Source organism: Nylanderia fulva, unplaced genomic scaffold (assembly GCF_048542155.1).
Source record: "Nylanderia fulva isolate GAGA-0341 unplaced genomic scaffold, ASM4854215v1 Scaffold37, whole genome shotgun sequence".
NCBI classification, from domain to species: domain Eukaryota; kingdom Metazoa; phylum Arthropoda; class Insecta; order Hymenoptera; family Formicidae; genus Nylanderia; species Nylanderia fulva.
Window position 1 is genome coordinate 2,028,167 of NW_028190444.1, and position 51,059 is coordinate 2,079,225.

General features: G+C 30.1%; 6 protein-coding genes across 9 annotated transcripts in view; 5 read left to right on the forward strand and 1 right to left on the reverse strand.

The window, feature by feature from the left end:
• LOC114944012 (F-box only protein 21-like) overlaps positions 1–1,209 on the forward strand; it is a 19,663-nt gene extending 18,454 nt beyond the window's left edge. The window contains exons 6-8 of the mRNA XM_085485425.1: positions 71–341; positions 554–863; positions 1,061–1,209. Of these exons, the coding sequence (XP_085341551.1) occupies positions 71–341; positions 554–863; positions 1,061–1,200 (721 nt within the window). The 3' untranslated portion in view covers positions 1,201–1,209. The remainder of the gene's footprint in view (positions 1–70; positions 342–553; positions 864–1,060) is intronic.
• A 7,974-nt stretch (positions 1,210–9,183) lies between these two features.
• LOC146722103 (dynein light chain roadblock-type 2-like) lies at positions 9,184–11,018 on the forward strand. 4 transcript variants are annotated; one of them, XM_085485475.1, is made up of 4 exons: positions 9,184–9,311; positions 9,982–10,137; positions 10,254–10,588; positions 10,662–11,018. In XM_085485475.1, the coding sequence occupies exons 3-4, from the start codon at positions 10,531–10,533 to the stop codon at positions 10,871–10,873; spliced, it is 270 nt and encodes an 89-aa protein (XP_085341601.1). In that variant the 5' UTR covers positions 9,184–9,311; positions 9,982–10,137; positions 10,254–10,530; the 3' UTR covers positions 10,874–11,018. The 4 variants fall into 4 exon arrangements, with proteins under 4 accessions (XP_085341601.1, XP_085341599.1, XP_085341600.1 ...); XM_085485473.1 differs by lacking the exon at positions 9,184–9,311 and adding an exon at positions 9,363–9,603; XM_085485474.1 differs by lacking the exon at positions 9,184–9,311 and adding an exon at positions 9,363–9,566.
• An 8,927-nt stretch (positions 11,019–19,945) lies between these two features.
• On the reverse strand, positions 19,946–21,062 carry LOC146722104 (uncharacterized). The gene has a single exon (XM_085485459.1). It carries the CDS (start codon positions 20,714–20,716, stop codon positions 19,952–19,954), a length of 765 nt encoding a protein of 254 aa, XP_085341585.1. The 5' UTR covers positions 20,717–21,062; the 3' UTR covers positions 19,946–19,951.
• A 788-nt stretch (positions 21,063–21,850) lies between these two features.
• On the forward strand, positions 21,851–25,309 carry LOC146722105 (uncharacterized). The gene is made up of 4 exons (XM_085485426.1): positions 21,851–22,246; positions 22,337–22,474; positions 22,567–22,875; positions 23,184–25,309. Exons 3-4 carry the CDS (start codon positions 22,863–22,865, stop codon positions 25,307–25,309), a joined length of 2,139 nt encoding a protein of 712 aa, XP_085341552.1. The 5' UTR covers positions 21,851–22,246; positions 22,337–22,474; positions 22,567–22,862.
• Positions 25,310–26,229: 920 nt separating this feature from the next.
• Positions 26,230–26,871, forward strand: LOC146722106 (uncharacterized). The gene has a single exon (XM_085485427.1). The coding sequence runs from the start codon at positions 26,230–26,232 to the stop codon at positions 26,869–26,871; it is 642 nt and encodes a 213-aa protein (XP_085341553.1).
• A 17,824-nt stretch (positions 26,872–44,695) lies between these two features.
• Positions 44,696–46,682, forward strand: LOC114943614 (uncharacterized). The gene is made up of 3 exons (XM_029319267.2): positions 44,696–45,018; positions 45,494–45,577; positions 46,273–46,682. The coding sequence occupies exons 1-3, from the start codon at positions 44,748–44,750 to the stop codon at positions 46,488–46,490; spliced, it is 573 nt and encodes a 190-aa protein (XP_029175100.1). The 5' UTR covers positions 44,696–44,747; the 3' UTR covers positions 46,491–46,682.
• The last annotated feature ends 4,377 nt before the right edge of the window (positions 46,683–51,059 follow it).

The following is a 51,059-nucleotide window of genomic DNA, read 5'->3' on the forward strand; positions in this document are numbered from 1 at the left end:
AATCTTTTAAAAAATATTTCTACACATACACAGGTGTGCATAATAGATAAATAATATGTTTGCTTTGCAGTGGCACGATTAATCCAGCAAATGAAAGATGTTTTAGTGTAATGTTTAACAAATTCCCGGATTGTCGTGTCAATAGATCAGCGTATCAGAAGAGGTTGCAAAATTTATATCGTAATGATTTTTTACCGTGCAACAGATTAGGTCGAATATCACCATGTGAACTGCGAGACAGGATACTGCTAAGATTTGCGGATTTGACATACCATTATAACAACATTTCTCAGATTAAGGAGCGTAAAAAAATTTATTTATTTAAAACAAGTAGCTTTGAAGTATGTATGCACTATACACACAGCATTAATTAAAATATATTATAATAGTAACAATAAATTCTCTTTTCTTTCTTTTTGACAGGTACAGCTATATACATATGAGTTATAATTATTTATAATTTAATAATAAGAATAATTAAATATGCTATAAATATATATTTAAGAATTAAATGGTAAGAATTATAAATTAAAGTATAACATTATACTTTCAGGTCAAAGAACTTTGTTTAAAAACAACAGGGCAATTCATTAGAACAAAAAACGTAAAATTTGCGGTAGGAATGATCGTAACACATCATGATGATTGCAATAATTGCGACGGCGTCATAATCGGATGGGATCGTCATACAGACAGACGTTATGAAATTTTGACAGATAATCCAAATAACGCCAGATGGCGAAATAATTCAATGCAAATAGACTACTTGCCTTTGAATCATTGTAACAATTATCAATTTACAGAACAGCAAACAAATTATATTATTCTTACCAATAATAATAAAATATGTTACGTAAATGAAGGTATGAATACATTATATATCATATTAAACGTGTTGTATTGAAAATTATATATTCTTATATTCTACGAACATTTTATTCCTTTTTATAATTCGATTTTTTATTGATTTCACAGTTATAAATACATTTTATTTATTAATTTGTTTATTATTTATTTTACTTTTCGTACAATGTTTCTTATTTGCATTTTTTAATTTTAGGTAATCTCACTTTAGCAGCGCCGAAATGTATTGATAATTCCGAAATTGGTCGCTATTTTTGTAAATTCGAAAATACGCATTACGTACCAAATAAAATGCTAACGAAACTTTACCCGGAAGACTCCGCTCTAATTACATAGAGGACTAAATCTGCGAATTAATATTATGAATAACATTATGCAATGATTAGAAAAAAAATTTTTTTTAATTTTATATTTTAAGACTAAATATTATATAGTAGAAACTATGACATTATTATAGTGTATAGGTGGCTTTCCGTCCATTTTCATAACGTAATAAATAAATGTAATATGATATAATTAGAAATTAGAAATATAGCATACAGGTGTATAATATGATGAGATTTAAATAAAAAAGAATACTTTTTTTAATTGTGATATTATAAAATTATATCAATCAATTGAATAATTTGTACAGTATCCTAAATAAATATAATATGTAAAAATCAATTAAAAAATTATATTTATTATAAAAATAAATTGCTCTGAATTTCGATTAATGATGCTGCAATAGAAATTTTAATATTATTTGAAAACTTTATTAAATTATTTTTTGTTTTAATTTTAGATGGCCTTCTTTAAAAGAATATTGTGACATATTGTCTAACAATAAGACTATTAAAGATCGTAGAAAATGCAAACCCAAGAAAAAAATTATAAACTTTATAAAATTGGGTATCAATTATACGAGACAATTACGAAAATACGTGTCTCACATGAAATATATGCATTATCACAATGAAACAATCGATAATAGTGTGCATTTCAAACATATATTTTTTTCCCATCTTGGAGACAGTAATTATGAAGAATTCATATATTGTGATCGAGGATTCTCCATATTTTCTTTTTACAACGATGAGCTTAAAAGCTTGCTTACACATTCTTCACGGTAGGATTCTTAATATATTTAAAAGAAATCAAAAAATTTTAGTTAAAAAAACTGGGCGCGCTGCTAAGTTTCAAAATTACAATGCACCTTAAAGTAACATTAATTAATTTAAACACAAAACATATTTTAATTGTAATTAGTTTAAAAGTAACAATTTAATTTTAATATTGTTAGAATATTATTTAGCAGCGCTCCCAGTTTTTTTAACTAAAATTTTTTTATTTCTTTTTCACATGGCGCATGGACTTGGCATCTTGTTTATCTTTTTTTTTAAAAGATAAGTTTTTTTATGGTACGATTCTACATTTGCAAATTTAAATTTTTACTGATTCATTATACGACTCTATATATGTCTGCAACTTTAATTTTCCACTGGTACAAGTTTCTACTTTCACTTGGCGCAATTTTTTTTTTATTTCATTACTTTTGTTACGATTGTACATGGGTTTATAATCGATAATTTTTCATACAATTCTAATGTACATGGGTTTGCAATGTAGGATTCTACATAAGTTTGCAATGGATAATTTTTAATACAATTCTACATGGGTTTGCAATGGTTAATTTTTCATAGGATTCTACATGAGTTTGCAATGGTTAATTTTTCATAGGATTCTACATAGGTTTGCAATGGGTACGATTCTACATGGGTTTGCAATGGTTAATTTTGCCTAGGATTCTACATGGGTTTGCAATGATTAGTTTTTCATAGGATTCTACATGGATTTGCAATAGGATAGGATTCTACATGGGTTTGCAATGGATAATTTTTGTTAATGGCGTGCCCTTAACTGGTCGCCTTTTTTTACCTTTTTTTAAAGGTGAGTTTTTAGAGATTATATCATTCATTTTTGTATATTTTTATGACCGGAATAGAACAATTATTAAACATGTTTATCTAAACTTTTTTGCTTAAAATGATGTGTACAATCATATCCTAGAATCCTGATCATTCCTCCTAAAGCACCCTATTTATATAAATTTACCCATATGTGTGTGTGTGTGTGTACTAATGTCGAGCATTTTTTATACATTTTCTATTAAATTTAGATAAAAGTTGCAGGATTTCGAAAAAGAAAAAGTTGACACAGACTTTTTCCTAAACGGCGATTTTCAAGGTTATTTAAAAGTCACTTATATTTTCAAAATAGAATTACCTTAATTTTTCTCATTTAAATCGATTCCTCGCAATATTTACTATAAAAAGTTGTAAAGGTATAATTTTTATGTATCTACATAATCTTACATAAACTTCGAAATATTACAAATATTTTATTTTATGAAATATTTTAGTTTATGTAAAATTATGTTAACTATCTTTTAAATTATTCACTTTTAGCCATCTTACCCTTACAACCTTTTATAGTGAATATTGCAACAAATTGGTTTATATATATAATATATATATAACATCAGTTATTATTAATTGATGTTTACATTTATTTTTAGACTTACTAGAGCTCAAATGCTCCACATTTTTTGCAAAAACTGTTTATTCTACAGATTTCAAATATGCTTTTAAATGATGATTGAATATTTCCTTTTTTTAATTATTTTTATTATTATTTTTCAATCTCAATCAACTTTTATAACTTTATGCCAGCACGATACAAATACATGTGTCTTTATTTTTTTTATTATTTTCATTATTATTTTTCAATCTCAATCAACTTCTATAACCTTATGCCAGCAGGATACAAATACATGTATGTCTTTATTATTGTATCAACTCTTGTCTTTTCCATGTAACCATGTCTTCATAGTTTGAATTATCCCTTCATCTTCTCAATCTTTCGCAGAGATTTAATTAATTAAATACACTTCACACGAAATAAAGTTTGCTGGAAGATATACAGCAAACGATAACTGTAAAAACATGATTACGTGGAAAGAACAAGAGTTGGTACAGTAAAGGCAAGTAAGTAAGTACATGTAATGTATCGTATTGGCATAACGCTATATCCGCGGAGCAGATAATGTGGCTGTAGAGGTAGTCTGCAGTGCAGCTAATGTGGACGTAGATGTTGATTGAGATAATTGTCTAATATAAAATAGAATTTAAAAATTTAGTTTAAAAAGCTGTTGCATATATAAATAAAGTTTATTTTTTCTAAATTTGGAATATGTTTAATTAATTAATTTTTTAAGTCTATGTTTAATAAATTTTTTAAGTCTGTATTCAATAATTTTATTCATTTGATAAATACATGTATGTCTTTATTTTGATATGTTTAATATAATTAGATATGTAAACTATAAATTCATATATAATATTTGAAAATATATGTGAATATTTAAATTTTTATCTTCTCCTTCCTCTCCTTCAATCTCTTTAATATCAATAGGTGTATGTGTGTACACGCGCGCACATTTGTACGTATTTATTTAATTATTGGATAGTTGAGAGTACTTAATTGATAAAAAATTATGACAATAATAATCCTTGTTTTTTTTTCTTATTATTTACTCAGATTTTTTTGTCTATCTTATAAGATAAACACTTTAGAGATTGAATATTTCAAGTAAACTAATTGTAAGTAAATTTCACATTAATGCATATAGATGTTTAATCATGAATGTACTAAATAAGTACACAAGACGAACAGTGAGTGAGTGAGTGAGAATGAGAGAGAGTGTGTGTGTGTGCGTGTGTGTGAGAAAGAGAGAGAGAGAGAGAGAGAGAGAGAGAGAGAGTTAGCCAACATAACCCCGCACGCTGCCGATCATGAATGTACTAAATAAGTACACAAGACGAACAGTGAGTGAGTGAGTGAGAATGAGAGAGTGTGTGTGTGTGTGCGTGTGTGTGTGAGAAAGAGAGAGAGAGAGAGAGAGAGAGAGAGAGAGAGAGAGAGAGAGAGTTAGCCAACATAACCCCGCACGCTGCCGATATGGCGGAGCGCCACTATCGCCATCTGTTGTAAAACGTGCGAGATGGACAAAATTACCACTACATGCATCTTGCATGTGTTGTGTACGTGTGATATATGTGTGCGCATGTGTTGTATACGTGTGAATACGTGTAGCACGATACTACTATGTATGCGTGGTCGATGATGATAATGATGATGATAATGATGATAATGATGATAATGATGACGGGGACGTTTCTTAATAGAAATTTTTCATATTTCGACTTTGCATTTATATATCTCTGCTTACAAATCACGTAGAGCAGAAATAAAGACACTTTTATTATATAATTCCAACTCAATCTATCGATTAAGTCTAGTATAAACTCGATTGCTTCAGCCATTATTGAGGATTCGAAATATTATAAAGACTCAAATGTCCGACTCGCGTTAAGATACACGGTGTCTCCGCTACGCCCTTAACTGGTCGTGAGACACTACCGTGTCTCTTGATTATCTGTCAAAATTTCATAACGTCTGTCTGTATGACGATCCCATCCGATTATGACGCCGTCGCAATTATTGCAATCATCATGATGTGTTACGATCATTCCTACCGCAAATTTTACGTTTTTTGTTCTAATGAATTGCCCTGTTGTTTTTAAACAAAGTTCTTTGACCTGAAAGTATAATGTTATACTTTAATTTATAATTCTTACCATTTAATTCTTAAATATATATTTATAGCATATTTAATTATTCTTATTATTAAATTATAAATAATTATAACTCATATGTATATAGCTGTACCTGTCAAAAAGAAAGAAAAGAGAATTTATTGTTACTATTATAATATATTTTAATTAATACGGTGTGTATAGTGCATACATACTTCAAAGCTACTTGTTTTAAATAAATAAATTTTTTTACGCTCCTTAATCTGAGAAATGTTGTTATAATGGTATGTCAAATCCGCAAATCTTAGCAGTATCCTGTCTCGCAGTTCACATGGTGATATTCGACCTAATCTGTTGCACGGTAAAAAATCATTACGATATAAATTTTGCAACCTCTTCTGATACGCTGATTTATTGACACGACAATCCGGGAATTTGTTAAACATTACACTAAAACATCTTTCATTTGCTGGATTAATCGTGCCACTGCAAAGCAAACATATTATTTATCTATTATGCACACCTGTGTATATGTAGAAATATTTTTTAAAAGATTTCAATAATTCCAAATTTAATTTTATACTACTTACTATCTGGATTTCCAATGTATACAGTAAGATAGTTCTAATCGTTCACCGAATGCCACAATGTCGGAACGTAGACCAAGTCTTCTTGCCACGCTGTGATATATTATTAATATAATCATTTCTTGTCCATATCTACTTTTTAGTACCTATGACAGAAATTGCAATACATTAATGAGAGAATGACAGTATTTTTAATATATAAACAAACAAACGGCCATGCTCACAGTACGATTTTCTTCTTTTGACGCCACATACGGTTATAATATACATTATATAACTTACATTATCTATACACATGTATTCTAGATTTGTATCGTTTACTTTGCACGGTCGGAAATTTACTTTGCCAAATATGTATTCGTTCAATGCATCGATAATCTGAATTCCTTCCGCTTCGTTCCAGTGATTAGTGTCTATATTATTGTTTTTCCAATAAGAAAAAGTTTCAGCGGACGTCGAAAATATCGATTGATCTGGATGTTTTTCTTTCAGATAATTTTGTACCTCTCGTGCAATATTATCCAAAGATTCTACTACGTACGCGTAAGTTACATCCTTTTGGATTTGTAAAGTTTGTGCTACATTAAAGGCAATCCATTCCATAAGCCGTGCTATATCAGGTAAAGTCTTAAATTTGCCCAAGCTTAATTTTATTCTAGAATTCTTTATATAGTTAAATAGTTTCTCGTGATAATATCTTTCGGTTAAATCGCAACCAGTTCTGAAAAATTTACATATTAAAACTGTGCAAGAACATAATCTATAAAGATGTTAGCACTACAAAATATATTAAGAATCCTACAGTGGAGAATGTGTGAACAAGCTTTTAAGCTCATCGTTGTAAAAAGAAAATAAGAAGAATTTTCGATCACAATACATGAATTGTTTATAATTATTATGTCCAACATAGAAAGGAAATATATGTTTTAATTGCACACAATTATCGATTGATTCATTGTCATAATGCACATATTTCATTTGAGACACGTATTTTCGTAATTGTCTCGTATAATTGATACCCAATTTTTTAATAGTCTTAGACAATTTGTTACAACATTTTTTTAAAGAAGGCCATCTAAAATTGAAACAAAAAATAATATAATAACGTTTTCAAAAAATATAAAGAGTTCTATTGCAGCATCATTAATCAAAATTCAAAGCAATATATTTTTAAAATAATTATTATTTTTTATTTGATTCTTACATATTTTATTTATTTAGGATACTTTACAAATTATTCAATTAATTGATATATTTTTATAATATCACAATTATAAAAAGTATTCTTTTTTATTTATATTTTATCATATTATACACTTGTATGCTATTTTTCTAATTTCTAATTATATTTTATTACATTTATTCATTACGTTATGAAAATGGACGGAAAGCCACCGCGCGGTTGCATGTGTTTTTAATAAAATTCTTTAATTATTTAAAAATATTATTTTATTATATAATGTATTTGTAAAAATTATGTTTCGTGTAAAAAGCTAAAATGGGCAAGAATTAAAGCAAGAATTTTAAATATTTAACTATACGCGTTATTTCCATTTTCTGCGTCTTGTCTCTCATTAAAGCGTTTTTTACGCGTTCGTTTTTATTAGATGTGTCAACTAAAAACCTTAAATAATTTTTATCGCGTTATGTCTTGAATATACAAAATCATCCAATTGTATTATATAATAAAAATTCTATCCCCGAGTCCGACGAAGAGGTAAAGCAGGCATTACATGAGTGTCTTTATGTTCTTAGGTATAAAATTTTTCTAGAAATATACTGACACTTCCAGAACACTGGAATGTTTTTATTAAACGCAATGGGGACTATTTACAATTAAAAAAATAATCTAAAAGTGTGTACTTTTTGTATCCGAAAAATTACGAGATAAATAGTGTTTAATAAAATGAAAATTTTTTTTAGTGAACTCACTTAATAGCCATTGTTCATTAGAGTCTTTTTAACTATTTAATAAATGTATATTGATTTACTATTTAAATTTTAAATATATCAAAATATATATATATTAAATATCTTGAAAATTTATTAAATATCCCGAAAATTATCACACTTTATTATTTGATTCCATTTGTTAATGATTACGGATTGGAAATGAAAGAAAAGTAATAAATAGCGTGGACGACGATTTTCAAATGCGAATAATCCAAAATTATAAAAAATGCATAATTATGGAAAATCGTTATATTTCTACAACACAATAATACCATATAGATAACACATACATATTTTGATTTGAAACAATAATTGTTAAGCAAATGTAACTCACAATGCAAATCGAGACACATATCTAATCGTCACATCGTCGCAAAAGGAAAATACAATATTTACGAGAATTGACTTGAATTGCCTTTTTAGAAAATGATTATTTAATAGATTCTGTTTTATTCTACTCTGTATGTTATTTAATTTTTTATATATAATTTTTAAGAAAAAACTTCCAAATATACAAAACTAACGATGCAATGTTTGATCTATGCATGTAAAATATACAAACAACAAAAAATTACCTTTGAGAAAATTTTTTTCCATATACTTTGGATAACTGGCTGCATAACGAAATTGTTTGCAGACGCATCGGAAATTAATGATATCCTCGATGGTGATATCCTTGTAGCTGAGAATGATGGGTATCAATTCCTCTGGTAAGAATGTAATCGTTGTCATTATGACAAAAATTCGAGAAAGATCACTATAGAAAATTATATAAATCGAAGTGAGTGAAACAAATTATTCGCGAATAATTATTAAAAATTTCAATTCGCATAACACGTGTTCGATGTGAATGCCACGGACGTTGTTCATGCTTTGTCCACATTTTTCTGAAATTTCTACCTGAGAACCTAAAGAATGCTTCCTCCCGTCGTGCACGTTGTCACGTGATGCATACCATAAGAAAAGAGAAAAGAGAAAAAAAATGTATTGTTGGAAATTCTATTGTTCCATTTTTATTTTACAATGAACCTTCAAGACAGAAGAAGACCGAGAATTGCAGAATAATATCAAGAGACACGGTAGTGTCTCGCGACCAGTTAAGGACGTAGCCGAGACACCGTGTATATTAACGCGAGTCGGACATTTGAGTCTTTATAATATTTCGAATTCTCAATAACGGCTGAAGCAATCGAGTTTATACTAGACTTAATCGATAGATTGAGTTTGAATTATATAATAAAAGTGTCTTTATTTCTGCTCTACGTGATTTGTAAGCAGAGATATAAAAATGCAAAGTCGAAATATGAAAAATTTCTTTTAAGAAACGTCCACGTCATCATTGTCATCATCGACCACGCAAACATAGTAGTATCGTGCTACACGTATTCACACGTATACAACACATGCGCACACATATATCACACGTACACAACACATAAATAGATGCATGTATTGGAAATGTCCATCTCGCACGTTTTACAACAGACGGCGATAGTTGCCCTCCGCTATATTGACAGCGTGCGGAGTTAGATATTTTCAATTTCAATCAATCAACGTGCGGGGTTAGATATTTTCAATTTCAATTTTTACATTCAATTTTAATGTTATTATTTGCAAATTTATGGTCATAATATTTCAATAATATTTCAATTATATAAATGCCTATGTATGAGTATGCATATATTTTTAATAATAGTTGCCCTCCGCTATATTGACAGCGTGCGGGGTTAGATATTTTCAATTTCAATTTTTACATTCAATTTTAATGTTATTATATGCAAATTTATTGTCATAATAATTTATGTGCAAGTTTACAGTCTGTGATACAAAATCAGATATTTTGCTATTATTTCAATAATATTTCAATTATATAAATGCCTATGTATGAGTATGCATATATTTTTAATAATTTTCTTAATTAGCTTCTATATTTTTTTCAGTTGTACATCAAGCAGGTAGCATTATCAGCTCACTTGTGAGCATGGGTTGGGCAATGGCTAGTTATCATCGCAGCATTCGATTAGCTTAACAAGATAAATCTAATATCAGTGCTATAGGAACCATTTTACAATTTTTCTGGCATTTTCTTATTGCAGGTACATATATATCCAATAATTAATATACAAAATTAAATATTATTCATCACACACTTTGTATCAAAATAATATATTTTTTAAAATTTATTTAATCATTTTTATTATTGTGATTGTAGTGGCAAGGATCTTATTGCTCAGTGTCATTGCAAGCATCTGGCCTGTATATACCATAATATATTGCGTAATACATTGGCTAAGTATGACAATATGGATTTTGATAGATTCCCATGGAATATTGGAATTTTGTCGGACTTACAGTCATCCACCACATATGCAGCCTACAATTAAAGAACGCATTTATTCCATATGATTTGCTTCCGTTATTGGAATATTTAAAATAAAAATTTTATTAATAAATTTCGATGAAATAATTTATAAGAGGTTGAAGAAACTATGAAACAAATTCAGTCTCATAAAAGGGTAGTTGGAACAATAGTGGTGAATGCAGAAGGTATTACATGAGATCATTGACATGATTTACTTGTAGTTGTAAACAAAAATTTATAAAATTATATCTGTTTTAGGTATTCCTATAAAGTCAACATTAGATAATACGACAACAGTTCAATACGCAGGTTTGATAAGTCAATTGTCAGATAAAGCTCGTTCTGTCGTACGTGACTTGAATCCAACAAATGATTTAACTTTCTTGCGCATACGTAGCAAAAAACATAAAATTATGATGGCACCAGATAAAGAATTCATATTAATAGTAGTACAAAATCCAGTTGATTGATATTTAAAAGAAACAAAAATATATTTCAAAGTTAAGATTTATTTCTTTGGTTGTTAATTTAATCTGTATGCTACATTGTGGATGTTAATATCTATTCAATTAAATAAAGAAAAATAAAAGAATAAAGCTTAAAAATTATACAAAATGCAGTATTTAATTACTAATCTAACAAATTATGAACTTTTAGAGTTTTTAAATAGTGCTTTCTTCTTTGGTAACAATATTATATTTTTAAGTTTGATAATTATGAAAATATGTATATATAGTAATTCATGGCATGTTTATTTTTGTATTTAATACAATTATAAATGTACATTTCTCATCAATAAAATATCACAGTATCTTTTTTATAATTTAATTATAATATTGAGATTGTTTTTATTCAGTGGAAAAAAAATGTGTAGTTGGTCCCTATTAATTATACATACATATAAGAGTGTCGTACAAATAATTCTATGCAGTCTTTTTAAGATAATATAAAAATACTTATAAATATAATCAATTAAAATACATATAATCAAAATTGTATGTATTAAAATTCAATAGCATATAAAAAAGATTTTTTGAAATTATATATATATAATAAAAATCCAACATTTTATATATATATATATATATATATATATATATATATATAAATATAAATATATATTTATTTATTGTATATCATATAATAAATATATATTTATTTATTTATATTTGCCTATCTTTTTTTATATATATGGTAGAAATACAATGTGAGTTATTTTATTTTGCAAAATTTTTGAAAGTTAAACTATACAATGAAATTATTTCATATAATACCGAGATTCTTTTCATAATAAAGATTAAGAGAGAGTTAGATTTTATCATAAGATTTATAAAAGTCATAAGATAAGGTTAATTGCATATTGTATAATTTATCTCTCCTTTTTTAAAGTAAATAAATATCAAAGTTACATTGCTTGAACTGGTGCGTTTGAAGTATGTTGTCTTTTTGAGGGATGCAAGACAATATAGTACAAAAGCATTGCTGTAATTCCCAAGATAAAGGAAATTATACAAATAATAAAGATTATATTAAAGTACTAAGCCTCTTTAACTGCAGGAGGACAAGCATATTGCCATAATAAATTTGCTGCAATATTTTCAAAAAAGCAGATAACATAGAAAGATAGATGTTTTCAAAATGTTTTGCTATCTACAGCATTGAGATATATAAAAATGTGCACTATGCCAATAACGGAAGCAAATAATATGGAATAAATGCGTTCTTTAATTGTAGGCTGCATATGTGGTGGATGACTGCAAGTCCGACAAAATTCCAATATTCCATGGGAATCTATCAAAATCCATATTGTCATACTTAGCCAATGTATTACACAATATATTATGGTATATACAGGCCAGATGCTTGCAATGACACTGAGCAATAAAATCCTTGCCACTACAATCACAATGATAAAAATGATTAAATAAATTTAAAATAAATTTTTAAAAATATATTATTTTGATACAAATTGTGTGATGAATAATATTTAATTTTGTATATTAATTATTGGATATATATGTACCTAAAATAAGAAAATGCCAGAAAAATTGAATTTGCTTATTTATTTAAAGATGCTTATCATATACAAAAATGAATGATATAATCTCTAAAAACTCACCTTTAAAAAAAGGTAAAAAAAGGCGACCAGTTACGGGCACACCATTAACAAAAATTATCCATTGCAAACCCATGTACAATAGAATTGTATGAAAAATTATCGATTATAAACCAATGTACAATCGTAACAAAAGTAATAAAATAAAAAAAAAATTGCGCCAAGTAAAAGTAGAAACTTGTACCAGTGGAAAATTAAAGTTGCAGACATATATAGAGTCGTATAATGAATCAATAAAAATTTAAATTTGCAAATGTAGAATTGTACCATAAAAAAACTTATCTTTTAAAAAAAAAGATAAACAAGATGCCAAGTCCATGCGCCATGTGAAAAAGTGTTAAACAAAAAAGTATTTTTAAGTAAAAAAATCTATCAATTGACAAAAATTTATGTTCTAAAATTAATATCTCTACAAAAAGTAATGTCCAATTATTGCGCGAATAAATAAACATTTTTATAAAAAATTAAAATTTAAAAACTTATGCAAATTTAAAATTAATATAAAATAAAAAGAAATAAAAAAATTTTAGTTAAAAAAACTGGGCGCGCTGCAATGAGTTTAAAAGTAACAATTTAATTTTAATATCATTAGAATATTATTTAGAAGCGCGCCCAGTTTTTTTAACTAACATTTTTTTATTTCTTTTTATTTTATATTAATTTTAAATTTGCATAAGTTTTTAAATTTTAATTTTTTATAAAAATGTTTATTTATTCGCGCAATAATTGGACATTACTTTTTGTAGAGATATTAATTTTAGAACATAAATTTTTGTCAATTGATAGATTTTTTTACTTAAAAATACTTTTTTGTTTAACACTTTTTCACATGGCGCATGGACTTGGCATCTTGTTTATCTTTTTTTTTAAAAGATAAGTTTTTTTATGGTACAATTCTACATTTGCAAATTTAAATTTTTATTGATTCATTATACGACTCTATATATGTCTGCAACTTTAATTTTCCACTGGTACAAGTTTCTACTTTTACTTGGCGCAATTTTTTTTTTATTTCATTACTTTTGTTACGATTGTACATTGGTTTATAATCGATAATTTTTCATACAATTCTATTGTACATGGGTTTGCAATGGATAATTTTTGTTAATGGTGTGCCCTTAACTGGTCGCCTTTTTTTACCTTTTTTTAATTAAATTAACACGAATAAAGAGTAGCAGAAAATACATTTAAAAATTTCGAATTTATTTATCCTGCAGTTTTAGTTTTTACAAATAATGAGCAAGATATTGAGTGAGTTTGAAAGTAATTCACTATTTTTTACATAATTGTAAGAATTTGAAAAATCAACAGAAATCAAATAAAATGAAAATCATCGCGTCTCCTTGCTTATGACACTCCTTGTTGTAAGAAATATACAGGGTGTCTCAGACCTATCATATAATCTGTTAATGGCACATTTTTAAAAACTGTAACCCAAACTTTATCTATTATATTTTTCTCATACAAGAATGCACTACCTGAGAGATTTATTGCGATTCAAAGAAATTGCAAATTTTTACCTGTTAACCTAAAGTGCTCCTCTTCGTCGTGCACGTTGTCACGTAATGCACCATAAGAAAAGAAATAAAAATGTATCGTTAAAAATTCTATTGTTCCATTTTTATTCTACAATAAACCTTCAAGACAGAAGAAGACAGAGAATTACAGAATAATATTAAATTAACACGAAAAAAGGGTAGCAGAGGGAATACATAAAAAAGAAAATTCTCAAAATAGGAAAATAGTACTTTTGTAAATAATATATAAAATAAAAATAACTATATTTTGTTTGAAAAATTTAACATCTCTTAAAATTATTAATGTATTACTTCGTGCGAGTTTTAAAGAGATGCATAATTTAAAAGATGATTTATTTTTATATTTGCTACGCACTTTTACGCGTTAATTTAATACTGTTCTCTGTGATTCTCTGTCTTCTTCTGTCTGATAGGCTCATTGTAGAATGAAAATGGCACAATAGAGTTTCCAACATTTACAGGGTGTCCGGCAACTAACGGACCAACGATTACAAGTGGATTCTTTGGTCAATTTGGAAACGATTTTTCCTCAGCAAAAATGTCGAAAAAGGTCATCATTTTTTACAACTTTCCAATATTTGTCATTATGTATCTTTATAATTAAGCCTCAAATTAAAATTTTATTATAGTAAATTCTACCTGAAATTAACTGAAGAATGTAATTTATTATTTTTCTTTCATTTCCAATCCATAATTATTAACATATGGAATCAAATAATGAAGTGTGATACTTTTCGGGATACGTAATAAATTTTATAAATATATATATATATATATATATTTCTACATTTCAAATTTAATAACAAAATTAATGTACAATAATTTATTAAAACAAACAGACTTTACTAAACAATGGATATTAGATGAGTCGATTAGAAAGCATTTTTATTTTATTAAATACTTTACATCTCATAATTTTTCGAATACAAAAAATACACACTTTTATATTATTTTTCTAACTGTAAATAATCCCCATGGCGTATAATAAAAATGTTCCAGTGTTTTAAAAGTGCCTGGATATTTCTAGAAAAAAGTTTTTTCTAGAACATAAAAACACTCATGTATCGCCTGCTTTACCTCTTCGTCGGATTTGGGAATCGATTCTTTTTATTATATAAAACAACTGGATAATTTTGTATATTCAAGAAATATCGCGATATAAAGTATTTTCAGTTGCCACATCTAATAAAAACGAACGCGTAAAAAACGCATTAATGAGAGACAAGGCGCAGAAAATTGAATGAATGCGTATAGTTAAATATTCAAAATATTTCGTCTAATTGTCCATTTTAGCTCTTTACACGTAACTAAATTTTTATAAATACATTATATAATAAAATACTTTTTTCCTTAATTGAAAAATTTTATTAAAAACACATGCAAACTCAGTCTTTATGCTCATTTTCATAACGTGATGAATAAATATAATATAATATAATTAGAAATTAGAAATATAGCATACAATTGTATAATATGATGAAATTTAAATAAAAAAGAATACTTTTTATAATTGTAATATTATAAAAATATATCAATTAACCGAATAATTTGTAAAATATCCTAAATAAATAAATATGTAAAAATCAAATAAAAAATTATAATTATTTTATAAATATATATATATATTGCTCTGAATTTTGATTAATGATGCTGCAATAGAACTCTTCATATTATTTGAAAACATTATTGAATCATTTCTTGTTTCAATTTTAGATGGCCTTCTTTAAAAAAATATTGTGACATATTGTCTAAGACTAAAGATCATTAGGAATACAAATCTAAGAAACAAATTATGAACTCTGAAGAATTGGGTATCAATTATACGAGACAATTACGAGAATACGTATCTCAAATGAAATACAATATATGCATTATCACAATGAATCAATCGATAATTGTGTGAATTTCAAACATATATTTTATTTACGTGATTATTTAAACAGATGTAATTATGAGGCATTAGTTTATGTTGATCGAAGATTCACCGAATTTTCTTTCTACAATGATGAGCTTAAAAGCTTGCTTACACATTCTCCACGATAGGATTCTTAATATATCTTATAATGTTAACATTTTTATAGATTATGTTTATGCACAGTTTTAATATGTAAATTTTTCAGAAGAACTGGTTGCGATTTAACCGAAAAATATTATCACGAGAAACTATTTAACTCTATAAAGAATTCTAATCTAAAATTAAGCTTGGACAAATTTTATACTTTACCTGATGAAGAGCAGCTTTTGGAATGGATTACCTTTAATGTAGCACAAACTTTACAAATCCAAAAAGATGTAACTTACGCGTACGTAGTAGAATCTTTGGATAATTTCGCGCTAGAAATACAAAATTATCTAAAAAAAAACATCCAGATCATTCGATATTTTCGACGTCCGCTGAAACTTTTTCTTATTGAAAAAACAATAATATAGACAATAATCACTGAAACGAAGCGGAAGAAATTCAGATTATCGATGCATTCGACGAATACATATTTGGCAAATTAAATTTTCAACCATGTAAACTGAACGATACAAATCTAAAATACATGTGTATAAATGTAAGTTTTATATATATAATGTATATTATAACTATATATGGCGTCAGAAGAAGAAAATTGTGCTGTGTGCATGGCTATTCGTATGTTTATATATTAAACATTTTGTCATTCTCTCATAAATTTATTGCAATTTCTGGCATAGGTATTAAAAAGTAGATATGGACAAAAAATAATTTTATTATTAATATATCACAACGTGGCAAGAAGACTTGGTCTACGTTCCGACTATGAAATTGGATGATCTAACAGAACTACCTCTCAATATATATTGGAAATCAAGATAGTAAGTAGTATAAAATTAAATTTGGAATTATCGAAATCTTTTAAAAGATATTTCTACATACACAAGTGCGACTAATAAATAAATAATTTGTTTGCTTTGCAGTGGCACGAATAATTCAGAAAATAAAAGATGTTATAGTTTAATTTTTGAGAAATTCCCAGATTGTCTTGTCAATAAACTACTGTATTGAAGAAAGTGGCAGCATTTATATTGTGGTGATTCTTTACCATGCGAAAGCTTTGGTCAAATATCATATGAACTGCGAAACGAGATAATGCTAAGAGTTATAGATTTGACATACCATATAACAACTTTTGTTAGATTATGCAGCGTAATAGGACTTATTTATTTGATGAAAGTGGCTTTGAAGTATGTTTACACTTTACACACTGCATATATTAAAAAATATATTATAATAGTAATAAAAAAATTCTCTTTCTTTTCTCTTTGCACATACAGCTATATACATATGAGTAATTATTATTTTTAATTTAACAATATAGGTAATTAAATTTGCTATAAATGTATATTTAAGAATTAAATGGCAAGAATAATAAATTAAAGTATAACATTAAACTTTCAGATCAAAAAACTTCGTTTAAAAAAAAACAGGGCAATTCATTAGACAAAAGGACGTAAAATTTGCAGTAGGAATGATCGTAACACATCGTGATAATTGCAATAATTACGACGACGTCATAATCGGATAGGATCGTCATACAGACAGACGTTATGAAATTTTGACACACGAACTAAATAGCGACAGATGTACTACAATAAATTATACAATAGAAATAGATTTCTTGCCGTTGAATTATTGTCACAATTATCAATTTAAAGAGCAACAAACAAATTATATTATTCTTACCAATAATAATAAAATATGTTAAGTAATGAAAGATATGAATATATTATATAAATATCATATAGAACGTGTTTTATTGAAAATTATATATTTGTTTATTCTACGAACATTATATTTCTTTTTATAATTTATTTATTAATTTCATTTAATAATTTGTTAATTATATTTATTTCATTTTTTGTACATTGTTTCTTATTTGCTTTTTTAATTTTAGATAAACTCACTTTAGCAGCGCCGAAATGGATCGATAAGTTCAAAATTGGTCGCTTTCTGTAATTTTGAAAATACGCATTACGTACCAAATGAAATGCTAACGAAACTTTACCCGCAAGACGTGAAAATGCTGATGTCGAATCGATGTTGATTCAACGTCGATTCATCGAAAACTCATCGACATCGAAATTGACATCGAGAATCAGCCAATTTCGATCAAATTAAGTCAATATCAAAAAATTGTTTTTATTTAAGTTACTCGAGTTCATAATTTGTAAATTTAGTCTAAAATTAACATTATATATATGTATCATACCAATGATATATATATATATATATATATATATATCCCACTAAAAGACATCACATATTTAAAAAAAATGCTAAGTTATAACTTCCGCAAGCAACAATAATTCTTTACAAAAAGTCGTAATCAAATATATATTATATATATTTTAAACGTTTTAAAATAAAGCAATAATTATACATTTGTATCATTATAGGGAATTTATCTAAATATTATATATTATGTTGTCACTTACTTATTGTTAGTGCAACTTTTTGATTTCACTACTTTTTGATGCTAATATTTAATCTTTTTTTTCGTATTATCAATATAATTATTTAGCGCAATTTTTTGATTTTACTACTTTTTGATGCTTAATATTTTAATTTTTTTCTAGTATTATTAACAAAAATAAAATATAATTTATAAATATAATTTTTGAGAAAATATTTTTGATAATGATTAATTTTTGCAAAGAATTATTTTGGCTATAAACATAATTTTTGAGAAGATAATATATTTAATTACGACTTTTTTTAAGAATTATTGTTGCTTGCGAAAGATATAACTTAGCACTCTTTTTACATCTGTGATGTCTTTTAGTGGGTTTACATATACGCGCGTATGCACGCTTAAATAATCATTTAACAATTTATTACGGTTGATTCTGTGTTTGGTGCCAAAAAATACAAGTAAGATTGCATACACTTAAATTATTTCTGATAAAAAAAAATTTATTTAATATTAAACAAAGCTCGGAAGAATTCCGCTTAAGTAAATATTTACATATACGCGCACATACACGCTTAAATGCACGTTAGTAGTATAGTGGGCACTATGGCCCGTCATAACAAACCCCCACCTACCGACCCGTCTGGCGCCGAGTCTTATCTTATCTTTCCCCCACCACCGGCGTCTGGTTTTTCCGAGTGTGGGTGTAGGGGGAGAGGGTGTTGGGGAAAAAAAAATGGCGACTGGCCCCGAAAGGTGGGGATGAGAATTTTTTTTTTTTTTATTTTTTCTGATTTCCTCTGGATTTGAACCTGGGGCCTTCGTGTTTCCGAGCAGGGTCCTAGTATGTTGAGCTAAACGAGATCTTACTAGTCTAAGGATTAGATGAGGTATTTAAGCTAAAGTTGCGTAGGGTACGGTATGGGGGTACGGGTATACGTATGGCAAGGATAGCTCGTCGAATCAAATGGTCGATATTGGACGGGGTGGGGTAAAAACAGTTAGGGTATACGTATGGCAAGGATAGCTCGTCGAATCAAATGGTCGATATTAGACGGGGTGGGGTAAAAACATTTTGACCAAGAAAAGCGTCATGCGGTCGACCGGGGATCGGTGGCAGGTAGTAACTGACAATGCCGTAGGGTAATAAAAAAAGAACACGCAAATATTTGTACTGGCGAGCATTCCGACTCGTGTCACGATAAAAAAATAATGCATCATCGTAGATTAGAAAGAATGCTTATTGTTGAAAAGATGTCGGATAAAATTTTATTTTAAAATAACTCGTTGCTTAATGAAGGTAAACAGAAACATGGATGTTGAGGAAATTTCTGGAAAGAGGAAGTGAAAGAAAATTGAACAATGGTTTTAAAAGTACAAATATGATTTATATTTAAAATATTTTTACAGAATAAAATTATTCACAAACATTTCAAGAAAATATTCGTCGAATAATTATTAAAATTTACGTTTTGATATAATTGTATGTACAATTTGTTCGAAATAAAGTGAAATTATTTCTAAAAATGTTATCTCAAAGTATACATCGAGAAATGTTAAATCTTTCAGTTGGGTACGTACATTACGTTCTATTTCCTTACTGTTACCTCTGATCGTGAGTTTCACGATACTGTTATTAATGCTACCGTTGACAGGAAGATTTAACTGTATTTCGTTAATTAAATATCGAGCACATTCGTTGACATTAGTTGAAATAAAATTTAGACGATTTAAATTAGCGTTCACACAATCAACTATATTTTCTACACCTTGAAAAGTCGTTCTCTGCATGACTATCGCAATGTTGTAAGTTTTACGTTTCTTCGCCTTCGGTCCGTTTTCGTTCGTATCCTCCACAGTCTCGGAAGAAAGATCTTCTTGCTCGTTTTCACGATATGTTATTAGTATGGCTCTAGCACCATATGCGGTAGTGAAATTTACAATTATCTTGTTAAAGATGATCGAGCTCAAATTAATTTTATCACCGTTTAAGTAGCTCGACATCGTTTTCATGTTTTCTTGAAATTTTTGCCACGATTCCATGTCGAAGCAAATCCCTACAGCTCCGTGAGATGTTAATTTAACAACAGGCAGAAAATCCAGTTCGACGTTGTCTTCCGTCATAAGACCCACTTGAATTTTCTTCGTGTAGGATGAATTCAATCCGTATGTTGTTGACAGCAACATACGTGGTTGTTGCTCGATTTTCTTAAGATTGTTCATGGTAGTTGCTACCGCGTAGAAAATCAAAGATATAATAATCAAAGACACGGAAAAATCGAAAAATCGAGAACTTTTTACTAACAAACTTTTTTACTAACGAACTTGAAAGTCCGGACGATGAAAGACGAGTGAGCGAAGATTTTCAAGAAAATTTATAAGAAGGAAGATAAAATAGAAAAGTGGTAGGGAGAAAATGTATGCGTAGATAAATAAAAATTATGAGGAAGGGATTTTTTAAACAATATAAATAATATAATTTTTAATGTGGAAGGGGAATTTTTTAAACAATAAAGCGATAGGGAGAAAATGCATGCGTAGTATAATAAAAATTATGTGGGAGGGGAATTTTTTAAACAATATAAACGATATAATTATTAATGTGGAAGGGAAATTTTTTAAACAATATAAATGATATAATTTTAAATCTGACTTCAGAGAAAATATAAAATTCCTATCGCTATCGAGAAAAGATACTTGAAAATTCCTCATCTTGATTTCTATAAACTTTTTGTAACTAAGTAAATAACGTCCTAGATTAAATATTTTTTGTATCTAAGTAAATATTACCATATATATATAAAACATGGGTAAAAATACACGGCTATGAGAAAAAAAGATAAAAAAAAAGATAAAAAAAGATAAAATAAAATCGAGAAAAGATACCTGAAAATTCCTCATCTTGATTTCTATAAACTTTTCGTAATTAAGTAAATATCGCCCTAGATTAAATATTTTCTGTATCTAACAAAGATTACCATATATATATATATATATATATATATATAAAACATGGGTAAGAATACACGTCTATGAGAAAAAAGATAAAAAAGATAAAATAAATCGAAAAAGTTACCTGAAAATCCCCCATTTTGATTTCCATAAACGTATAAATACGGCTCTCGGAGTTAAGTTAGCTAGCTACATTTTTGAATTTCGTCTCTCGCGTACTCACGTATTCGACGCAAGTGTACTATTAAATTTCAAATAATGAGTTTGAAAAAAGTAATTGAAATTTGTCTATCACTAGCGCAGAGTTTATGCGGAAAAAATTTTTACAAGTATATATATGAATTAACATGCGCGAGTGAAGACAAATGCTTCAATATTTTTGGAAAATTCGCGGGGGAATCCCAACGCTGTGCTAGCGGTATTATTCCGACTAGGACATTTTAGTGTTTTTCGCGAATTAGTGATTATCGCGGGTGAGGTGATCGAGTCGCGATACTATTTTGGTGGTGAGAAAGAAAACGACGCAGCAGGTCACATAGAATATCTCCTCCTACATTTTCATCGAGTTCTCCGGGGAGAAGATAATAATGGTAAGTTTTTATTTTTTTTTTACACTTAATTATAAATAAAAATTAATTAAAACTACCCCAATTATTTATTTAAATCGCTAAAACTTTAGCTTTCGTACGCCCTGTCGCACGCGTTACAGGAAACCGGTTGCGCGTACTAGAGAATCGCCCCGTATCACTTAGATTAAGATTAAATAGAAGACGACGAGCGGATTCTTCGCCGGACCTTCGCGTAAGTTTTTAACATCATAAATTATATCGCGCTGCTAGAAAACATTATATTAAACAGGAAATTTTTTAATAAAAATAATATACGTTCCAGGCCGTGCACGCATCGTGTTAACGCCGGAGCTGGAACACCCGGTTATTGATTTAGCCGAAAGTGATAACGACGTGGAAGAGGTGCGGGTTCGCGAAGTAAGTCCGTTCGATGAGGCGGCCATATTTACTCCGCTTGAAAGTAAGTAAGAAAAATACTACAGTGCTATATATCAACACAAAAGATTTTTTAATTATGTGAAATACTAATAATATATGACCGATGAATATTAGATGACGCGGCGAATGAAAACGTGGTCGTAGAGGAGCGAGAACTGGGGGAGGAAATCGACGAGGAAATAAACACGATTTCGGAAGATGAAGAGGAGCTGGAGGAGGAAGTGGAGGAGGAGGAGGAGGAGGAGGAAGATGAAGAGTTGGAAGAAGAAGAAATAGAGCAAACGGAAGATGAAGAAGAAGAGTCGGAAGATCGAGAAGAACAAACGGGAGATGAAGAAGAAGTGGAAGATGAAAATAACAACGCCACGTTTTCTGTAGAAGAAGAAGAAGAAGAAGAAAATAGCGGGGGGATGGGCGAGGAAGGTAATAATTTCATATTTTATACTTAATCTTCTCCTACGTTTAAATTTTTTGTTTATTTTAATTAAAATAAAATTTTATTAGGAATTTCTTTCTCTCCTAACATCGCGCCCGAAATTTCATATTCACCGGAGTATTAACCCTCGCAGCGTGATACAAATACCCCGGTAAAAGAATATTAAAACGTAAGTGAACTTAACATAATTATTATTAATAACAACATTTTCACATTATTAATAAAAATTCAAACGTAAGAGAGTAATATTTTATTAAATATTTTATTTTGTTAATATAATTTTTATTTCTCACAGTACAGAGTGGTGGGGGAAGGAACGTCAGAATACAACAAGAAGATTCCCAAACCCGCTCCGCTGAGGAAACTTCCGACGAAGAGCGACATTTAGAGGCTGCTGGTGGACAAGAGGAAGAAGAAGAAGAAGCGGAGGAAGAAATAGCGAATCAAGAGCCTGATGGTAATTTTAGATATTTAATAATGTTGGCGGAAAACGTGCGTCGCTTTAGAACTTTTGGTGTAGAAGGACGAGAAATTAGTTTCCGTATTCGTCCGATACCCGAAGGAGCAAACGTGTATGAGTGGTTAGAAAATGCGTTTCGCGAACTTCACGAGTACGCGTTGCATTCGTGCGAACCGAGGGATTACGTCGGTATATCTTTCGATTCTGCAAGTTTAACCCGCGGCCCCGCAGGTATATCGTTCCGACCTTTGAGAGATTTGACTTACGAAAATATTTGGGAACTCGTAAGCTCGTTAGCGCAAAGTTGCGGAGGACACGATATAGCGCAAGAATTTAACATTCGGATTTTTAAAGTCACCCCTCCCATTGGTCGCGGCCGTAACAGGTTTACGCACGATGTTATTGCTAAACGCTCGATTTTAACAATTTCCAATACCGATAATTTATGTCTTCCTCGCGCACTTGTATCGGCTCTAATTTTTAACGAGCGTGGAAATTTACGCACGGGAGAGTTACACGCGAAATGGAATGCGGTGAGAAGACAAAACTCGGTGTTACAGCGCGAGTTTGCGTTGCAACTTACGAGGAATGCCGGTGTCACGATTCCGGAGGAAGGGTGTGGAATTGATGAAATCGAGCGTTTTCAGCAATATCTCGCGAGCGAAAATGTCGCGATAATAATATATAACGACGATACTTTTGGTCGAGGGGGTAATCCGCTATTCGATGGAAACGCATTTCTAACCACTTTGCAGCGGGAAATAAAAACTCGTCTAAATCTATTATACAGTTTAAATAATAAACATTTCGATGTAATTTTAAATTTAAATGCAGCAGCAGGCGGGCGGGGATATTGTATCCCGTGTAATTTAAGTTACCGCTCCGATGTGAGAGAGCATCGATGCTCTAATAAATGTCCGCGATGTAACGGAGAGCCGCCGTGCGAGCAATCATTCGCGGATCGTACTAGGTGCGATAATTGTAGACGTGAATTTTTCAATCATGCCTGCTTGGAGCGTCATCGCGCGGTAAAATCATACGATGGTAAATCACGTCGGAGTGTTTGTGAAACTATACGATTTTGCGAAGATTGCGGACGTTTGATTCAAAGAAATAATCAACACGAATGCGACACGGCTTATTGCGCTACGTGTCGTTCTCTTCAACCTTTGAATCATCTTTGTTACATGCTTCCCCTTCGTCGGCATGGCGATAATCGTCCCGATCCGAGCACTTCCGAACACGCGTATGGAAATAGCGAACAACAACAGCGGAGAAACGACGACGACGACGATGACGCCGAAGGTTCGATTAATCAGACTCGCGAACGCGTAGAAAGCCGGGTCGCATTCGTGTTTTATGACTTTGAGACGAGGCAAGACGAAACGCTCCAAGGTAGCACAAATGTAAAAATTCACGTACCTACGCTCTGCGTCGCTCAACAAATTTGCGAGGAGTGTGCAGAAATAGATGAAATGTCGGTGCGATGTCGCTGGTGTGGTATTCGCGAATTTATATTTTGTCGCAACCCTGTGCAGGAATTTGTAGATTTCGTAACGCGGCCGACAAAATATTTTAAACAAATAATTTGCATCGCACATAACGCGAAATCATTCGACGCGCAATTTATTTTGAAATATATCGTGGAAAACCATGTCTTAGAGCCTCGAGTCATTTTAAACGGTACGAAAATAGTTGTATTAACGCTAGGTCATACGAAATTTATCGATAGTATCAATTACATGCCGATGCGTTTATCCGAATTACCTAAAGCTTTTGGACTGACAGAAGGTACGAATAAAGGCATTTTTCCACATTTATTCAATACTATCGATAATCAGTCTTATGTCGGAGCGTTACCCGGTGTTCAATATTATTCACCCGATTCTATGCAGATGAAAGAACGCGAAAAAATTTCTCGCGTGGCACTCCGAGATGACGCGCGCGAACTATGTGTTTGATTTTCAACGTGAAATATTGCTTTATTGTCGTAACGATGTAGATATCCTTAGACGAGCGTGTATGGCTTTTAGAAAAATATTCTTAGAGCGTGGAAACGTGTGTCCATTCGAGGAATGCACAACCATCGCCTCAACGTGTATGCGAGTATTTAGAAAAAACTTTTTACGCGAAAAAGAGATCGGTATCATTCCAATGGGGGGATACAGACATGCGAATATTCACTCGCGTAAAGCCCTGCAATGGTTGATATGGAAAGAGCGGGAGCTCGCTCATCATATTATCCATGGCGGTCGCGCTCGAGAATATCGATTACGCGATGGTACGCTAGTCGATGGATACTACGAGTCGGTAGAAAATAACGTAACGCAATATTACGTATTACAGTTTCACGGTTGTTTTTGGCATGGTTGTCCAAGATGTTTTCGGGTAAATCGCGATAGACTGCTTTCGACAGATCGTACAGATACATGTGATTCACGCTACGAACACACCGTTGCAACGACATTTCGTCTTCGTAAGCGCGGATATAGGGTGATTGAGAAATGGGAATGCGACTTTGATCGCGAGATGAATGAAAATGTCGAGATGCGCGAATATCTACATCGACATCAAATGATAGACGTCAAACCGCTCGATCCCCGAGACTCATTTTACGGCGGACGCACAGGAAATATCGTAACGCGATACGAGATCACGGGTACGGAAAAGATACGTTACGTGGATGTATGTTCTCTGTATCCGTTTGTGTTGAAGACCGGTGATTTTCCGACTGTAAAAAGACTCAAGTTGTCCGCGAAACGGCGTAAAGCTAATAGCGGTAAAAAGCGTACAGTATACGATATATTTTCATAATCGCCATTATTCTAAATACGTTTGTTCGTGACAATAACGTTGGTAGAGCAGGTGGTGAAAGAAAAAAATGTCATTTCTTCACACACACTCGAGCGAGTGTTTAAAGAGCGAGCTCGATCTCTTCTCTTTACCGCCCACGCAAACTAGCATCGAAAGTTCGCAATGGATTTATTACAAACCCGTGACCTCGCTTTCGGACGACTCCCCGCTAGAATTCGTCATCCCGGGTCACGGAGAAGAATATTTAGATCTCACACACACGTTACTAAGTCTTCGGGTACGTGTAGAAACCGAGCCGCTACCCGGTCTCGCCACCGGATCCGCCGTCAACGTGGGCCCCGTAAATCATTTTCTTCATTCCATCTTCAATCAAATCGACGTGTATTTCAATCAAAAGCTCGTGTCGCCTCCAAACAACGCTTATGCGTACCGCGCGTACATCGAAGCGTTGTTAAATTATTCATCACCCGCAAAAACTTCCCATCTAACCTCGTGCTTATGGGATGCGGATACACCCGGTCACATGGACGATACAGTAGGAGCGGAAGGCAATACCGCTATAGCGAGACGAGCTCGTTACATACGCGGAGGGCGCGCGCTAGATCTTATAGGTCACCTCCATTGCGACGTTTTCAATCAGGACAAATTCTTAATTAATGGCGTCGAGGTGCGGTTTACATCAAGAATCAGGATGCCATTTTTTTGGTGATTCTAGAGGTCAAAAAAAGGTATACGTGTTCCGTTCGTCGAGCGTTTTGTCGAATGCTCCGTAGTTTTCGAGTAAAAAATTTTTAAAAAATCGAAAAGTGCAGCAGCGATTAAGAGCTAACTCGTAGGTCGCAAGTTCGAGTCCGTGTCTTGTTACTTTTTTTTACTAGTTTTGAAAAAGTGTTGTTGTTTAAATATATTTAAATATATATAATGTGTAATGACAAATATAATTTAAATAAAAATAAGATATAAAAACAAAATATTTGAAAAAAAAATTTTTTTATTGTAATAATTTAATTACATAAATAAATAAATATATTTAAACAACAACACTTTTTCAAAACTAGCAAGATAAAACAAAAAAATAGTAACAAGACACGGACTCGAACTTGCGACCTACGAGTTAGCTCTTAATCGCTGCTGCACTTTTCGATTTTTTAAAAATTTTTTACTCGAAAACTACGGAGCATTCGACAAAACGCCGAAACACGTATACCTTTTTTTGACCTCTAGAATCACCAAAAAAATTGGCATCCTGATTCTCGATGTACTGGGTGTAGTGTCCCCTTGTTAGATATTATTTGATTTAATGCCATTTCGAATGAAATTTTTACCACTGTGACCACACAACAGAGAAAATATTAAATAAGAATAGGAGTTATTTTAAAATAATAACTTTTCCGTAGAAGAGCATTGTGAATATTTTAGACATAATGGTATTATTTTTGTTACACTAGAACGCAGGTTTTTAAATTAATTAATAATTCTTGCATTTGACTTGTTATAAATGTGTGCTTTATCAATTTGAGAGAAATTGCTTTCTGTCGAAGTAAAAACTGTTAGAGCCTAACTTTTAGCTATAATAATTTTTCGATTACTCGAGAAAGGTCTATTCTCTGTTGTATCTTTGCTTTTAATCGCAATGCATTTGCTATTTAATGCTCGTATATGTGATCGCAATTTAAAAGAAGAAGAGGAAAGAATACTCTTTGTTTCTTATCTCTTTAATCTTTTTTTCATCATTACATAGTTGAAAAATTTCTATTAAAAACAGATATCATATGTCTCAAACAGTCCACAGAAATTTTTGTGTTAATTTAACATAATACGGATATATTAAATGGAGACACAAATACTGTGTTAATATTTTAACATAAAATAAATGCAAAATTTCAAGTAATTTAAAATAAATTTGATGTAAATTTAACAACTTTAATGTAGAAATTAATTAAAAATATATTGATTTTAGATTTTATCATCCTTTTTTCTGTAAATTTTAACAGATAAATCTTGTCACTAATAAAGCAGAACATATTTATTGTGTAAAATTAAAAATAGATGTGTTATTTTTACATCTTTTTCCAGTTGTTTCAATAATTTAACATTTAAGTTCAATTAACACATGAATGTATTAAATATTTAAGAAAAAATTTTAAAAGGGACCGTTTTTAACAAGAAAACACAAATTTTCTTACTGTGTATTTGACAAATAGCACAAATAGCTATATAATAAAAAATGGAAAAAGAATATTATTGGCATAATTTAATTTGGATTACGCTACGATAAAATCCAACAATTTTCTCTCAACGTTTCGACTTTCCAGCCGGAAAAAAAATCTATTATGCTTACTCATCTATTCTTTATTGCGTGTAAACTCGCAATATTTAAATAAGATATTCTTATTGAAGAGAAACTACCAGAGCCACCGATATGCTGCGATTTGTCAATACCGGATATTAAAAATGTTTGCGTTGCTTTTTCTGATGTTCTTTGATGAAGAACAGTCGTCTCTGTGAAATCTACATCACCCCATTTTCCGAATTTCGATAAATGACGACTAAAGTTCTGATTATTCTTTTTAAAAATTTTAGAATTTTCTCCAAAAATGAAATATAAAAATTATAATAAATTTTTTGTGTAGCTAGAACACAAAATTTATAATTAGTATTAATATATTTCTCTTCGGATTTCTATTCTTTGTAGTTAATTAACAGATGTTTTTAAACGTATTAAAAAATTTAGGAATCTTTGGAGAAAGAGAAAATTATTTTATTGATTGTATCGAAATGTTGAAAATAGAATGCTAACAATAAGAGATGATTCTGCCTTCATTGTGAATCCATAATAGAAATTTTTTCTATATATTTTCTTTGAAAATGAAAACTTTGGTCTTCGAAATGCTTAATAAAATAATAAATCAAGCAGTAAGACGAAACCTACATTTGTTAACAAAATAATAGCAGAATTATAGTTTTTTTATTTATAATTATATTATTTTATTTATTTATTTATTTAATTTATCATATATTATTCTATTTATTTATAATTCTTGCTCTCAGGCTTAGGATGGCTTCCGGATTACAAATTTCTTTTCAAGTCGAAATTAACATTAGACATTTAAACATTCTAAAACATTAAAAACTACAATCTACAATCTAAAATCTTAAATCTAACATTACGAATTAATACAATTAATATAATATATGATATAATCCAATATAATACATTAGCTCTATTAATACAGTATCTTTTATTCTAAATCTAAAGAAAACTTTAAATAAAACAAGTCTTTTAAAATATTATAATACAAAAATACAAAAATCAACGATTTTCTATTTTCTATTGATAAAATAATTGATCTTTAATCCTTTTTCGAAAATCTATGGTCTTTGAGAAAGGAAGAAGTGGAAAAAGAAAAAGAACGTGGAAGTGGGGAGAAGAAGATATAGAAGAGGTAAAGGAGATGAAATACCTAGGCTATATAATGCAATAGAATGGAGGATCGGAAAAACACATAATAGAGAGGAGAGAACCTGGAAATGCATTTTAATTTTTAGATCTCATTTTTTTTCGTTGCTTCTAAATATTCAGCTAAAAGAGTCAGCAGAGACTATTCGAGTAAAAAATATTTAATCTTACTTCATAAATAATACAATATATTTTGTATTTACGGAATCCAAAATGTGTTGCGCATAAGTTGTTTATACACGAAGAGAATTTTTTTCTTAGAATTTACCCTAAAAATCATGGAAATTGTGAGATGAAATTTTATAAGAGTTTCTCTGATTAAATATTTATCACAATAAAAAAATTTTAATATATTATTGCGGTAGATATTAATCAGAGAAACTCTTATAAAATGCTCCAAATATATTATTTCACAATTATCATGATTTTTAAGGTAAATTTTAAGAAAAAATTTTCTCTGTGTAGACTTTCAAAGTTCAAATATAATATAATACTTATAAAAAGATAATTTCCCGCAACTTTGACGGTATTTCTCTAGTTTTGTAAGAATTCTATACTTGAAAACATTTTTTTAAAGAGTTCTATTTATTATTATTTAAATATATAATTTTTATTGTGAAAATTATTAAAAATATGTAATTTTTATTAAATTATAATTCTTGACAATTACGGCCAACATGACATTTGATGAAAATATGTCGCGTATTAAAATATGTCGGCTTCCGGTTCCGGTAAGAGAGTGAGTGACAGGTGTGTGAAAGCGTGGCAGGTATATGTAAGGAAAGAGTGAGAAAAGGGGTGAGGTGAATAGGAGATAAGAGGTGAGAGGGTGTAGAAAAAAGAGGAGGAGAGATTGAAAGGATAGGAGAGGATAAAGGGGTAAGGAGTTAGAAAGGAGAAAGTAGGAAAAGGTGAGACACGTGGACACGTAGACACGTGGAAGAAAGAGAGTAGAGGAGAGTAGGTGTAGGGAGTAGGTGCAGTAAAGTAAAAAGATAGGGAATTCACTAGGGAATTCACTAGCGAGTTGGAGCGAGTTGGAGCATAGAGTAGGTGAATCGAAGAAAGAAAGCGATAAGAGGGAAATGATTAATGAAGAGAATATTAGAGATAGGAGGATAGAGATCAATAGAGATAGGATGTTAGAGGAAGGGGGAAAAAAGGGAGATGAGGAAGAAATAAAAAAGAAGGCAGGGAGGCCGAGAAGAGTAGAGGAGTTAGGGAAGGAGAGGAGGAGCAGTATGGGATGTATAGAGGATTTTTTGAAAAGGAAAAGAGAAGAAGGGGGAGAGGAGGATAAGGAAGAAAAGGAAAGAAGCCTAAGAAGGAGCAAGAAGACAGAAAGGCTGAATAGAGAGATAGGGGGGATAGAAAAGGAGGAGTTAAGGAGAATGATGGAAGAGATAGGGGAGAAGATAACAGAGAAGTTAGGCGAGGAAATGAGAAAATTGAAGATAGAAATTTGGAAAAAGGAGGGAGAATGGAGAGAAGAAAGAAGAGAATTGAGAAAAGAGATAGAGAGCCTGGAGAAGAGAGTGATAGATTTGGAAGCAAGAGTAGAGGAAAGAGGAAGAAAGGAGGTAAGAGAAAGAGAGAGGGGCGAAGGAGGGAGTAAGGGGATAAACGAGACAATAATAGGAAAAGTGAAGGACATAGGAAAGAAATTAGAATGGAAGGAAAGAGAAGAGAGAAGAAACAACATAGTAATAAAAAGAATGGAGAAAGGGAAGGAAGGTGTAAAGGAAAGAGTAGAGAAATTAATGAAAGAGATAGGAGCGAAAGCAGAGATAGAATGGATAAGGATGTTGAAAGGAAAGGAGGGAAAGGAAGGTGAAATGGTGGTAGTAAAATTAGGAAGTGGAGAACAGAAAAGACAGGTAATGGAGAGGAAGAAGATATTAAGAGGAAAGAGGGTGAGAATAGAAGATGATTTAACATAAGAAGAGAGAAAGATAAAATGGAGACTAATGGAGATCGCGGAGATAGAAAGGAGGAAAGGAAACAATGTATGGACGAGCTATGGAAGGATAAAAATCAATGATGTATGGTGGAAATGGGAAGAGGAGGAAGGTGTGCTAAAAAATTGGAAAGGAGAAATTAGAGAAGGTATAGAGAAAATGAGGGGGGAAGAAGGGGGTATGAAGACAGGAATGGAGGAAAAAAGGGATAGAAGAAGGGAGAAGAGAAGAAAGGAGGAAAGGAGGAGGGGAGAACAATAGTAAGAAGAGAAAGGAGGAAGGAGAAAGGGGGACGGAGGAAGGAAGGAGAAAGGAACAGGAGAGAAAGGAAAAAGGAGGGGAAGTAAGAGAAGAATGGAAGATAGGTTTTTGGAATGTGGCAGGGCTGAAGAATAAGGAAGAAAAGTTCTGGAAGGAAATAGAAGATTGGGAGGTGGTGGTGATGATGGAAACATGGATAGAGGAAAGGGGGTGGGAGGCGATTAAAAAGAGGTTACCGAAAGGATATAGATGGGAGAAGCAAGCAGCAAAGAAGAGAAAGAAGAAAGGAAGACCGATGGGGGGAATGATCATGGGGGTAAGGGAGGAGAGGGGAAAGATAAAAGTATCAGGAATGGGAGAAAAGGCGGAGGGAATAATGATGGCGGATTTAGAAGTAGGAAGAGAGAAGTGGAGGGTAATAGGCGTATACATCAACGGGGACATGGAAAGGAAATTGGAGGAAATGAAGGAATGGATGGAAGAGAAAGAAGAAAATAAATGGACGATTGTGGGAGGAGATTTCAACGCAAGGACAGGTAGAAAGGGGGGGGTGATAGGAGGGGAGGAGGAAGAAGAAAGAAGATCAAAGGACAAGAAAGTTAATGAGGAAGGGAAGAAGTTGATAAAGGAGTTGGAAGAGGTGGGATGGGGAATTTTTAACGGAGGGATAAGAGGGGATAGGAAGGGGGAGTACACATATACAGGAGGAAGAGGGGAATCGGTAATAGATTACGTGGTGGGAGAGGATAGAGTAAAGGAAAGGATAAAGAGAATGGAGGTGGGAGATAACATAGAATCGGACCATCACCCATTGATTGTAACGCTAGAAAGAAGAGGAGGGGCTGAAAAGGGAAAAAGGGGGAGGGAAAAGGAATAAGAAAAAGAGGGAGATGGACAAAGAGGGGAGGAGAAAGAATAAGAGAGGAAATAGAGTGGGGAGAGGGGTGGAAGGAGGGGATTGAAGAGAAGCTAGAGGAAAAAATAGGAAGAATAGAAGAGGAATTGAGAGAAGGAGAAAAAGAGAGTGGAGAAGGGAAAAGGAAAGGGTGGTGGGACGAGGAATGTGAGGAGAAGAGGAAAGAAGTGAGGAAAAAGTTAAGGGAATGGAGGAAAAAAGGAGGAGGAGGAGAAGGATATAGAAAAGTAAGGGCGGAATATAAGCTAATGTGTAAAGAGAAAAGGGAGGAGGAGAGGCTAAGATGGTACAAGGAGGCGATAGAGGCAAGAACGGAAGGAGAGGTATGGAAGTTTATTAACAGGGAAAGGAAAAAGAGAGAAGGGGTGAATGAGGAGATAAAGGCGGAGGAATGGAAGGAATACTTTATGGATTTATTGGGAGGGATAGAGGTAAAAGTGGTAAGAGGAGGAAAAGAAAAAAGGGAGAGGGATGAGGAGCAGGAGATAAGCAGGGAGGAAGTGAAGAGGATGCTGGGAAAACTGAAGAAAGGAAAAGCAGCGGGGGAGGATGGGGTACCAAGTGAGGTATGGAAATATGGAGGGGAGAGGGTAGAAGAGTGGGTATGGGAAATGTGCAACAGAGTATGGAGAGGAGAAGGATGGCCGGAGAGGTGGAAAGAAGGGATAATAGTGCCACTGTTGAAAAAGGGAACGGGGAATAAAGTGGAAAACTATAGAGGAGTAACATTGATGCCAACGCTATACAAGATATACGTGGGGATTTTAACTGAAAGGTTAAAGGAAGAAATGGAGGGGAAGAATATGATACCGGAGAGTCAGACAGGTTTTAGGAAGGGAATGGGGGTGATGGATAGTATCTATGTGTTGAACTATCTGGTGAATAAGAGGGTAAACAAGAAGGGGGGAAAGGTAGTCGCGGCATTTATGGACCTGAAGGCGGCGTTTGATTCGGTAGATAGGGAGGTGTTAATGGAGGCAATGAAGAGGAGGGGAGTGAGGGAGGGATTAAGGAGTAGGATAGAAGAGGTGTACAGGGAAACGAGGAGTAAGGTAAGAGTGGGGAAGGAGGAGGGAGGAAATTTTTGGACGGCAAGGGGGGTGAGGCAAGGTTGCCCAATGAGTCCGCACTTATTCAGTTTGCTGATAGCGGATATAGAGGAAGTGCTAAGAAAAGGAGGTTGGGGGGGGGGTGAAACTGGGAGGGGAAAAGGTGCATTGTTTGGCGTACGCAGATGATATGGTACTGTTGGCGGAGGATGAAGAAGGGATGATACATATGTTGGGGAAAATGGAAAGTTATATGGACAAGAAAAGGTTAGAGGTGAATGTGGATAAGACAAAGGTAATGAGGTTTAAAAAGGGAGGAGGAAGAATGAAGAGAGTGGAGTGGAGATGGAAAGGAAAAAGGTTAGAGGAAGTGAAAGAATTCACATATTTAGGGTATAAGCTACAGAAGAACGGGGGGCAGGAGGCGCAGGTAAAGAACAGAGTTAGGAAAGCAGGAGCGGTGATAAGACAGGTGTGGGGAATGGGAAAGAGAAGGTTTGCAAGAGACTGGATGAAAAGAGTATGGCTAATGGAAAGGTTGGTGGGGACGGTGTTGGAATATGGGGCGGAAATATGGGGATGGAAGGAAAGGAGAGAGGTGGAGGCAATGCAGGAGCGATGGATTAGGTGGACGTTAGGAGTAGACTGGTGCACGCCGGGGTATATGGTAAGAGAGGAGATAGGAAAAGACAAATTTAGGATAAGGGCAGGAAGGAGGGCGGTAGGGTATGAGAGGAAGTTGGAGGAAGGGAGGGGAGGAAGTTTAGCGAGGAAATGTTTTGAGGATATGAAAGAGAGGATAAGGGGAGGAAAGGAAAGAACGATGTGGGAGGAAGAGAGGGGGAAATTCTGGGAAGAAAGAGGAATAGAGGGGAAAGAGATGGAGGAAAAAAGGGGAAGAGGAGAGGAAGTATATGAGGGGTGGGAACAGAAAGACAGGGAAAGGCAGAAGGAGGAAAGGTGGGAGAGGATAAGAGAGTCGAGATATAATAGATGGTATGGGGAATGGAAGGAGGAGGGTTTACCGGAATACCTGAGAAAGGGATGGGGGGAAAGTAGATGGAGAAGGATAATCAGGTTCAGAATGAACAATGAGATGAGGGGGGCGAGATACTGGGAAGAAGAGGGGAAAAGAAGGTGTAGGTTATGCGGGATAGAAAATGAAACATGGGAGCATGTGATAGGAGAATGTGGGGGAGAAGGGGGGAAGGGAAACTGGTGGGAAAGAATGAAGGAAATACTGCAGGAAGGAGGAGAAGGGGAAGGATGGATGAGAGAAATAGAGAAAAAGAGGGAAGAGGGGAGAACGGAAGAAAGGAGGGAGGGAGGGGAAAAGGAGGAAGGAAGGATGAGGAGGAGAATGAGTGAGGTATGAATGAGGTGGTGGAGAATGTATGGGGAATCGGAAGCCGAAGCGAAACGATAGGTAGGGACGGCTCTTTCTCTCTCTAAAGTAGTAGATAAGTAGGTTAAGGTAGAATTAAGTTATTTGTAAATTAGATGTAAGAGTAGAGTTAAGAGTAGATATAAGTAACATTGTAAGAGGTTGTAAGGTTGGGGAACGCTCCTTCAAAAGCGCCTTCAATCCCTTAGGGGACGAATAAAGAATTGAATGTCGCGTATTAGATTTCCCGCAATTTTAACAGTTCTCTATAGTTCTATAGAAACATTTTTTCAGAGAGTTTTTACCATGCTAATTTATACGTATTTATTGAAATTTCGACCTAACTGGCCAGTACAATTTAATTTAAAACACTACGTTTCGACCCTTAGGTACGGGTCCTTTTCAAGTGTCTGACGATCCGTGTAAAAAAGCTGTCCTTCTGAATGAACACCATCTTTTGGTGCTAATTTATGGTTAGTATTTTTTCGAAATTCGTCGTGCGAACTTGACGCAATAAACAGTAGGAACATTTTTTGTAATAAAACTTATATATATATTTTTACAGAATATATCTTCTAATTTGGTTTCAAAATAAGATTATTAGTGGCAAAAGAATAGATAAATTCGACACGCGTTTCTTTAGTTTACGGTAATGGTTTTATGACACTCCACATAAAAATATAAAAATTGAAAAACACAATAGGTGACAGGAAAATTTATGTACTTTTCAAAAAAATTTAACTGCTATATCTGTTTTAAAGGAAGAACCGTTATTCGCTAAAGAATAGAAAAACTCGACATAAATTTTTTTACTCTATATGGATTGAAACTGCAAGAATGTTATTTATTTCTTACGTTATTTCTAATATTTTTATTTGACAAATGAAAAATAATAAAGGATAGAAAATGAACATTTCGAAAAATTAAAATTTTAATTATGCTATGATAAAATTCAATGAATTTCTCTGAATGTTTTTATTTCGATTTTAATAAATCTATTTTTTTATAAATTTATTAAGGAAGCAAGAATTTTATTATTTGAAAAATATTTGGGGTTTAATTGGAAGATTTTTTGCGACATCCCTTTTCTCGTAAGTAAAAATTGCAATTTTTAAACAATATCTTTCTCTTTCTCTTCGTTATTTCAAATGACACTCTTTAAAATCAATTACGAATTTTTTGTGGATTATCCAGGAATAACATTTTTTTCACTATTTAAAAATGTAATTTAATAAAGATCCACTTTATTATATTAAGCCGAAAACGGAAGAAAGCGCGAAACTGTCACATTGTCGTTTTGTTATTGGATTTTCATGGATCTAAATGATCTGCCTGGTGTCAGAATTTTACCAACAACCGATTAATGAATTTATTATCAGACTTGTTATTTATACGATCTATGGTGCATAATATTAATTGAAATTTACAAAAAAACGGTGCTTTAAACGTTAAAATGACTGAACGCAGAATGTTTGAAAATTTAAAATTTAAAATAAAATTACAATTCTTGTCTAATAAATATGGATTTATTTATTTTCTTATTTGCAAGAATAATGATATAATAACATTATTGATTTTATTAGGGTCTACAAATAATAACATGAAATTAATCACAGTTTTATTGAAAACATTTCATTGTGCTTATCGCAATTCATAATATTGATCGTACACTGAAAAAAATATTTGTGTAAAATTACATGTTTATGCTGGGTTTTTTTTCCGACTCAGAATAATTATGCAATATTGTTACTCGTATGGAAGATTACAGATTATATGTAATTTTATATGAAATACATTCTTATGTATTTTTAAGATTAAAAATGTTTCACCGAATATAGAATTACACATTGGAAATTCTATAGTAATGCATAAATGCTATAAAATAACGTTATAAATAAAATGTATAAATACTTTCAAAATAAAGTTGTAATAAAGTAAAAATAGTAAATTTAAAATGCTATATGATTTTTACATAAAAGTAATAATTTTACCTATATTTTACATGTACTTTTACTTTAAAATATATGGGAAAAAAATTACAGTGATAGTCAAGTAATTTTTCCAGTTCTGAACAAATAATTTCCATATTAAAATACATGGATTTATTTCAGTGTATGTATCACATACATTACATTAATTTCATTATCATATACTTACATTATAGTATTACTGAACTTGAAGTATAAATCATTTATGATATTACCGATCAAAGGACAATTTGTTGTTGTATAATATTATATTAATAAAAAATAATATTTTTTTATATGATACTTTTAATACTTTTCAATAAAGTACTTCAAATTATTAAAATATTTTAAGGGAAGTAAGATAAAATTAGAAACGTATATAAAAATAGAACTATTTCGAAACGCATTGTGCTAAAAAAAACTTGAAAATTTTTGACATGCTTTTTTAATGATTTTCACTTTATACGTTAAATTTGTTTAATTAATTGCTTTTTATAGATTATATACATGTATATATATATAATATTGTGTGCTTTATACTTTATTGATTCTGGTTAAGTATACTGTCATCAGGTAAAGCATCAAAGTTTAATGCTATTTCCATAAACTCGTTAGTTGAAAACATTGTAAAAATGATTTAATGTCATAAAGTAAAACTAATTTTATCGCTTATAGCGTGAAATAATGCTCTAAATAAAAAAGTGCATTATTTTTCCATTAATGTAATAAAGCGATTTAAAATAACTTAGGTTACTACAAAGTGTAATGTATAAAAGATATGTAAAAAATATATATTTTAATATCGCTGTTTTTTTTATAATAAAATAAGTTATTTTTCTTAAAGACAAAATCTTGTATGAAAAAAATTTTACTTAATATTTTTGGCTTATTTTTTTTTTAAATCTTGTCGATGTTTGCACTGTAAAAAAATGTGTTAACTTGACTAAACCTTTTAACTAAATCATTAGTTTATTAATTGAACATATATTAGTATTTAAGTCAAATATATGTTTTGTTAGATTTAATTGAAATATTTTTATATGTTGAATTAACAAAATAATATTTAGTTGAAAGGTTTAGCCAAGTTGACAATTTTTTTTACAGTGTAGCAAAATGACATTATTTAATAATGAAGCATCATACGCTTAATACGAATCTAAAAAGTATCACGGAAGGTTTTGAAATCATTGGCACAAGTATACAAAGGGGAGATTTTATATCGTTGAATTCCAATCCCATGAAATATTTACAAGAGGTGAAGGGGAAGGCATTTGAGCATGACGATGGTTTTCTGAACTTTACTCCCATGCATTTGAGCACTGAACGAAGCACATGATCGACTTGTAAATCCTTAACGTAAATTAGAGTCTTATGTCTCGCAGTCAATTGTCGAATAAATTGCAAAATTTATGTTTCTGCAATCATTAATCACGTTTTTTTTTGAAACTAAAATATATCTTTGTCAGGAATTTGTTTTCTAATATAGACACAGTGTTTGCCGTTATCTAAATAAAATTATATAGACGATCATCTAAATAAAACTTTGGCGGCATCTTATTTTTATATAGATAATAAAAATATGTATTATATCAATGAAAATATGAATACATATATTTTTACATTTTTTTTATAATTTATATTTTTCTGATAACTGTGTTTACACAAGCAGTCTAGAAAATTATCCTGATGAATCGCCTTATAATTTTATCTTTTATCTAAATGTATTTAAAACAAAATTATTTTTATCTTATTTAAGATAAATTTACATATTTTTATCTCATTTTTATCTAGCTAATTTTAAAAGCATGTAAGCACAACATATAATATATATATATATATATATATATATATATGTATATATATATATTTATTTATTTATTTATTTTATTATGAAATGGACACTTTTGTTTCCATGCACTTTACAAATTAATATTGTTAAACATTTGTTTGTGTTTTTGCATTAAATTACTCATATTTTTATATTTTTCACTCGTATTTTATGATCCGATGATTAGTCAGTTTTGATTAGTTGATTGAAAGGAAGTCGCAGCATGAAATGTGAAACTCGGTAAAAAATTGACATCGCAAGTTTCAATGATCACAAATATTATAGTAATCCTAATGTTTTGGAAACAGAGATTTATTTTTGTTTTTACGTAATCGTTGGAATAGACAGCATTTACATGTCGTAAACTATACCTATACGTTCGCAAATCAATATTTTTTCACGGAAAAATAGATAAATATTCACGTTTTGGGAAGTATCGCTATGTGTTTCTGCCTTCAAAAATTATGAAACTAAAAATATTGTATATTTTATAATTAAATATTGTCAAAGACAGAGATATACCTACATCAAAACGCAGGAACCATTATGATATAAAATGTTAGAATAAAAGCATTCTTTGAAATTCTATGAAAATAATCTTTACTAAATTATTTTTTGGGCGACAAATAATTTTTAGGGACAGGAAAAAATCCGAAATTGCATATTTTTTTTTTATTCTTTTCAAAAATTTCTTATGGAAAAAATTACTTTTGCAATTAAATTTTTCAAGGTTTTAGTTTTTAATGTAAAAAATCAACTTTTCTTGTCCCTGAAAATGATTTGTCGTGTAAAAATAATTTAGCAAAGATTATTTTCACGAAAAATTCTTTTATTCTGAAATAAATAAATAAACGAATGAAATAAATAAATAAATTACAAAATTACGAATTTTTATATCCTATTAGAACGATATGTATATTTGTTTCAATTAATTAAATCGAAAACGCAGGCGAAATATGCTGTTACGGCCGACTCTGCGGAGCTGTAATCGCTATGCATGATTTTTCGCTAGACTCGGGGAAAAAAATTCTTTTGTTTACAAACTGCCGAATCCGAATTTTGTAAGGTGGAGCTTAGGCGGTGTGCCGTCGTGGATAGGTGCAAGTTTTTCGCATCAGTTGTTAGTTTAGTAGCGGGGGGTGACAATAGCAAAGGACTATAGTGGAAGATGTAGCATATTCTTTTGGAGACATAGGTCCGACGCTACAGGTCCGACGAACAGTTTTCAACAGTTCTTAAAGAGGCAAATATCTTGCAAGTATCAGGTCTCTGAGTATCATTTCTTCTCTGGTCTGTGATCGTTCTCAGATATACGTGTCTTCAGTAAATAGTGAAGATAGTAACGAGTGGCCAGAGTTACGAATTAACAGTAAGTTTTCTTTGCATATCATATTTAAAGTGGACTGGCACGTGCTTCATGTGAAAATCATCGACGGATTTAATCGACGGCTACTTGGTTCGTACCCCTCAACCACCCCATATATTTCTTGAGAGATTTGTTGAAAAAAAATTGTGGCTGTCATATACGGTAAAATTTGAAACAGTAATGTTTGAAACGTTCCTTGAAAGTTGTTACATTTTCACACGGGAAGCTGGTGTCTTTGAAGTATCAGAAAGAGTTCTTCAGTGATCTGCACTCATCTGCAAAGACGAATTGCTTACAGAGTTTGAATACTGAATACTGAGTTCTGAATATTAACTTTTATAGAGGACGGGCGTATTTTTTCGTAAACTTTTGTAATTTGAAGTAAGAATTTTTATATCTACTAGAACACAACCAGCGCGCGCTACGCGCGCGCCATTTAATTTATATTTATGTATATATATATTTATATACATATATATATATATAATAAATTATATAATATATATAATAATTTAAATTATAAAATTTTAATTACGCCAAGTAATGTTTTTGACATAATCCAAATTTATGACTCAACTGTGTAAGTTATACATTATTTTCATTTTTAAAAGTGCAAGTAATATTTTTTTTTATATTTTATATATTATATAAAAAAAATCTTTTAAAAAGAGAAAAAGAGAGAAGTATTTTTTAATTATATATTATTTTTTTTTCTCCATTTCTATATACATTAATAATAAACTATTTTTAAAAAATTTTATTTTAAAACAATATACTAATTAAATGCTCTTTAATTCAAATAAAGTATTACACATATAAAAAGCTAATAAAAGCAGAAGTAATATTATGGTTATAAAAACTAATTTGTTTTAAAAATAAAAATAATATTAAAATTTTTTATTTATTATCGATATATACAAAACAAGGATGATAACTATATATGTATATGTATATTCATATGCCAAATATTTTTTCATCTACATTTTACAAAATGATATTTTATGTATAAATTTATAAATAATTTATATCTGAGACATTTTGCTCTAAAATCAAAACTAAAAGAGTTATGTGGAGTGCACGTTTAAAATGACACATCCTGTATATATATATATATATATATATATATATATATTAAATTTTTAACTTCTTGAATTTGGTAATTTAAACAAAAATTAACGAGATATCAAATGTTTAATGTTTTCAATCTTTGAAATTCTGAAATAAAACTATAAATTAAAATAAGTAAAAAATTATTATAAAAAATAAAAATAAAATAATATTTAAAAAATGGGTTCCTCCAGTGAAGATTTGGAAACATTACAATAAGATGTTGAAAATTTATTAAGTGATGAAGATAAATCTAAAGTCGAATCAATTGACAATGAGTAAGTAAATTACGTATTTAAAGGTTAAAAAATTTCATATGAAAATTATATATTTTTCTTAAATGTAGTTAAAGCAACAAAAATTGTGTATAATTTTATTATTTATTTAGCTAGAATGCATAAATGTATTCTCGATTCGTTTTAACTACTTGAATCAATGTGGTTACACGTTCTCATGAGTAATTTTTTATAATTTTTGACATTACTTTTTTTGCGTTCTTTAACAATTATCGTCTAACATAATTCAATTATTTATCTACGATCATAATATCAAAAATTTTTATATGTCTTTTTATTAATGATTTATTTCTCTATTCATCTCTGAATTATTATTCTTAATCGTTTCTAACTTTTATAATTTATAAATTATTTAATGTCATATAATATTAAATTTCTTTTAAATAATTTTTTCTATAATTTAATAAAAATAAAACAATAAGTTTAATCATTTTTTTACAATAATAATATCATTACAATTATAATATAACAAAACATTTATTATACGCTGTAGAATTCTTACGAAAAGTAATTATATGGAAATACAAAGGGAACCACAAAGTATACACGAGGAAATTGAACAATTGATAAGTTCAGTCGAATTATTTACGCCAAGTAATGTTTTTGACACAATTCAAATGTATGACTCAACTGTGTAAGTTATACATTATTTTCATTTTTAAAAGTGCTAGTAATATTTTTTTTTATATTTTATATATTAAATAAAAGAAATCTTTTAAAAAGAGAAAAAGAGAGAAGTATTTTTTAATTATATATTATCTTTTTTCCTCCATTTCTATATACATTAATAAATAATAAATTATTTTTAAAAAATTTTGTTTTAAAACAATATACTAATTAAATGCTTTTTAATTCAAATAAAGTATTACACACATATAAAAAGCTAATAAGAGTAGAAATAATATTACGGTTATAAAACTAATTTGTTTTAAATAATTTTTTTGTATGGACAGAGTTAATTTATAAAGATTTTATATAAAAAATAAATATATATATGTAATATATAATTAAATTTTAAATATATTTATTAAACATTTAATAAACATTTTTGTATAAAATATAATTACATAAAAAAATTATTTTTTATATTTAAAATAAATAAACGTAGGAAACTAAAAAAAATAAAAACAAATAAAATAATAAATAATAAAATCTGATATTTATTGAATCACTTATTTATTTGGATGGTGTTCAGGCTAGGACCACAAACGTAGCCAGTTTAATTTAATTTTGTAATTAAATTGTTGACAATAATAAAAAAGCAAGTAAATTTTTTATTATTTGATTTCTTTTATTTCTTTTTTATTTTTTTAATCTTTTGGTATATTTTTTAAGTGTATTTTATTTTTTCATAATAATATGTAATTAAGTTTAATATTTAAATATAATATTATATTAATATAATTTTTATTACAGAATACCGCAAAAAAAAGACTTACAATTTAAAATAATGAGTTCTCGTTCAAGTACAAAATTCTTTATTCTTCCTTGTCTGAAGTAATCTCAATTTACCGTGCCCGGATGATGATGGATGTATCATGCGACTTGTTAGCTTAATTATCACATAAAAAATGAATAAATTTAATTAAATAAGAATTATTATATTATATAATATTATAATATAATATAATATTATACAATATAATATAATATTATATAATGTAATATATAATATAATTAAATATAAATATATAATATTCTTTACGTTCCATTAATATTTTATTTAATTAATATTACTTACATTATATTTTATTTAATTAATTGAAAAAATATAAAATTATATTATGTTCAAAATTTAGAATTTTTTCTTAATAAAATTTAAATTAGAAAAATAATTAATTATCTTTCCTTTTTTTCACACACTTTTGATATTATAGAATATATTTAATTATTTTATAATCAGTTTAAAAATTACAAATTAAATTACAAATTAAATTACTATAATCATTTTAACACATAAATTATTTTTATTATATATATATATATATTAAAAAACAATAAAGCTAGACATATATTTTTTTATATACATAATTTTTAACGTATCTATTATCTCGTTGATTCCCAATGTAAACTTTTAATACTTGCCAAGAACGAACTCGTGAAAAGGCAACATAAAGTTGTCCATGATTAAATACATCTTTACGAAGATCTAATCCGATTTTTTCAAATGTCTGTCCTTGTGATTTATTAATTGTCATAGCAAAAGCTAATTTTATCGGAAATTGTCTTCTAGAAAAAGTAAAAGGATATACATTTTCACAATATAATGTTATACGATTTAAAAAAATAATATCTCCTGCTTTGTCACCTGTTAAAATCTTACATTTTAATAAATGGTCTGCAAGCTCTGTAACCATTAATCTAGTGCCATTACAAAGACCTTCATTGATACTAAGATTTCTAATCAACATAATGATACAATTTGGTTTCAAACGTAATTCATGAGGAGGAAGAGATGGTGGAGATAAACTATTTAAATATTCTGGTAACAAAGCTTCACCAATGTCATCATTGTCACCATTTACAGTACAGTCTATACTTGTATAAATTCGTTCACCAGTTACACCTAATAGTTCTACAACTCTTTTATTAATTTCGTCTACATCAACATTTCTTGCAGAAAGTATCGCACATTTAGTTATTTTAACAAATTCTTGTTTTTGTATTAAATCACCATATATATCTTCCACAATATCAACATTTGTAGATACTATACAACATTTAGGAATTTCTATATTATCATTTAAATCATTTAATAATCCATCTCCCATATCTAATAGAAATTTAGAAAAATCAATTTCCTCTGGAAGAACTCGCATATTTTGTATTAAAGAGAATTTTTTAAAATATTTCCAAGTATAACTAAATTTAATAGAAAGATTTACAATTTCACTTCGAGTAGCATGTTGTTTAACAGGCAAAAGTTGTCTGAAGTGTTTGGCATACCTAGTAGTACCAAACGCCATTTCAAATATTTAAGAGCGTGTATCCTTATGCGATATTTTTCTAAAAAATGTGATGCACAAATACCACATTCTTTAAGAGGTACTGAATTACGTAAACATATTGCTACAACATGCATTACGTTAAATTTATCTGACAATGAAGTGGATGATTTGGCGAACTTTATGGGGCATCACGAGAAAATTCATAAACGCCATTATCGACAGTCAATAGCAGCTGTAGAGATAGTTCGTATGACGAAATTTCTTGAAGCAGCATTAGGTGAAAATGAGCAACAGCAATCTAATAATAGTGATTCAGGTATATACACTATTTATCTTATTATATATATGCCACAAGTACTTTTTATATATTAATTTTTGTATAAAATATATTAATTATTGTATTCCTTTTTTAAACTTTTCTGCATTCTTAATATATCTATTTAATTAGAAGAAAAAATCAGACAAAAGTCCGTATAAACCAAAACTTATGAAATTAAGGCTAATGTGTGCCACGATCATGGATGTCTGTGTAGAAATAAAAGTAGTAATAATGAATGCAACAATGAAACGTTACGTTTGGAACCTATTAAATCAAAATATGAATATGATATATTCATTGAAATGGATTCAAATTGAGAATACGTTTCATTATTGTGTTCATTCTCCTTTACTCAATTTTTATGCATCGACGTCCGCGGTTGTAGCATATATTAGCCCTTAGTTTCAAGAATTGGTTTACACATATATATACATATATAATAATTATCATAATATTGTATTATTATTAACAGAAGAGGAAGAGATGCAAGAAACAAACAAAGATACTTCGAGTGCAGAATCGGAAAACGATGCCGAAACATGTATGATAAGTTCACGTAAGCCTTCTTTATTATGAACAGAAAGGAAATTACCGAAATTTCTTAGCGTAACAGATGGACAACAAAAATCTGTAAAAAAGAAAATCGTGCATCAAAACCATACAATAGTAAATAATGACAATGATTCTGACGAAACTTATTCCCCAAAGATAAAGAAACGTCGCAGTAGTAAGTTTATTTTCTCATTTTTACATATTGTATTCAGTTTTTATAAATTTATCAAGTCAGAGTGGATTTTCTTTTAAATATTATTTAGTATTATATTTTCATGTGACTATGTCAAAGTATATTAGTATATTAAGCTTTTATTTAAAATGCATTTTTTGATAGAATTTTAATGTACATAATAACAATATTTAATTAAAAAATAATAATGATAAATGATAAAGGTTCCACACACATTAGCTTAATTTAATTATATATTTATTTATATTATTTGTATTTTATATATTATTATATATTATTTTATATTATTTTATTTTTGTATTCCTATTTCTTTTTATTCTTATACTTATGACGTTATAATTTTAATATTTTTTTATTAATGAAAGTTTGTCAGTACTCTGAGAAAAATTTTAAAGTAATTTTATTCTATTAGTAATATAAATAAAAATACATTAAAATAAAATTTAAGTAAATTATTGCTTTTTATATAGAAATATTTATTCATAGATAATTAATTTATTTTGTAGCATCTCCATTTGGTATAACAAAACGAAGACGTTGGACGGAAGAAGAACGTAATACAATATTGAAAGAATTTCAAAAAGAAATTACCACTTCACAGCTGCCATCTAACAAAAAAATTTCCTGTGTAAAAGAAAAAAATAAGTGCTTATTTAATCGATCCGTTGCTCAAATTAAAACGTGGATCCATAACTATATATCTGGCAAAATTAAGCGTCATTAAATGAATAAATATTTTTTCAGAAAATATTTATTTAGTCAAATCGGAAATATTTTAATTTTTTATTCAAAAATAATACGTAGATTACTTGTATTTAAGAAATTGCAAAAAATAAGTAGAATACCTAATTTTTATTATTTCAACACATAAAACTTAAAGTTAAGTTACGTTGTGAGAATTTTATAAAAAAAGAAGTTAGAGAAGTTGCACTGCGTAAAGTCATTTATTTTGATTTCTTCATATATATATATTATATGTAGAGTAGCAGTACTGTGTAGTTATTACAATTCTTTTATTGATAATATATATTCATGATTACAAGTGCAATATGTGAAATTAATTATATGACGCATTAAGCTAAAAGTTAAGTTACATTGCGAGAATTTCATAAAAAAGAAAGTTAGAGAAGTTGCACTGCGCAAAGTCATTTATTTTGATTTCTTCATATATTTATATTATATGTAGAGTAGCAGTACTGTGTAGTTATTACAATTCTTTTATTGATAATATATATTCATGATTACAAGTGCAATATGTGAAATTAATTATATGACACATTAAGCTAAAAGTTAAGTTACGTTGTGAGAATTTTATAAAAAAAGAAGTTAGAGAAGTTGCACTGCGCAAAGTCATTTATTTTGATTTCTTTATATATTTATATTATATGTAGAGTAGCAGTACTGTGTAGATATTACAATTCTTTTATTGATAATATATATTCGTGATTACAAGTGCAATATGTGAAATTAATTATATGACACATTAAGCTAAAAGTTAAGTTACATTGCGAGAATTTTATAAAAAAGAAAGTTAGAGAAGTTGCACTGCGCAAAGTCATTTATTTTGATTTCTTCATATATTTATATTGTATGTAGAGTAGCAGTACTGTGTAGTTATTACAATTCTTTTATTGATAATATATATTCATAATTACAAGTGCAATATGTGAAATTAATTATATGACACATTAAGCTAAAAGTTAAGTTACATTGCGAGAATTTTATAAAAAAGAAAGTTAGAAAAGCTGCACTGCGCAAGCTATTTATTTTGATTTTTTCATATATTTATATTATATGTAGAGTAGCAGTACTGTGTAGTTATTACAATTTTTTTATTGATAATATATATTCATGATTACAAGTGGAATATGTGAAATTAATTATATGACACATTAAGCTAAAAGTTAAGTTACATTGCGAGAATTTTATAAAAAAGAAAGTTAGAGAAGTTGCACTGCGCAAAATCATTTATTTTGATTTCTTCATATATTTATATTGTATGTACAGTAGCAGTACTGTGTAGTTATTACAATTCTTTTATTGATAATATATATTCATAATTACAAGTGCAATATGTGAAATTAATTATATGACACATTAAGCTAAAAGTTAAGTTACATTGCGAGAATTTTATAAAAAAGAAAGTTAGAAAAGCTGCACTGCGCAAGCTATTTATTTTGATTTTTTCACATATTTATATTATATGTAGAGTAGCAGTACTGTGTAGTTATTTATTACAATTTTTATTGATAATATGTATTCATGATTACAAGTGCAATTTGTGAAATTAATTATATAACACATTAAGCTAAAAGTTAAGTTACATTGCGAGAATTTTATAAAAAAGAAAGCAAAAGCTACACAAGTTTTTTATTTTGATTTCTTCATATATTTATATTATATGTATAGAAGCAATACTTGTAAAGTTATTTATTTTAATTCTTTTATTGATAATATGTATTCATGATTACAAGTGCAACATACTATTATACATATATGTATTAGGTTTGTGTTTTTATATATATAATATACATGTATATGCTCATATGTTCATTGTTCAATTATTATTTTACTAAATATATTTCAAATTGCTTTAAACAAATATAAAAGAATACTTTTTTGTGACTATACATAGAAATATATTTTTACAATTCCTATTATCTACATATTTAATGTTTTATCCTTCTACTTTTTACATAACATTTATATTCATCAAATTGTAAACAAAAAATAAATCAGTAAAATTAATTTTGATACTAATTATTTAAATAATTGTCCTAAAACAGACAATTATATGCTTTTTCTGATTAACTTTTAAAACAATATTTTATACAATTGCAACTTCTGTAACATTATTATTTTCCATTGATCTAATAATATATATAAAACTGAGTCTGTTGCATTGAAATTTTCGTAATTTTTCAAGATTAATTTCTTGGAATATTACAAAAAGAGGGCCCTCCCGTTTCCTTAAGAGCTCCACAATATTTTTGTATCTCAAAATGTCTCAAATGTTTACTTATTCCTGTCTTTTTAATTAAAAAAGATATTAAGATTAATTCTATATAGCAATGACAGATAGTTTGTAAGTAAAATATAGTGATTTTAATTAATTTATATAATTTTTTTATATATAAAGGGATTACATATATTATACTTGACAACTAGTAATATATCTTGTGAATACACATTTTATAAATAACACAAGCGCAGAGAAGTAAATTGCATTAGATGTATCGTTTTCATCTAATATCTCTTCTATCAGAAATCTTTATCGTAACTACGATTTTATCTTAAATATCATAATTATATTTTCTCTCTCTCTCTCTCTCTTTCTTTTTATCTTATTTTGAAACTTTATAATTAAGGTTGCTCCCAGAGACACTCATCCACCGATAACAATCAAAAATAAAAATTGAACAATTTGCTCAAATAAGAAATGTGCATCTTTTATATATATAGCATAAAGAATTTAACTTTATATATATTTGTTATCCTACGTGAAAAAGAATATTATTACACTTTATACAAAGTAACCTATTTTAATTTTAAAATCAATATCTTGCAAATCATTTTGAATTAAAAAATTGAACACATATAGCTGTATTCACCCATGTGTTTAATTTTTTAACTCAAAGTCATTTCCGAGCTATTAATTTACAAATTAAAATGAGTCACCCTATGTAACATTATATTATGTATTATGTATGTTTTATGTATATTTTATTACAGAAAAAAATAACGGTCTTTAATATTGCAACTGAAAGCAAATGGTACTACTGTTTGTGGACCTGAGAGCAGCGTTTGATTCGGTGGACAGAGTGAAGTTGATGGCGGCGTTAAGAGGGAGGGGGGTGAAGGAAGAGACGGTGAGGAGGTGCGAGGAAGTGCTAGGAGAGATAGGGTTCAGAGTTAGAATAGGGGAGGAGGTGGGAGAGAAGTTTTGGACGGGGAGGGGGGTGAGACAGGGATGCCCACTGAGCCCGCTCCTGTTTAACATGTTGATGGCGGACTTGGAGGAGGAAATGGAGAAAGGGAGGTGGGGGGGTGTGAGATTAGGAGAGGGCAAGGTCTATACATTAGCGTACGCAGATGACGTGGTGCTGTTGGCAGAAGATGAGGGGGCGATGAGGTGTATGATGGAGAGGTTAGGGAGATATCTGGAGGGGAAGGGACTGGAACTGAATGAGAAGAAGTCGAAGGTGATGAGATGCAGAAGGGGGGGAGGGAGGTTAAAAAAGGCTAGTTGGTTTTGGAAGGGAAAAAAATTAGAGGAGGTAAAGGAGTACAAGTATTTAGGATATGTGATTCAAAGGAATGGGGGGCAAGAGGGACAGATAAGGGACAGAATAAAGAGAGGGGCAGCAATTATGGGACAGGTATGGGGAATAGGTAAGAGGAGATTTGGGAATAACTGGGGGAGGAGGTTGTGGCTCTTCGATGCGTTAGTGTGGACGGTTTTAGGATACGGGGTGGAGATATGGGGATGGGAAGAGAGAGAGGGATTGGAAAGGATACAAGAAAGGTATCTGAGATGGATGTTAGGAGTGGATTGGAGAACGCCTGGATATATGGTAAGGGAGGAATTGCAAAGGGAAAAGATAAGGACAAGGATGGGAAGAAGAGCATGGGGATATGAGAGAAGGTTAGAGGAGGGTAAGGGAGGATGGTTGGCGAGAATATGTTTGGGGGAGATTAAAGAAAGGGCAAAAAAAAGGAGGGGAATTGTCAGGGTGGGAGAGAGAAAGAAGGGAATTTTTTGAGGGTAAGGGGATGGGATTAAGGGAGATAGAGGAAAGAAGGGAAAAGGGGGAGTTCAGATGGGAAGAAGTTGAGGAATGGGAAGGAAAGGAACAGAGGGAGGAGAGGGTAGGAAAAATGATAAAATCGGAATATAATAAGTGGTACAAACAGATTAAAGGGGAGGGGATTCCGGGCTATTTGAAGAAAGGGTGGGCGGAAGGTAGATGGAGGAGGATGGCAAGGTATAGACTGGGGAATGAAATGAAGGGAAATAGGTATTGGGAAAAGGAGGAGGATAGGAAGTGCAGGATATGTGGGAGAGGGTTAGAGACGTGGGAGCATGTGTGGAAGGAATGTATGGATTGGGGAAGGGAAGAGAGCTGGCAGGAAATGGTAAAGGAGATATTAGGAGAGGAGGGGGAAGGGGAAATATGGTTAAAAAGGTTAGAGGAAGCAAGAGGGAAGGGGGAAGGGGAGAAGGAGAAGGAGGTAAAAGGAGGACAGGGGGATGAGAGAGGGTAGGGATAAGGGGGAGAGAGAGAGGGAGGGA

Excerpts from the sequence above, each read along its gene's own strand:
- LOC114943614 (XM_029319267.2), top strand. The coding sequence starts at position 44,748 with ATGCGATATTTTTCTAAAAAATGTGATGCACAAATACCACATTCTTTA. Across the intron at positions 45,019-45,493 it reads ATCTAATAATAGTGATTCAG|AAGAGGAAGAGATGCAAGAA; the intron begins GTATATACACTA and ends TATTATTAACAG. Across the intron at positions 45,578-46,272 it reads AACATGTATGATAAGTTCAC|CATCTCCATTTGGTATAACA; the intron begins GTAAGCCTTCTT and ends TTTATTTTGTAG.
- LOC146722103 (XM_085485475.1), top strand. The coding sequence starts at position 10,531 with ATGAAACAAATTCAGTCTCATAAAAGGGTAGTTGGAACAATAGTGGTG. Across the intron at positions 10,589-10,661 it reads AATAGTGGTGAATGCAGAAG|GTATTCCTATAAAGTCAACA; the intron begins GTATTACATGAG and ends TATCTGTTTTAG.
- LOC146722106 (XM_085485427.1), top strand. The coding sequence starts at position 26,230 with ATGTCATTTCTTCACACACACTCGAGCGAGTGTTTAAAGAGCGAGCTC.
- LOC146722104 (XM_085485459.1), bottom strand. The coding sequence starts at position 20,716 with ATGAACAATCTTAAGAAAATCGAGCAACAACCACGTATGTTGCTGTCA.